Genomic DNA, 57,428 nt, shown 5'->3' on the forward strand with positions numbered 1-57,428 from the left:
AACCCCACTGGAGCAGAGGGCTCCGCCTGCATTCACAAATACACGGCACACACACATTTACTATATACACACACGCTGCGCCATTCACACTCAGATGCTGAACTCACACACTGGTGCGTACACACACCCACTACACATTCTGATACTGAACACACACACGCACTCAGACACTGTGTACACACTCACACACTGTGTCCACACACACAAAAACACACACACACGCCTCAGATCCTACACACACACACACACACGACATCAACTGACGCTCAGAGACGAGGGCTAAGGGGGGAGAGAGCAGGGAAGATAAGGGGAACATGCAGTGACAGCTGGGAAGGAAAATATTGTAAAAGGAAATTCAGTAACAGCATCAACATGCACCACAGCATCTCGGCCATCCTCCTGGAGAGAAAAGACAGCCTTATTTCATTCCACTCTTAGAAGACTTCAGTGGGAACGACAGGAGGCCTTGACAGCGACGTGTCCCTTACTGTTGCCATAGATATTCACTTACATGTGGTCTCAGAGGCATGCAACAATATTACCCTTTCACCAGACTTTGACAACCCCAACAGCGGAATTTCTATGCAAAATATGCAAGGGTCGTTAGAGTATTCAAAGTATTCTCTTTACGCCGCTGATATGAAGGAGCTTTTTGTTAGTGTGGGCTGAGTTGCCTACTGTAGAGAAAATGATCTCTCCCTCTCTCTCTCCTTCTCTCTCTCTCTGTGTCTCTCCCTCCCTCTCTCTCTCTGTCTCTCCCTCCCTCTCTCTCTGTGTGTCTCTCCCTCCTCTCTCTCTGTGTCTCTCTCCCTCCCTCTCTCTCTCTCTCCCTCCTCTCTCATCTTTCTCTCCCTCATTCTCTCTCTCTGTGTCTCTCCCTCCCTCTCTCTCGTGTGTCTCTCTCTCCCTCCCTCTCTCTCGTCTCTGTGTGTCTCTCCCTCTCTCTCTCTCTCTGTCTCTCCTCTCCCTCTCTCTCTCTCTCTCTCTCTCTCTCTCTCTCTCTCTCACTCTGCTCCCAACACACTCTCTCTCTCCCTCTCTCTCTCTCTATCTCTCTCTCTCTCTCTCTCTCTCTCTCTCTCTCTCTCTCACTCTCTCTCTCTCTCTCTCTGTCTCTCCCTCCCTCTCTCTCTCTCTCTCTCTCTCTCTCTCTCTCTCTCTCTCTCTCTCTCTCTCTCTCTCTCTCTCTCTCTCTCTCTCTCTCTCTCTCTCTCTCTCTCTCTCTCTCTCTCTCTCTCTCTCTCTCTCTCTCTCTCTCTCCTCTCTCTCTCTCTCTCTCTCTCCTCTACTGCCTAATGCAGCTCCCTGAAAAAAGGTCATAAAATATCCATGCCCTCAGTTGGGGTCTCTATACCTCCCGCATCTCTCTCGCTCTCCCTCTTTCTCCTCCCCCCTCTTTCTCTCTCCTCACTCACACCCCTCTTTCTCTCCTCTCTCTCATATCCTCTTACTAAGATCTCTCACTGCACATCATTACACAAAAATCTGTTCATACATACACTGAAGGCAAAACATTATTATATTGTGTTATCGACAGTATCTAACGTTTATTAGACAAAATTATATATTTGATTATGTTTACATCCCAACACTCTACATCATCAACAAATATTGAAAATGTAATTTCATACAGTATACTCTACGTTTGCCTATAGATATGAATGAGAATGCACAGGAGCAATACTTTCCCTCAGACGCTTGTGCCACCTGCAGGAACAAGTACACATAGCACCATTGAATTCACTGTACCTTCTGCTACCAGCCTAATTCAGTTTGATCTCTCTGCTCTCTCTCTCTCTCTCTCTCTCTCTCTCTCTCTCTCTCTCTCTCTCTCTCTCTCTCTCTCTCTCTCTCTCTCTCTCTCTCTCTCTCTCTCTCTCTCTCTCTCTCTCTCTCTCTCTCTCTCTCTCTCTCTCTCTCTCTCTCTCTCTCTCTCTCTCTCTCTCTCTCTCTCTCTCTCTCTCTCTCTCTCTCTCTCGGGAAGGAAGGAAGGAAGGAATTGTATTAAGCATTTGAAACAGCAATGCAGGTCCTAGTGAGAATTTCCAGGAAGATTGTAATGGCGTTGAGTGGAAAGGCGTTTGTAATTTTCCTTTCATGTTCTAGGGTCTGCTATGGACCCAGGGGCCTTGAAGTGAACCCTCTCATGTCTGCTATAACACATACACACACACACTCATGTACACACATTTTCTTTACTTGCTTATGGTGGCGCAATGCACACACACAGTATGGGTGGCACAGGAGGTTGGTAGCACCTTAATTGGGGAGGGCAGCCTCGTGGTAATGGCTGGAGTGAAATCAGTGGAATGGTATCAAATACATCAAACACATGGTTTGATACCATTCCATTCGTTCCGTTCCAGACATTATTATTAGCCGTCCTCCCCTAAGCAGCCTCCACTGGTGGGGTGGCTATAACCGCTGTGTAGTTATTATCACAAAAGCATAACCACCACAAAATGGAATCATCATCACAAAAGGACCACCACCACAAAATGGAATCATCATCACAAAAGCACCACCATCACAAAATGTTTATCAGAGACCTGACAGATTCTCCACTTTTCCTGCAAACACAAAGCATAGCAACTTTTAAAAGGTGAATGGAGTTGAGTAGCTAAGGACATTTCCACTGATGTCTTGCTTTATGCAAAGCAAATTCTTTGCATGTCCTATAGGAGAGTTCCAATGTCGTTTTGCATAGGCTACTGGTCAGCTTGAACTTGAGACAGAGACTGCATTTTCTAGATCAACATTGGATATACCACATTCATATACCACACCTTTACAAAGGCCTTAAATTACAGATAACGGGTTGCTGTTTCTGTTAGTCAATAGTCAATAAAAATGTTCTCAAAAATGATTATGTATAGCAGCTCTTATTAAGTTGCTTATTGAAGAATGTCAGATGATGGAAACTTGTCCCCAACGACCCATCAAAGTCTTATGTATACATTGATCTATAAGTCAGTTTTCCCCAATCTGTCCCTTGGGGACCCCCAGGGTTGTACTTCTTTTTACCAACCCAGCATGAGGCATTTAACTGGTTGAATCAGGTGTGCTAGTGCTGTGACATTGATTAGAGAGGCCTTAGCTTTTACTTACTACATGTGAAGTGGATGTCATTTTCATTCTGTACTCATGGCATGGGAACAAGCTTAATAATGTTCCACTGAAGAAGAAAAGAAGGGCGTTTCTGTGTTAAAGTCAACCTGAGCATGCATAAATAGTTTGTCATTTCCAAATTAAACCATGTTCATAATTATCCGGTCTATAAGTTGAAGTTCCAAATCAAATCAAATCAAATGTTATTTGTCACATGCGCCAAATACAACAGGTGTAGACCTTACAGTGAAATGCTTACTTACAAGCCCTTAACCAACAATGCTGTTTTAAGAAAATAAGAGTTAAGAAAATATTTACTAAATAAACTAAAAAAAAGTTACACAATAAAATTACAATAACAAGGCTTTATACAGGGGGTGCCGGTACCGACTCAATGTGCGGGATTACAGGTTAGTCGAGGTCATTTGCACATGTAGGTAGGCTTTATTTGAAAAGTTTAAGTAAGAAATTGCAAACACTTGGAACATTACAAAAAGGCTTTTCAGTTAATAATATTTCATGGCTTTTAGAAAGGGCTCACAGAGCTTGTTTTCCCACTCACAGCTGTCCCCCATTGCTAGTCATGAATATTAGATGTTAATGAAGCAATACAGATGAAATTGAAGTGAGTTTCGTTGGCTAGTTCTTCAGTATTGTTAAGATAGGGGGTGACTGGGACAGGCAACGTAACATCATAACTTTTTTAGGAAAACTTTTTATAAAACATGCACCTTCAGATCATCTTGAAACTTTCTCTGTAAAGCTAAGTTTTGTCAAGGTTTTATATGGTCTATAATTGGTTTCTCTCTTTTCATTGTCAGTATCTTTTTTCAGCGTTATGATGTCCATAACATCCATAACAGTTGTCAATGTGATGGATATTTATGTATCATATCATAGCTTCAAAAGCTTGTGCAGTCACCACATTCTGTATGCTTCTTCTGTGATGTATTCTTCAGACTTTTACTGAAGCAATTTTCCAATTCTCTTGGAAAATATATGCTGAAATGCATTTGTCATACATGGCAGTAATGTTTTTTTTTTAGGAATCTATTCAATCTGTATCGCTGAAGCGTTACAGATATGCGCAGAAGAAATTTGAAGGACATTTCAATCGCGCTATAGCACAGATCTTCCATGATACACATTTAATCTCTTTAGGCCCTAATGTATTTTGATCAATATATGTCTTGTATTCCCCAACCACTAAAACCCTAACCCACATACACCTGCACGGTAGGCCTATTATTTACAATAACTATGGTTTTTGTGAAGTCTGTCTATTTCTCTCATTTCAGAGATACATTTCAAAGGGAATTTATCTCTGAAATGAGAGAAATAGACAGACTTAACAAAATGATGTTGCTGTGCACCAAGCATTAACCTGGGGAGATATCCGGAGGTACTGTATGATGTGTTATGAACTCAACTTGATAATGGCGCCGGAGAAGAAGGCTGCCGTTTTACAGCCCTCTAATCACTTTTTTGTTTTATTCTACTTTTTTATTAAAAATAAATGCACTGTTGGTTAAGGGCTGTAAGTAAGCATTTCACTGTAATGTCTGCACCTGTTGTTTTCGGCGCATGTGGCCAATAAAATTTGATTTGATTTGATTTGAATTGAATTCTAGCTAGGTGGCTAACGTTAGCTACCTCACTTACGTTAGCTAGGCTAGGGGTTAGGGTTAGGGGTTAGGGTTAAGGTTAGGATTAAGTTTAGGAGTTAGGTTAAAGGGTTAAGGTTAGGGTTAGGGTTAGGATTAGGGGAAGGGTTACCTAAAAGGCTTAAGGTTAGGGTTAGGTGAAGGGTTAGCTAAAAGGGTTAAGGTTAGGGCTAGGGTTAGGATTAGGATTAGGGGAAGGGTTAGCTAACATGCTAAGTAGGTGCAAAGTAGCTAAAAAGTAGTAAGTAGTTGAAAAGTTACTAATTAGCTAAAATGCTAAAGTTGTCCATGATGAGATTGAAACTCGCAACCTTTGGGTTGTTAGACGTTTGCGGTATACACCCGACCAACCACCCTACTTTCATTTTTGCCTTATTTAAGAGTCTCTGATTTACGTACAGAATAATACGAAATGCTCTGAGACGAGGTTGTGCACAGAGACTCTTTCAAGTGGTCAGACCAGAATGCCTACTCATTCAAAAACTGGAAGCAAGGACAACCTCAATTCAAAGTGACCCGCAAATGTGTGGCATCTTCTGCAGACACATAGGAATGGGAAGTTGAGAGATGACGTACCCTTTCTTCTGCCATGGTGCCCTCAGTATGAAGAACAGATACAGTGTGTAGTGAGAGTGAAGCTGACTCCTCTGTGACCATGACTGATCCGGCTGTGTTAGAGGCCATCTTACAGCAGATCCAGGAGAAAATGACAGAGAAGAGGATGTGTCAAGATGCCAAACGGAGCTGGAAAAGGCAACCAGGCGGAGAAGTCTTTGAGGAGGAGAAGGAGAATGAGAGCTGTGAGAAGAAAATAATAAAGACAGAATTGTAACTTTATGAAATATCATCTAATCTCACAGTAAATGTTATTAATCTCCTTCTCTATATTCTGATGGGAGATCTAGTATGTATATATATTTTTTAATTGTGTAGAATGTATCGTGAAATGTGTACCTTAAAGGGGCAATCTGCAGTTAATTGTATGTGCCCATTGATTCTTGAAGAATATAACTTATAAATGCCTCATGAGCTTAGTTCAACTCTCGTACCCCATCAGAACCCAAAATATAAGCTTGTTTGTAAGCAAAGTAAATGTAAACAAACACCATATAGCCTCAAAACATGGTTAAAACTATAATATTGATATCATGGATGGTCAATCCTTGTATCCATAGCTCTGTCTATGAATTTGAGAGTGGTTACATTTCTCCAGCACCATCCCTCAGCTTTGTACCGAAACAGGGGCGGGGAGTCGCTTTGTTGTTGTTTCAACTGCTGCTTTAACTAATATCAAAAACATTTACATCATGTACCTTTACATAATGTATTGATCGTTTTTATGGGTGGAGATTGTGGAGAAGCTAGGCCCATAACTCTCCTCCCCTGACCGTGCACAGTTCACAAGACTTCAATTCAACGTCTGTTCGACGTTGGTTCAACGTAATTTCATTGAAATAACGTGGAAACAATGTTGATTCAACCTGTGTGTGCCCAGTTGGCACTGTTCTAATTAGCGGTAGCCGTGGTCATTTTTATTTTTCATTGAACCCTTATTTTACCAGGTAAGTTGACTGAGAACACATTCTCATTCACAGCAACGACCTGGGGAATAGTTACAGGGGAGATGAAAGAGCCAATTGGAAGTGGTAAAGGCTGGTCTTGTTTTCAAAAGTGAATGCAATAGGCCTACACATACAGTGGGGAGAACAAGTATTTGATACACTGCCGATTTTGCAGGTTTTCCTACTTACAAAGCATGTAGAGGTCTGTAATTTTTATCATAAAAAATCCTGAAAATCACATTGTATGATTTTTAAGTAATGAATTTGCATTTTATTGCATGACATAAGTATTTGATACATCAGAAAAGCAGAACTTAATATTTGGTACAGAAACTTTTGTTTGCAATTACAGAGATCATACGTTTCCTGTAGGTCTTGACCAGGTTTGCACACACTGCAGCAGGGATTTTGGCCCACTCCTCCATACAGACCTTCTCCAGATCCTTCAGGTTTCGGGGCTGTTGCTGGGCAATACGGACTTTCAGCTCCCTCCAAAGATTTTCTATTGGGTTCAGGTCTGGAGACTGGCTAGGCCACTCCAGGACCTTGAGATGCTTCTTACGGAGCCACTCCTTAGTTGCCCTGGCTGTGTGTTTCGGTTCGTTGTCATGCTGGAAGAACCAGCCACGACCCATCTCCAATGCTCTTACTGAGGGAAGGAGGTTGTTGGCCAAGATCTCGCGATACATGGCCCCATCCATCCTCCCCTCAATACGGTGCAGTCGTCCTGTCCCCTTTGCAGAAAAGCATCCCCAAAGAATGATGTTTTCACCTCCATGCTTCACGGTTGGGATGGTGTTCTTGGGGTTGTACTCATCCTTCTTCTTCCTCCAAACACGGCGAGTGGAGTTTAGACCAAAAAGCTCTATTTTTGTCTCATCAGACCACATGACCTTCTCCCATTCCTCCTTTGGATCATCCAGATGGTCATTGGCAAACTTCAGACGGGCCTGGACATGCGCTGGCTTGAGCAGGGGGACCTTGCGTGCGCTGCAGGATTTTAATCCATGACGGCGTAGTGTGTTACTAATGATTTTCTTTGAGACTGTGGTCCCAGCTCTCTTCAGGTCATTGACCAGGTCCTGCCGTGTAGTTCTGGGCTGATCCCTCACCTTCCTCATGATCATTGATGCCGCATGAGGTGAGATGTTGCATGGAGCCCCAGACCGAGGGTGATTGACCGTCATCTTGAACTTCTTCCATTTTCTAATAATTGCGCCAACAGTTGTTGCCTTCTCACCAAGCTGCTTGCCTATTGTCCTGTAGCTCATCCCAGCCTTGTGCAGGTCTACAATTTTATCCCTGATGTCCTTACACAGCTCTCTGGTCTTGGCCATTGTGGAGAGGTTGGAGTCTGTTTGATTGAGTGTGTGGACAGGTGTCTTTTATACAGGTAACGAGTTCAAACAGGTGCAGTTAATACAGGTAATGAGTGGAGAACAGGAGGGCTTCTTAAAGAAAAACTAACAGGTCTGTGAGAGCCGGAATTCTTACTGGTTGGTAGGTGATCAAATACTTATGTCATGCAATAAAATGCAAATGAATTACTTAAAAATCATACAGTGTGATTTTCTGGATTTTTGACCAGCCTACAGGGAGGAGGTCAGAGACATAGCAGTGTGGTGCCAGGACAACAACCTCTCCCTCAACGTCAGTAAGACCAAGGATCTGATCGTGGACTATAGGAGAAAGAGGGGAGAGCAAGCCCACATCCACATCGACCGGGCTGTTGTGGAGCGGGTCGAAAGCTTTAAGTTGGCATCCACATCACTAAGGACTTAACATGGTTGAAACACACCTGCACAGTCGTGAAGAGGGCACGGCAGCGCCTCTTCCCCTTCAGGAGGCTGAAAAGATTTGGCCTCGGCCCTCAGATCCTTAAAAAGTTATACAGCTGCACCATCGAGAACATCTTGACTGGCTGCATCACCGCTTGGCATGGCAATTGCACCGCCCTTGACCGCAAAGCGCTACAAAGGGTGGTGCGGACAGCCCAGTACACCACTGGGGCTGAGCTCCCTGCCTTCCAGAACCTCTATATCAGGTGGTATCAGAGGAAGGCCTGTAAAATTGTCAAAGACCCCAGCCACCCAAGCCATAGACTGTTCATTCTGCTACCGTCTGACAAATGGTACCGGAGTATATCTATCCCAGTCTGCTGTCCCCACTTGCTTCAAGATGTCCACCATTGTTCCTGTACCCATGAAAGCAAAGGTAACTGAACTAAATGACTATCACCCCGTAGCACTCACTTATGTCACCATGAAGTGCTTTGAGAGGCTAGTTAAGGATCATATCACCTCTACCTTACCTGACACCCTAGACCCACTTCAATTTGCTTACCGCCCAATAGATCCAAAGACGATACAATCGCCATCGCACTGCACACTGCCCTATCCCATCTGGACAAGAGGAATACCTACGTAAGAATGCTGTTCATTGACTATAGCTCAGCCTTCAACACCATACTACCCTCCAAGCTCATCATTAAGCTCGGAGCCCTAGGTCTGAACCCCGCCCTGTGCAACTGGGTCCTGGACTTCCTGACGGGCCGCCCCCAGGTGGTGAAGGTAAGAAACAACACCTCCACTTCGCTGATCCTCAACACCCTTACAAGGGTGCGTGCTCAGCCCCCTCCTGTACTTCTGTTCACCCATGACTGCATGGCCACGCACACCTCCAACTCAATCATCAAGTTTGCAGACTATACAACAGTAGTAGGCCTGATTGCCAACAATGACGAGACAGCCTACAGGGAGGAGGTGAGGGCCCTGGCGGAGTGGTGCCAGGAAAATAACCTCCCCCTCAACGTCAACAAAACGAAGGAGCTGATGGTGGACTTCAGGAAACAGCAGAGGGAGCGACTATCCACATCGATGGGACCGCTGTGGAGCAGGTAGAAAGCTTAAAGTTCCTCGGCGTACACATCACTGACAATCTGAAATGGTCCAACCACACAGACAGAGTGTTGAAGAAGGCGCAACAGAGCCTCTTCAACATCAGGAGGCTGAAGAAATTTAGGTTGGCCCCTAAGACCCTCACAAACCATTACAGATGCACAACTGAGAGCATCCTGTCGGGCTGTATCACCGCCTGGTACGGCAACTGCACCGCCCGCAACCACAGGGCTCTCCAGAGGGTGGTCTTCCCAACGCATCACCGGGGGCACACTGCCTGCCCTCCAGGACACCTACAGCACCCGATGTTACAGGAAGGCCAAAAAGATCATCAAGGACATCAACCACCCGAGCCACGGCCTGTTTTCCCCGCTATCATCCAGAAGGCGAGGTCAGTACAGGTGCATCAAAGCTGGGACCGAGAGACTGAAAAACAGCTTCTATCTCAAGGCCATCAGACTGTTAAATACCCATCACTAGCCGGCTATCACCCGGTTACTCAACCCTACACCTTAGAGGCTGCTGCCCTATATACAGAGACATGGAATCACTGGCCACATACAGTGGGGGAAAAAAGTATTTAGTCAGCCACCAATTGTGCAAGTTCTCCCACTTAAAAAGATGAGAGAGGCCTGTAATTTTCATCATAGGTACACGTCAACTATGACAGACAAATTGAGAATTTCTTTCTCCAGAAAATCACATTGTAGGATTTTTAATGAATTTATTTGCAAATTATGGTGGAAAATAAGTATTTGGTCACCTACAAACAAGCAAGATTTCTGGCTCTCACAGACCTGTAACTTCTTCTTTAAGAGGCTCCTCTGTCCTCCACTCGTTACCTGTATTAATGGCACCTGTTTGAACTTGTTATCAGTATAAAAGACACCTGTCCACAACCTCAAACAGTCACACTCCAAACTCCACTATGGCCAAGACCAAAGAGCTGTCAAAGGACACCAGAAACAAAAGTGTAGACCTGCACCAGGCTGGGAAGACTGAATCTGCAACAGGTAAGCAGCTTGGTTTGAAGAAATCAACTGTGGGAGCAATTATTAGGAAATGGAAGACATACAAGACCACTGATAATCTCCCTCAATCTGGGGCTCCACGCAAGATCTCACCCCGTGGGGTCAAAATGATCACAAGAACGGTGAGCAAAAATCCCAGAACCACACAGTGAATGACTAGTGAATGACCTGCAGAGATCTGGGACCAAAGTAACAAAGCCTACCATCAGTAACACACTACGCCGCCAGGGACTCAAATCCTGCAGTGCCAGATGTGTCCCCCTGCTTAAGCCAGTACATGTCCAGGCCCGTCTGAAGTTTGCTAGAGTGCATTTGGATGATCCAGAAGAAGATTGGGAGAATGTCATATGGTCAGATGAAACCAAAATAGAACTTTTTGGAAAAAGCTCAACTCGTCGTGTTTGGAGGACAAAGAATGCTGAGTTGCATCCAAAGAACACCATACCTACTGTGAAGCATGGGGGTGGAAACATCATGTTTTGGGGCTGTTTTTCTGCAAAGGGACCAGGACGACTGACCCGTGTAAAGGAAAGAATGAATGTTGGCCATGTATCGTGAGATTTTGAGTGAAAACCTCCTTCCATCAGCAAGGGCATTGAAGATGAAACGTGGCTGGGTCTTTCAGCATGACAATGATCCCAAACACACCACCCGGGCAACGAAGGAGTGGCTTCGTAAGAAGCATTTCAAGGTCCTGGAGTGGCCTAGCCAGTCTCCAGATCTCAACCCCATAGAAAATCTTTGGAGGGAGTTGAAAGTCCGTGTTGCCCAGCGACAGCCCCAAAACATCACTGCTCTAGAGGAGATCTGCATGGAGGAATGGGCCAAAATACCAGCAACAGTGTGTGAAAACCTTGTGAAGACTTACAGAAAACATTTGACCTGTGTCATTGCCAACAAAGGGTATATAACAAAGTATTGAGAAACTTTTGTTATTGACCAAATACTTATTTTCCACCATAATTTGCAAAAAATTCATTAAAAATCCTACAATGTGATTTTCTGGATTTTTTTTCCTCATTTTGTCTGTCATAGTTGACGTGTACATATGATGAAAATTACAGGCCTCTCTCATCTTTTTAAGTGGGAGAACTTGCACAATTGGTGGCTGACTAAATACTTTTTTCCCCCACTGTAATAACAGAACACTAGTCACTTTAACAATGTTTACATACTGCTTTACTCATCTCACATGTATATACTGTATTCTATTCTACTGTATTTTAGTCAATGCCACGCCGACGTTGCTCGTCCTAATATCTATATATTTCTTAATTCCATTCTTTTAGATTTGTGTGTATTGTTGTGAATTGTTAGAAACTACTGCACTGTTGGAGCTAGGAACACAAGCATTTTGCTACACCCGCAATAACATCTGCTAAATATGCGTATGTGACCAATACTATTTTATTTTATTTGAGCATTGGCTCTCGGACCAACAGGCTCCGAGACAGCTTCTACCCCCAAGCCATAAGACTGCTAAATAGCCAGACTGCTAAATAGTCAATTAATGGTACCCAAACGAGCTGCACTGACTATTTCTTGCACTGACCCTACGCACACTCACTAGACTTTATATACACACCATATACACACTCACACACAATACACTGTCACTCCCACACAAATCCCTCACACATTAAAATGCTACATACGCACACACGAACACACACGCATACCGTCACACAACACAAACACACATACATACACACGCACACACTTTTACACTCATCATTTGCTGCTGCTACTCTATTCTTTATTTTACTCATATTATTATCGATCCGGATGCCTAGTCACTTTACCCTACCTTTATGTATATATCTACCTCAAATACCTTATTATTATCTATCCTGATGCCTAGACACTTTACCCTGCCTTCATTTACATATCTACCTCAAGTACCACGTACCTCTACACATTGATCTGGTACTGGTACTGGTACTGCCTGTATATAGCTCCATTCTTCATTCACCTAGGCCTCATGAGATCTAGGTGTCTTTCTAAGAGATATAATAGCTAAATATCTGTATTTAACCAAATGTCCTTCTGATAAAAATAAAGAGTGACTGACCAACTGACAGTGGTTTGTGTAAGTGCAAGTAGCAGTGCCACCTACTGTCAAATTCCATTCCCAGCCAAACATAATGCCAGTCATTGGTGCTATTTTCCACAGAGCAGCAAGCAATGGAAATGACAGAGACAAGGCTGATAAAAGATTGTCTTTAATGTTTGGCATTGTTAACGAATCCATACCACAGCAGTTATGGGAGTAGGAAAACCACTTTTACAACCAAACACTGTTTGATCATGCTAACACCATATGTACAAGAAAGCACATTGAAAAGTGTATAAAGTATTTATATTTTAAGATTTGAAGTCAACAATGCAGACAACCACAGTCTAATGGATTGGTCATCTTTAAACATTGATTATAGATATTCATCAATTACATCAATTTCTGGAGTACATGTATTTACACAAAACAACAATACAATTATTTTAGGGGGTCTGCAATAATTCTCAAAAATATTTCACAATACCGCTGTATGTACAGTAACAGAATTTACATTGAAAAATTCTATTGTACCTATATTTGATCTGAGTATCGCACTTCTCCTCAACATCAGCTTGCCCCTAAACCTGATATTAATCTTATTTAATCTATAGCTCTGCTCTTCCATACTAATTCCACTGCTAAACATACCCTGCATCCTTTCATGGTACATCAGTGAAAAAAGTGAACACTGATGAACCTGCATACAAAAATAGATGTTGTCTGATCAGTGGAGAACCTGATGTACAAGAACACAAAGCCGATCAGTCACCTGCAGAAAACGACTGTGTGAAACAAAGAGCTGTCGTTGGAACACTGACCTCCACTTTCTAACCCACTGGTGGTGAGTTATATGTTACATCTCAGCTAACTGTCTGTTGTACCTTCATTCCCCAAGGAGATCAACTTCATGGTCCTGTCTGAGCTTCTCATACTCATCTTCTATACACAAACATCTCCATATTGCAGATCAGGTTGAAGAGGAGATGCAGGCAGAACTAAGCATACTGAAAGTATTACTGTAGCACCACAAACCAAACAACCATCTTCAACCAAGGCAGGACAAAACAGATGTCACATGTTGATATTATCTGCTTTGTTCGTAGAGTGTCGAGAACGTGATGAGAAAGGAGAGCTGTCATTTCAGGAGTTTCTCAGAACCAATCCAGTGAGTTGTCTGAGCGAGAGATTGATACTGCATTTCAGTGCACTTAAGGCAGGTGGCCGTTTAGAACGCTGTTTGGGGGAATTTTGATTTGCCATTCGGTGGGCAGAGGGTGTAGGGGTCAATAGAACAGGTAAGATGTACTGTAATCAGACAGAAGCAATGTCATTGCCATCAGTCCTTTTACACACGGTCCGTATTTAGTACTTGTTGGTTGACATTGGCCTGAAACATATAGAGGCAGAGAGAAGGTGTGATCCAGGTTTTCTGAGATTGAGGTACTGTTGAGTCATTATTCTTTGTTACTTCTCATCTTACTGCAGCTTACTCTCCATCGCCATCTCCTTTCAGGGATCGATCCAGTCCTATTGGATCCAGCTCAACCTGTGCAACTGAAATTGGAACTCACTGTTGTTCCAGAACTCACTGTGGCACCTGACAATTTCACCCCTTCCTTGTACCCCTCCCAAGGATTGATCAGATCTGTCAGTCTGGGGAACACTCATGCTCCTCTCATGAGATATTTCTATCTGGTACACAAAATATTAGAAGACTGGAATAAAGACATAACTTAAATATAAAAGCACTTGAACAGAAAAGAAGACCTGCCACTTGAGTAATACAAATAGCACATCTTGTTTGAATACATTCACATTGGTTTTCCATACGTACCGTATGGATGAATACTCCTAAACTGAGGTTTATATGTCCCTTGAGGATTGGGTCAAGAAGAGTGACCCAGGTCAAATAACAGACCTGCTTTCAATGAGAACCATGTATCAGAACAGAGTATTGGAGAATGCCATATGGTGAAGGACTATACAGTGTTTTGTAAAAAGAAAAAGAGCATGGAAAGTGTATTTGAAAACCCAATACATACTGTAGTAAAGCTATCAAAATAATAGGATAGATATATGAAGCATTGAAAGCAGAAAAGACAACATCACTTTACTAAGAATATAACTTTCTGTAGTTGCCTTTTGTTGTGGAAAAGGGAGGGGAATCCTTTCGGGGCTTGTATCAGTTGATCATGTTGATCGAGATTGTCCTGTTTCACAAAACGGCTGTATATTGTTCTCAAATGAAAATAAACTAAACATGCTCACAGACTAGTTGTACAAGAGTGTACAATCAATATTCATTTAAACAAAGTCATTATTATCGGTCACATTGTCCAACAGACAATATTTCCCTTATTCATTCCTATGAGGCTGCCTCCTCCATTCAGAATCAGACCATCTGAATACAGTGAGAAGAGTGAGGGCGTATCTCAATAGCCTAAAGTGGATTCCTCTCCTTGTTTCCTCCCCTTTATCTGCACTGATATGAAAACATGGGAAGGATGAAAGCATGAAAGCAATATGGTCAATGCCTACAATGTATTTGCATGATTCCACAGCCCATGTCCTTTCACATCGATGCAGCTGAAGGAAAGGAGACGGGGGGAGGGAGCCACTTTAGACTATTAAGCCAGAGACGGTCTCCTCATGGTGTCTCCTCGTGTTCCTCGCTGATGCACTGCTCCCAGGCAGCCTTGGCTTGCTCCTCTCTGTGGCTGTGGGGGGAGTGGAAGATTCTCCGAGGCAGGGGGATGGGCTGGGGCACCAGGGAACTTAGGTCCTCCTCAGGGATGCACCCCTCCCTCAGGTAGGGCTTGGGGGGCACGGCTGGGGGCTGGGGGCGCCGGTAAGGAATGCGGTGGGGGCCGTGGAGTGGTATCTGGTGGTGGGTGGGCATGTGGGAGTGAGGGTGGGGGTGACCGTCGAGGCCGGCCGGTTGGGTGTGAGAGTGGGGGTGGGAGTTAGGGTGGGGGTGACCGTCGAGGCCGGCCGTTTGGGGATGAGAGTGGGGGTGAGGGTGGGGGTGTGAGACGGGGTTGCGATAGTGGAAGGGTCGGACCTGGTCGAGGGACTCTGCTTCTTGCCCACTGTAGTGGATGTGGAGGTAAGGAGAGTCCAGGTACTCATCAGGGGTCCACAGGTGGCTGGGGACGGGCTCCATGGCATCATTCCGCACGGGGGGATCAGGGTACTGGCCCCCAAAGTTACTCTCACTCAGAGAGGAGACGCCACTGCTGGCACTGCCCGAAAGGGTGGAGTTACTGCCCCCCAGGGCTGACTGAGGACTGGTAGGGGAGCCTGGTATGGGGTGGAGAGGAGACTAGATAAAGGGAGAGAGAAAGAGAGAGAGGAAGATAAGAAATGGGTTGACATCTGTTGACCAAGTTAAGAGGATAGCATTATTTACTGGTACAGTATGCATGACTGTCTTTTACCTTTCTGAGAGCGCGAATGGGCAGGGCTGGGGGTGGGTCACTGTTCTGGTGGTGGAACGCATCAAAGTGCATCAGGAAGTGACCTAGAGAGCGCAAGTAAAAACATTCACATCAGAATAAACTTCCCATGTACTTTACAAAACCTCCAATCTAGTGTACATGACAGCTAAGGGACTCTTACCCATAGATAAGGTGTATATTATGACATGATTGTTCTTACCTGGTGGGAAGGACCTGGGTGGAACGGGGGGCATGATAATGCCCCCTGTAGGTCCTTGGATGTAGGGCACTGTCTCCCTACCCTCCGCATCTAGACTCCAGCTGCTGGGGGCACTAGGGAACACTGGGGGAACACCAGCAAACCACATGCTCACTACAGAGCTAGGAAATCCTCCTACTGTATGTGTAGTTGTGTCCTACTTAGCTCAATTCAGCAGCATTAACCCATTTTACCACAAGCATTCAGTATTTCTCACCTTTCTCTGGCAAGCCCATGTGAGGGTCAATGCATGGCTTACAGGGGCTCACTTGTTGGAGTAAGGCACGCTGCAAATTGTTGCTCTGCAAACAGAGAGACAGAGGTTAAAGATAAGGGTAAAGTATAAGAACAAACAGTATGTTCTGTAGCCTCAGTACCAGTCTATTTCTGCTTTCTGCTTGGTTCTTACGCTCAGTGAACTAACTGTCTTCTTCTCCTTAATTAATGCAGCAGTGTCGTCAGTTCACTTCAGTTCTATTTTAACTTGGCAGCAGTAATTGAATGGTTTGGCCTGTAACGTCAGTACCTGTCCGTTGTCAGTCACGCTGTAGTACATGGTGTTGTTAGCTCTCTGGTGAGGAGGCAGCAGAATCATCACCTCCCGGTTGTGTTTGGCTTTATCCGGTAGGGACGGAGAGCCTGGGGGAGGGGGGGAGGGGGAATAGGACGGGTCAGATATGTCTGCTGTAGACTGTATGGACACCAGAGACTCACTGATAAACACTGGATAACTGACTGACAGTTATAGTCACAACTGTGAATTAGCATGTTTCCTAAATAAAATATTTACTTCCTGGTGCAGGTGTCACTCACCTCTAGCGCTGGAAGGGGCGGAGTTGTTTATCTGGGAGGAGGTGGAGCGAATGGAGCTCAGACTGGAGGAGGAGGGGCTTGGCTGGAAAATAAAACATCTGTTCACTCACGTATCTTCAAAACGTCCAAAACTTGTATGTGAATGTGTGCATGTGAAACCCACCTGCATGTGTGCCATATCCTCATGGGGCTCTCCCATCAGGCCGTCTGTCAGGATGACCAGGTTTCCTCCTGCCTCGCTGGAGGTGTGAGAAGAGAGAGAGGAGGAGGACTGGCGTATAGAACACTGCATGTTCATAGGGCTAAAATAGAGGCAGAGAGAGAGAAAATCATATTTTAACAGGTGGTCACATTGAGATTACTGTAACATCTCTTTCTCAAGTGAAACCTGGTATAATGTGTGACTGACCTGTGTCTGTTTATCAGACGAACACTCTCTGGGCTCATGTGGCTGTGAGTGGTCAGGATGCCTCTGGTAGAGTTGACCCCTGTGCAGGCCGCTGGCAATCCCTGCTGGGCCACATATAAAGACTGCTCTGAATATTCACAATAACTGCACACACACACACACACACCTACACATATGGATACAGGAGCACACATACACGAACAGAAGAGCATGTAGAACCACTTACCTGGTGTAAACCAGCCCTCATCACGTGGAACTGATCTATCAGCTTTTTGTGCAGAGGACGCATTTCTGGGTGCACCAACTTCTCGTGGACAGCCAGCCCCACTCCAAGGATGTGAACCTGTGACAATGAGACAACATATGGTTTATCTGTCCTCTATACCCATGTACACTGTATGGACCATTGACCAGTGGGCAGTGAGGAGTTAAGAGTTAAGAGTTGTGTCTGACCTGTTCCTGCATTAGGTCATTTAGCTGAGTGATCCTCTCTGCGTCCTCTGGTTGACTGTTGATGTAGTCCTTATCAAAGAATGCCTGTGGAGGAGGAACATGGGATATGAATGAGTTACAAGGCATACTCCAAGTCGATATTCACATAATAATAAGGAATTCCCCTCGACCACGCCCACAAATTGGGGAAACAAACATTCTTTCCTATTGGCTCCCATTGTAAAAGAGCCAACTTGGTCGTAGATTTCTAGTTATACAGAAAGAACAAAACATGCCGAAAAGCTGCTGTGTTGTTCAATGTACATATAGCCAGGTCAAAACTCCCGACCAACGGTTCGCAATGCTCCCACGTAGGGAAATAGAGCCTGCAAGAAGAGCCCTGTGGCTTCAGGCTATTCAGTGTGGGAAATGTGGGGACACAGTGTCCAAGTAGACTACACATATATATGTGTGTGGAAAACATTAAATCACAGGTAAGACATTTAACTTGTTTAGTACAGTCCGTTTGTAACTCCACTCACTCCACTAACTGCAGTATGCTGCAAATACTGCACCCAAAATAACACTGTTTTTTTTACTGCAGTAATTTTGCAGTGTAACTGCAGTTAGAGTGCAGTAGAACTACAGTACACTGCAGTTATTCTGCAATTACTGCGTCCAAAATACCACAGTCGACTGCAGTAACTGCACTTTTACTGGAGTTTCAAAACTGTAATCTTTTTTTGTAAGGGTTTTCCCCACAGGTGGGCAGAGTCGCAACGTTCTAATACCAACTGGGTCTATAGCAGATAACACTGCATGTTCCTCCATCCCTCTCTGTCAGTACCTCCTGGTATCTGGAGATGCCCCCGTTGACTGCAGCATCTATGACCCCGTTGAGCAGCATGCTGAGGGGGTTGATGTTGCCATGGTGCTGCCTGTGCTGGTACTGGCTGATCAGGGTCCGCAGCTCCTGGGTCTTATTCTCCACCACGTAGATGGCATTCTCCAGAGGGCTCACCTCCACCTGAACACACACACATAGATTTCAATCCATGATGAAACATACGAGAGAGAGACAAACACAAATTATGCACTCTCTTGCATCATCCCCTGAGGAGTCTGATGAGGCGACAGTTTGAGACGACAGTTTGAGACGACAGTATGAGACGACAGTAGCCTATGAGATGACAGTATGAGACGACAATATGAGACGACAGTTTGAGACGGCAGTTTGAGACGACAGTATGAGACGACAGTATGAGACGACAGTTTGAGACGACAGTTTGAGACGACAGTATGAGAGGACAGTAGCCTATGAGATGACAGTATGAGACGACAATATGAGACGACAGTTTGAGATGACAGTTTGAGATGACAGTATGAGACGACAATATGAGATGACAGTTTGAGATGACCGTTTGAGATGACAGTTTGAGACGGCAGTATGAGACGACAATATGAGATGACAGTTTGAGATGACAGTATGAGACGTCAATATGAGATGACAGTTTGAGATGACAGTTTGAGATGACAGTTTGAGACAGCAGTATGAGACGACAATATGAGATGACAGTTTGAGATGACAGTATGAGACGACAATATGAGATGACAGTAGCCTATGAGATGACAGTATGAGACGACAATATGAGATGACAGTTTGAGATGACAGTATGAGACGACAATATGAGATGACAGTTTGAGACGACAGTATGAGACGACAGTAGCCTATGAGATGACAGTATGAGGTGACAATATGAGATGACAGTTTGAGACGACAATATGAGACGACAGTTTGAGATGACAGTAGCTTATGAGATGACAGTATGAGACGACAATATGAGACGACAGTTTGAGACGACAGTATGAGACGACAATATGAGATGACAGTTTGAGATGACAGTTTGAGACGATAGTATGAGACGACAATATGAGACGACAGTTTGAGACGACAGTATGAGACGACAATATGAGATGACAGTTTGAGATGACAGTTTGAGACGACAGTATGAGACGACTGTAGCCTATGAGATGACAGTATGAGACAACAATATGAGACGACAGTTTGAGACGACAGTATGAGACGACAGTTTGAGACGACAGTAGCCTATGAGATGACAGTTTGAGACGACAATATGAGACGACAGTTTGAGATGACAGTCGCCTATGAGATGACAGTATGAGATGACAGTATGAGACGACAGTAGCCTATGAGATGACAGTATGAGGTGACAATATGAGATGACAGTTTGAGACGACAATATGAGACGACAGTTTGAGATGACAGTAGCTTATGAGATGACAGTATGAGACGACAATATGAGACGACAGTTTGAGACGGCAGTTTGAGACGACAGTATGAGACGGCAGTATGAGACGACAGTTTGAGATGACAGTATGAGAGGACAGTAGCCTATGATATGACAGTATGAGACGACAATATGAGACGACAGTTTGAGATGACAGTTTGAGATGACAGTATGAGACGACAATATGAGATGACAGTTTGAGATGACCGTTTGAGATGACAGTTTGAGACGGCAGTATGAGACGACAATATGAGATGACAGTTTGAGATGACAGTATGAGACGTCAATATGAGATGACAGTTTGAGATGACAGTTTGAGATGACAGTTTGAGACAGCAGTATGAGATGACAATATGAGATGACAGTTTGAGATGACAGTATGAGACGACAATATGAGATGACAGTAGCCTATGAGATGACAGTATGAGACGACAATATGAGATGACAGTTTGAGATGACAGTATGAGACGACAATATGAGATGACAGTTTGAGACGACAGTATGAGACGACAGTAGCCTATGAGATGACAGTATGAGGTGACAATATGAGATGACAGTTTGAGACGACAATATGAGACGACAGTTTGAGATGACAGTAGCTTATGAGATGACAGTATGAGACGACAATATGAGACGACAGTTTGAGATGACAGTATGAGACGACAATATGAGATGACAGTTTGAGATGACAGTTTGAGACGATAGTATGAGACGACAATATGAGACGACAGTTTGAGACGACAGTATGAGACGACAATATGAGATGACAGTTTGAGATGACAGTTTGAGACGACAGTATGAGACGACTGTAGCCTATGAGATGACAGTATGAGACGACAATATGAGACGACAGTTTGAGACGACAGTATGAGACGACAGTTTGAGACGACAGTAGCCTATGAGATGACAGTTTGAGACGACAATATGAGACGACAGTTTGAGATGACAGTCGCCTATGAGATGACAGTATGAGATGACAGTATGAGACGACAGTAGCCTATGAGATGACAGTATGAGGTGACAATATGAGATGACAGTTTGAGACGACAATATGAGACGACAGTTTGAGATGACAGTAGCTTATAAGATGACAGTATGAGACGACAATATGAGACGACAGTTTGAGACGGCAGTTTGAGACGACAGTATAAGACGGCAGTATGAGACGACAGTTTGAGATGACAGTATGAGAGGACAGTAGCCTATGATATGACAGTATGAGACGACAATATGAGACGACAGTTTGAGATGACAGTTTGAGATGACAGTATGAGACGACAATATGAGATGACAGTTTGAGATGACCGTTTGAGATGACAGTTTGAGACGGCAGTATGAGACGACAATATGAGATGACAGTTTGAGATGACAGTATGAAACGTCAATATGAGATGACAGTTTGAGATGACAGTTTGAGATGACAGTTTGAGACAGCAGTATGAGATGACAATATGAGATGACAGTTTGAGATGACAGTATGAGACGACAATATGAGATGACAGTAGCCTATGAGATGACAGTATGAGACGACAATATGAGATGACAGTTTGAGATGACAGTATGAGACGACAATATGAGATGACAGTTTGAGACGACAGTATGAGACGACAGTAGCCTATGAGATGACAGTATGAGGTGACAATATGAGATGACAGTTTGAGACGACAATATGAGACGACAGTTTGAGATGACAGTAGCTTATGAGATGACAGTATGAGACGACAATATGAGACGACAGTTTGAGACGACAGTATGAGACGACAATATGAGATGACAGTTTGAGATGACAGTTTGAGACGATAGTATGAGACGACAATATGAGACGACAGTTTGAGACGACAGTATGAGACGACAATATGAGATGACAGTTTGAGATGACAGTTTGAGACGACAGTATGAGACGACTGTAGCCTATGAGATGACAGTATGAGACGACAATATGAGACGACAGTTTGAGACGACAGTTTGAGACGACAGTAGCCTATGAGATGACAGTTTGAGACTACAATATGAGACGACAGTTTGAGATGACAGTCGCCTATGAGATGACAGTATGAGATGACAGTATGAGACGACAGTAGCCTATGAGATGACAGTATGAGGTGACAATATGAGATGACAGTTTGAGACGACAATATGAGACGACAGTTTGAGATGACAGTAGCTTATGAGATGACAGTATGAGACGACAATATGAGACGACAGTTTGAGACGGCAGTTTGAGACGACAGTATGAGACGGCAGTATGAGACGACAGTTTGAGATGACAGTATGAGAGGACAGTAGCCTATGATATGACAGTATGAGACGACAATATGAGACGACAGTTTGAGATGACAGTTTGAGATGACAGTTTGAGATGACAGTGTGAGACGGCAGTATGAGACGACAATATGAGATGACAGTTTGAGATGACAGTATGAGACGACAATATGAGATGACAGTTTGAGATGACAGTTTGAGATGACAGTTTGAGACGGCAGTATGAGACGACAATATGAGATGACAGTTTGAGAAGACAGTATGAGACGACAATATGAGATGACAGTATGAGACGACAGTAGCCTATGAGATGACAGTATGAGGTGACAATATGAGATGACAGTTTGAGACAACAATATGAGACGACAGTTTGAGATGACAGTAGCTTATGAGATGACAGTATGAGACGACAATATGAGACGACAGTTTGAGACGTCAGTATGAGATGACAATATGAGATGACAGTTTGAGATGACAGTTTGAGACGACAGTATGAGACGACAGTAGCCTATGAGATGACAGTATGAGACGACAATATGAGACGACAGTATGAGACGACAGCAGCTTATGAGATGACAGTATGAGACGACAATATGAGATGACAGTTTGAGATGACAGTTTGAGACGACAGTATGAGACGACAGCAGCCTATGAGATGACAGTATGAGACAACAATATGAGACGACAGTTTGAGACGACAGTATGAGACGACAGTTTGAGACGACAGTAGCCTATGAGATGACAGTTTGAGACGACAATATGAGACGACAGTTTGAGACGACAGTATGAGACGACAATATGCGATGACAGTTTGAGATGACAGTTTGAGACGACAGTATGAGACGACAGTAGCCTATGAGATGACAGTATGAGACGACAATATGAGACGACAGTATGAGACGACAGTAGCTTATGAGATGACAGTATGAGACGACAATATGAGATGACAGTTTGAGATGACAGTTTGAGACGACAGTATGAGACGACAGTAGCCTATGAGATGACAGTAGGAGACGACAATATGAGACGACAGTATGAGACGACAGTTTGAGACGACAGTAGCCTATGAGATGACAGTTTGAGACGACAATATGAGACGAAAGTTTGAGATGACAGTTTGAGATGACAGTCGCCTATGAGATGACAGTATGAGATGACAGTATGAGACGACAGTAGCCTATGAGATGACAGTATGAGACGACAATATGAGATGACAGTTTGAGACGGCAGTTTGAGACGACAGTATGAGACGGCAGTATGAGACGACAGTTTGAGACGACAGTATGAGAGGACAGTAGCCTATGAGACGACAATATGAGACGACAATATGAGATGACAGTTTGAGATGACAGTTTGAGATGACAGTATGAGACGACAATATGAGATGACAGTATGACATGACAATATGAGATGACAGTTTGAGATGACAGTATGAGACGACAATATGAGATGACAGTTTGAGATGACAGTTTGAAACGGCAGTATGAGACGACAATATGAGATGACAGTTTGAGAAGACAGTATGAGACGACAATATGAGATGACAGTAGCCTATGAGATGACAGTATGAGACGACAATATGAGATGACAGTTTGAGATGACAGTATGAGACGACAATATGAGATGACAGTTTGAGACGACAGTATGAGATGACAGTAGCCTATGAGATGACAGTATGAGACGACAGTTCGAGATGACAGTTTGAGACGACAGTATGAGATGACAGTTTGAGATGACAGTATGAGATGACAGTTTGAGACGATAGTATGAGACGACAGTAGCCTATGAGATGACAGTGGTCTATGAGACGACAGTATGAGACGACAGTTTGAGATGACAGTTTGAGACAACAGTATGAGACGACAGTATGAGACGACAGTAGCCTATGAGATGACAGTATGAGATGGCAGTGGCCTATGAGACGACAGTATGAGACGACAGTTTGAGATGACAGTTTGAGATGACAGTTTGAGATGACAGTTTGAGACGACAATATGAGACGACAGTATGAGACGACAGTAGCCTATGAGATGACAGTATGAGACGACAGTTCGAGATGACAGTTTGAGACGACACTATGAGATGACAGTTTGAGATGACAGTATGAGATGACAGTTTGAGACGATAGTATGAGACGACAGTAGCCTATGAGATGACAGTGGCCTATGAGACGACAGTATGAGACGACAGTTTGAGATGACAGTTTGAGATGACAGTTTGAGACAACAGTATGAGACGACAGTATGAGACGACAGTAGCCTATGAGATGACAGTATGAGATGACAGTGGCCTATGAGACGACAGTATGAGATGACAGTTTGAGATGACAGTTTGAGATGACAGTTTGAGACGACAATATGAGACGACAGTTTGAGATGACAGTTTGAGACGACAGTATGAGACGAAAGTAGCCTATGAGATGACAGTATGAGATGACAGTAGACTATGAGACGACAGTATGAGATGACAGTATGAGATGACAGTAGCCTATGAGACGACAGTATGAGACGACAGTTTGAGATGACAGTATGAGATGACAGCATGAGATGACAGTAGCCTATGAGACGACAGTATGAGATGAGAGTAGCCTATGAGACAACAGCATGAGATGACAGCGTGAGATGACAGTAGCCTATGAGATGACAGCATGAGACGACAGTATGAGATGACAGCATGAGATGACAGTAGCCTATGAGACAATAGTATGAGATGACAGTGCTCCTCACCAGTTCTCTCCTCTCCACCTCAGCCCATCGGGAGATTCCAGGGAGGGGACGAGATAGAATCAGGGTGGTTCTCTCAATCCACAGGCTCTAAAAACACACACACAAAACACTGAATCACCTTCTGTATAGTATACAGACAATATAATTACCTTCTATTGTCATTCATTCTATTTAGACCTACAAAGCAAGAACTTGGACATAAGACACACATACCCTGAACTCATTCTCCTTGTCCTTGGGTCCCTTGTGGAAGGGTCTGTCGAAGTGAAAACGCGTGACGTTGTTGATGCGATAGAAGCTCTTGATCCTCTCTGGGACGCGCTCCAGCTGAGGCACGTCAGTAATGTCTGACACTGGAGTCACCGCATAGATCTGCAGGTCTGAGGCCAGGTGTTAAGGAAAACACAGCCAAATAGACTGACAGTTGAGTTGACAGACAAAACGCATACACACACACACACAAACACATTGACCATGGTTAGGATACACTGAGCATCACTCTGTAGGAGGGCGTCATCTGGTTGGTTGGGGTGCTGCATGGCAATGGCCTGTGGGAATTCTCCCAGCATCCTTTGCTGGAAGTCCTCTAGTCGTTCATAGTCATAACCCCGGCACACAAACTCCTTATTCTGGAGAGAAGAGTTGTCATCCAATTGATAGGTACAAAAAATTGCAATTAGATAAAAGATCCTGTGTGTGTGTGTGTGTGTGTGTGTGTGTGTGTGTGTGTGTGTGTGTGTGTGTGTGTGTGTGTGTGTGTGTGTGTGTGTGTGTGTGTGTGTGTGTGCGTGCGTGCGTAGACATGTTTAACAACTGGGGACATTTTGTTAGTCCCCACAAGGTCAAATGCTATTTCTAGGGGGTTTAGGGTTAAGGTTACAATTAGTGTTAGGGTTAGAATTAAGTTTAGTGTTAGGGTTATGAGTTAGGGTTAGTTTTAGGGTTAGGAGCTAGGGTTAGGTTTAGGGTTAAGGTTAAGTTTTGGGGTTAAAGTTAGGGTTAGGGTAAGAGTTAGAGTTAGGTTTTAGGGAAAATTGGATTTTGAATGGGACGGAATTGTGTGTCCCCACAAGGTTAGATATACAAGACAGTGTGCGTGCGTGCGTGCGCATGCGTGTGTGTGTTCATCTCACCCTGAGGAAAAAAGGAAACTTCCTGCCATAGAAGCCCATCCTGAAGAACTCTGGTTCAATCCTGTGCTGTTCTATGATGTTGTCATAGTACGCAGCCTCCATTTTCTATAAAGACAAAAATACTTGATTCAACCCTCAGATAGCGTCTTGATCTTTCTCAGCAACACACATCAACGAGGTTCCCTTGATGACAAAGTGGTAATAATGTTTTTGATATTTCGTCAATGTATTGCAATGTGAATACATTTCCACAATGTGAGGACAATAAAGTACTTATTTTATATTCCATTCCTTTCTATTTACTTTTCATTTTTGTGATGATGAGTATTCACTGGGGATAAAGTAATGGCTCAGACAACTATTTAGAAAAAGAGACAGGGAGAACACAGAGAGAGAGAAGGGGAGAGAGAGACAAAGAGAGACAGAGGAAAAAAGAGAGAGACAGATAGAGACAAAGAGAGAGAGAGAGAGAGTCAAAGAGAGAGACAGAAAGAGACAAAGAGAGAGACAGAGAGAGAGACAGAGAGACAGAGAGAGAGACAGAGAGAGAGAGAGAGACAGAGAGAGAGACAGAGAGACAGAGAGACAGAGAGAGAGACAGAGAGACAGAGAGACAGACAGACAGACAGACAGACAGACAGACAGACAGACAGACAGACAGACAGACAGACAGACAGACAGACAGACAGACAGACAGACAGACAGACAGACAGACAGACAGACAGACAGACAGACAGACAGACAGACAGACAGACAGACAGACAGACAGACAGACAGACTCACCCTTATCCAGCTCAGACTCTGGTAATCATATAAGGTTTCATACTGGAAAGCCAGTTCCCGACAGAGTGATATTCCATATTCCCAACACTGGAAGAGATAGAGCGACAGAGCTCACCCATACAGAATCTTTCATTATAGGTTAACAATATCATGTCTATGGAACATTATTCTCAGGAGTATTTGAAGGGAAAGACAGCCATCATAGGAATCATGACACATGGAGAAGTGCTTAGACTTGAGATTTTGACTTGAGATGTACATCCATTTGGGACTTTATCAAATAAAATGATGGTTTGATTTGGGCCAAATTTGAGGATCTCACATTTGAATACTACCTAAAGTGGCTAGACAAAGCCTTGCCTTTCCTTTGTTGAATGACTTATTTTTACTTGTTTTAGCTTGACTTGACTTAGTTTGACTTGTTTTAGCTTGACTTGCCTTTCCCTTGTTGAAATAGTGGAGGACTTTGCGACTGAGGCCCTCCTTGCGTTGCCACTCGCTCTGTGTGGGGTAGTGGAGGAACTCCCTGAGGGGCCGGTCCTCCCAGTGCAGCAGCTCCCAGTACAGAAGCAGGGTGAATGCTGCTTCTGTTGGTGGGGAGGACACACAGAGGTCAAAGGTAATCACAATTCACCACATCCTGATTGTCACAGGGTTCCAATGCTATACGGTGTGAGCAGGTTGGAAAGTGTGTTACCTGTGTAGTCCTCTGCCTGCAGGTGCAGGTCACACAGCTTGTGGATGTAACGGATGTACATCTCCTCCTTGTTAACCTCAGATTTGTAGAAATTCTGGGGACGACAGGCAAATGTTATCAGGAAGCAAGATTACTACAAGAACCAAAAACCAAAGTACATTTGCCGTTGTCTCAAAACACCTCTGGCATAACTGGTATATAAGTAATAAGGTATAATAAATTATACAATGTCTCACCATGAGGTTGGAAGAGCCACCCATTTTCTTGTTCTCCATTTCATCTCCTTTCATACACTCCCTAAAAGCAGAGCAGAGTTGTAATGTCTCTCCAATCTCTACAATACATCCATTTATCAATAGACAATGTTATGATATTTACATTTTTACATTTTAGTCATTTAGCAGACATCTTTTATTTTTTCAAACTAACATGTTGTTTGTAATGAGTAATCCAATCTACCTGTAATCTAGCAGGCGCTCCATCAGTCTCGTGACAGAGGTGACAAATGAGATGCCCGTCTCTCTCCACGTCTCCTGCTCAATTTTCTCAAGTAGGCTACAGACAGACAGACAGTAAACCATAAATACTTGTTTGTTTGAGGACCATGATAGTGGTAGAGCTAAAGCTTGGGCTGTGGGGAAACTGATATCTTACCTGGGGTAAGGCCCAAACAACTGGGTCCTGAAAGACGCAGCAGAAAAAGACACATGAGAAGTCAGGAGCATACAAAATAACATTACAGATGTAGGATCCTAATTTGATCACTCTTTTGTTTCTCAGAATTTTCCTGCACAGCAGGAAATGCAAACTTTTAGTGTATTCAAGGTTTAAAAAGGATTCTAAATGTTGTAATTTGCACTTTAAATGTCAGACTTGATTTGCCCTAATGAAAAATGTATCAACCCCTGTTGCTGCAGGATTATTTTCCTGCTGTAGCAAACTGGCTCAACTAAAGATCCTACATCTGTACTACAGCACACTGACTCAGGTAACATTGTGTATGAATAGAAGACTGAGGTTGTTGGTGCTTACAGCAGACCAAAGAGCTCTCTGTGATTGACATCCCCTTTCCCATCTGACACCATACTCTCCAGCTTGTCCATCAACTCTGCTTCCACCTACACACACACACACACACAACACACACAGAGGTTAGTGCATAAGGAACCAACCACCACACTTCTAGCACTAAAATCATACATCCATAATATAGATATGATATTGGGTTATAACCTGTCCTTAAACAAGCCTACAGAGGATGACTGGTGTCACACAGCAGGGGACAGACAGCACTGACCAGTTTGAAGTTGCCGTTCTGCCTCTGCTCCCAGTCCATCATGTCATGGAAGATGGGAATCATGATATTCCGGACCTCACTCTGAGGCACGAGTGTCACTCCCAGGAATGGACCCATCATTCCAGGGATAAAGTGGGGCTTATTCTCACCTGGAGCACACAGAGAGGGCACAACACAGATATTATTGAAACACACATTATCCATGAAGGCTAGAATGACAACACAGTATCTGAATGTACGTTTATCTCACCAAGCTTCTGCCACATGCTGAAGAGCTCATAGGCCATCATCACCCTCATATCTCCATACCTACAGAGGAAGGACGAGGGAGATAAAGTAGAGAACGTAGAACTACTGAACACACACACAGATAAACACACACACACACATACCAACACATGTGATGGAGAGGTTCTTACTTGTCCAGGACTTTCTTCCTCTTGGTCTGGGTCAGGGGCTCCAGCTGCAGACTGGGCTGGTTGATGTACAGGACCGTCAGGCTGAAGAAAGAGTTCCACACCTGAGAGAGAGAACATGCACATCAGACACGTGTTCAAATTCCCTTTAACGGCAAAGATCTATCTATCTATTGTATCTATTATATCTACTGTATCTATCTATCTTTTATATCTATCTATCTATCTATCTATCTATCTATCTATCTATCTATCTATCTATCTATATCTATCTATCTATATAGGCCTACATCTTAGCATTGTTGCCACTTTTACATTTCACCATCAGGTTATGCATTTCCATAGTTTCCCTCCAGCCATGAATCCAGGTTGAACCAACTGAGACACATAAGACTAGAGAGGTGTAACACAGAATGACAGCATAATGTTGTTAGGAAACCGTGGAGTCCTTAGTGAACAGAGAAAGACATGGAGAGAACAGCAGTTTCAGGGTCGACTTCTCCGGGATATTTAAGGCTCTATTGTTTACTTGCTTACTGCTGTTGTTCAACATGACACTTCTTGTTTCTCTACAGAGGCACGTACCTTGAAGTCAAAATCCACCTCGGAGAAGTTCTTCTGTAACGCTGGGGACAGGTACTGTGTTGTCACCACAATGACACTGCAGAAGGAGTCACAGCAAAACGTTATGATAAAAATAGTCTTGTCTACACAAACGTCACCTGCTATCAGCATAAGGACTTCCATCTCATAGCTGTATATGTTCCCTTATCTCTTATAGGAGGCCATATGAAGGCAGTGTTACAGGTCATGTGAGTCAGACTTACTGACTGGTCAGAAGCCTCATGACACTCCAGTCTCGGGGGAAGATGGTGAGCTTCATCAGGTTCCGGAACACACAAAAGATCTTCAACAGGAACTCCTGGAAGTCAATGGATGTAGTGTGTATTGTGCCCATTACCATGTACATATTACAGCTCAGCCCCGGGTTCCTCAGTCAGACTGAGACTGCAGCTCTCACCTTGAGTTCCTCTTTGCTGTGGAAGTTGTTGAGCAGGTGGTGGAAGTGGACCTCTGTCATTTGTCTGAGTAGGGACAGCAGAGTGGACACATACTCCCCCTGGACAGGCAGAAACACATCCATATTAGTGAGGTTCCATGCATTACAAAACAGTATATTGTTTATGTAGTGTAGGAGAGGAGAATCTCTGACCGTGATCTCAGCCGTGCACTGGGGGCAGCGCTGCCCCCTAGCTGTCTCCAGAGACTGAGACTTGGACATGATGGACAACAGAGTCTGGAGCAGAACATCCAACAGGCTCTCCACCATCATCTCTACCTCCTCCTGAACAGAAGACTCCTAGGAAGAGAGAGAGCGAAAAACAGAGAGGAGGACAGAAACGATGGGGGAGAGGTGAGGAAATAGGAAGGAGATAGGGGGAAGGGCAGAGAGAGAGATAGAGCGAAGGAGAGAAGAGGAGGAAAGAGAGAGAGAGATCGAGCAAGAAGGAATTCAATGAATAATTGATGAATTTGTATAAGCCGCTCGACAGACCAATTAAAATATGAATTCCGCACTGAACGTAAAGTGGCCTACAAAATAATGCTTTGACAATAATGTCTGAACAATGACATGGTGTTATGCTTGCCTTAACAAGTCTTGGCAGTGTATAAAGTTTTATCAACTACTCAGTCATCCCATCTTTAATTCCATTTGATACAGAAAATGTGAAAAGGATGTTTAGCTGGGATTACTATAGATACACTACTGTAGGTGTTATAGTAACCAGTTTTGGTACCAGCTTCTGTTACAGAGAAGTAGCCCCTAACCACTGATACAGGGTCAGATATAATTCCATCCCCCTAATGATTATGATTAGGACTGGGGGTAGGATCATCTGATCCTAGATTTGTGGTTAAGGACAACTTCTACCTCCAACCTCTACTACTGCAGTAGATTCAGTGGTGATGTGATGTACCATAGCGCTGGTCTTGATGATGGAGAAGATGCTGGTGAGGATTCCTGAGCAGATCAGCAGCTCCCTCTGCTGGCGCAGGTGCAGGTGGATGTGATGCAGGACCACCGGCAGCAAAATACTACGAGACTCTGAGATGGGGTGAGAAAGGTAGAGGGGAAGAGAATGGGAGGAGTATGGAGAGAGAGGGAGAGGGGGAGAGAGTGAAGGATCAATTGTAGAAAGATTGATGAAACCATCTATTACAGTCCCACTTTAGGAGCATCTAACAGTGTTCACAGTTTCATTTGGTGTTAGTAAAGTTGTCCTGTAGTCTTTAGGCTTACCAGGGAAGAAGAAGAGCCTGCTCTCGACGGTGCGGGCGATGGACTGCAGTTTGACCACGTCCATAGACTGACCGATATCCACTGTACTGGGCATGCTCCCCAGGGTGCCCCGGACGTACTCAGCCACCTCCTGCACCGTGAACATCTGCAGCAGCTCGTCAAAGATGTCTGGGAAACTGTTCAATAACGCCGCCTGACAGGGTCAAGGAGAAGAGAGAAGAAGGGAAGGAGAGAAAAGGAGAACAGACAGACAGACAGAGGGAGACAGAGAGGCAAAGAGAGAAGGGTAGAGAGACAGGGAGGAGCAGGTCTAGATCATTTGTATTCCTCCATTCTATAAATGACACTATGCCATAAGGGAGTTATATGACTGTAACATACATACAGGGATACATACGTCTTATAAGGACCATAAGAAGAACATAAACCAAAACAGGGCAGGTGACATGTATCTTATCGAGGGAGGTTGACAGCTGACAGAGAGAAACTGCTGCACTGGGTGACCAACACAAGGTGGCGCTGTGACTAACTGAGACAGGAGAGAGCCCTGGAGCATGACTACCATAGAAAGGCATGCAGTTGATCACAACAGTAAAATGAGGGATCAGAGCAAAAATAAAATGATACAGATTATATCAGTGGAGGCTGGTGGGAGGAGCTATATAGGAGGACGGGCTCATTGTAATAGCTGAAACATGTGGTTTCCATATGTTTGATAACCTTCCATTTATTCCATTCCAGCCATTACAATGAGCCTGTCCTCCTATAGCTCCTCCCACCAGCCTCCACTGAATGATATATGCAATAAAGGTTGGCTTTGGGAACTATAACTGATCAATGCACCCTCATACCAGGTAATTGAATGCATAAAAAAAAAAGATGAATAAGATATTTGGCTACAGAAGTGCCATTTCTTACCGATCTCTACAGCTTCCGTTCAAAAACAAATCCTGTGAAATGACATCAACACATACTGGAGGAGTTACTGTCTAGCTACAGTGGCTATAGTTGGCTAACGAACTAGCTACGTTGATCATGGCGCGCATGACCAGAATTACACATCAATAAACAACCAAAGGCACACCCCGTTTCTGTTTGAAAATTGTGAAAGAGGCGAAGTTGGACTGTTTTTCGTGCCCAGAGTCGACCTTTAAAGTGCATTACAGGCAAGCAACCGATAGAAATGAAACAATACATGAAATCAATGACAAATTAGTGATAAATGAATAACTAAATTGAATCAAAGCAAAATGAACACAAATATAGAACTAAGGAGATGATACATTCATAATAGTCCAGTCACAATGCACTGATTTGTCTATGTAGAATAGGAGGGCAATCCCCAAGGTCAAGAACTCTAACATCTCGGCCTTCTGGGATAAAGACAAGCTAGGGACAGACCGGAAGTGCTGATGTTCTGACCTGTGTGAAGACGAGGGTCTCAGAGCTGCGGCTGTCCAGACTCAACACAAAGCGGATGGACTGGAAGAGCTCCTGGATGCTGGCTCTGAACAGCTCCTCCTCCATACCACAGGTCGCCCGCGAGTACAGGATCCGAGACTGGATGATAAACTTCAACAGGTACTCCAGAGCCTGCAGGTTGGACAGAGGACGGAACAGGTACAATTACCTTTAAAATACAATTATCTTTATATTATGTGTGGTGTGGTGGTTTGAGTTGGGTTGTGTTCCTTTCTTTAGGCCTTGTAATACAATATCCCTTTACATGACCACTACAGCATCAAAGAGCAAACCTCGGTATCATAATTAATGTCAGTATTCTGCAATGCAAACATATCAATACATATTGATGATTCCCTGTCATAAGATATCTCTAGTCTTCATCCATTTGGAAACCTCCCCTGATCTACCATGGCTTTAGATTACACTGCCTATTTGACATTCAAGTCATATTTCCTTTCATCTATAGGCGTGAGGTCTAAACGTTGCATGTTTGGTAAAGAAATGCATGTTGGGAGTGTCTAACAGTGTGTGGGTTCACTCTGTTTGTCCAGACCTCCTCTCATGGCCTGATGTGATGTGAGCCTTACCCTCATGGCCTCCTGGATGTGGTCCTGTCTGACAACCTCAGATGTGATGTGAGCCTTACCCTCATGGCCTCCTGGATGTGATCCTGTCTGACAACAGATGTGATGTGATGTGAGCCTTACCCTCAAGCCTCCTGGATGTGGTCCTGTCTGACAACCTCAGATGTGATGTGAGCCTTACCCTCATGGCCTCCCGGATGTGATCCTGTCTGACAACAGATGTGATGTGATGTGAGCCTTACCCTCATGGCCTCCTGGATGTGGTCCTGTCTGACAACCTCAGATGTGATGTGAGCCTTACCCTCATGGCCTCCCGGATGTGATCCTGTCTGACAACAGATGTGATGTGATGTGAGCCTTACCATCATGGCCTCCTGGATGTGGGCTTGCCTGACCACCTTAGATGTGATGTGATGTGAGCCTTACCCTCATGGCCTCATGGATGTGATCCTGTCTGACAACAGATGTGATGTGAGCCTTACCATCATGGCCTCCTGGATGTGGGCTTGCCTGAACACCTTAGATGTGATGTGATGTGAGCCTTACCCTCATGGCCTCCTGGATGTGGTCCTGTCTGACAACCTCAGGTGAGATGTGATATGAGCCTTACCATCATGGCCTCCTGGATGTGGTCCTGTCTGACAACAGATGTGATGTGAGCCTTACCCTCATGGCCTCCTGGATATGATCCTGTCTGACAACAGATGTGATGTGATGTGAGCCTTACCATCATGGCCTCCTGGATGTGGGCTTGCCTGAACACCTTAGATGTGATGTGATGTGAGCCTTACCCTCATGGCCTCCTGGATGTGGTCCTGTCTGACAACCTCAGGTGAGATGTGATGTGAGCCTTACCATCATGGCCTCCTGGATGTGGTCCTGTCTGACAACAGATGTGATGTGAGCCTTACCCTCATGGCCTCCTGGATGTGGTCTTGTCTGACAACAGATGTGATGTGATCCTTACCCTCATGGCCTCCTGGATGTGATCCTGTCTAACAACCTCAGTTGTGATGTGAGCCTTACCATCATGGCCTCCTGGATGTGGTCCTTTCTGACAACAGATGTGATGTGAGCCTTACCCTCATGGCCTCCTGGATATGATCCTGTCTGACAACAGATGTGATGTGATGTGAGCCTTACCATCATGGCCTCCTGGATGTGGGCTTGCCTGAACACCTTAGATGTGATGTGATGTGAGCCTTACCCTCATGGCCTCCTGGATGTGGTCCTGTCTGACAACCTCAGGTGAGATGTGATGTGAGCCTTACCATCATGGCCTCCTGGATGTGGTCCTGTCTGACAACAGATGTGATGTGAGCCTTACCCTCATGGCCTCCTGGATGTGGTCTTGTCTGACAACAGATGTGATGTGATCCTTACCCTCATGGCCTCCTGGATGTGATCCTGTCTAACAACCTCAGTTGTGATGTGAGCCTTACCATCATGGCCTCCTGGATGTGGTCCTTTCTGACAACAGACGTGATGTAATGTGAGCCTTACCCTCATGGCCTCCTGGATGTGATCCTGTCTGACAACCTCAGCAGAGCGGTCCATGTACCACTTCAGACAGCGAATCAGCTCTCTACAAGAACACAGAGTAAAGAGTGTTAAACATGGGGTTTCCCATGGCCATGTAAGACAAAGAAAATGTACACTGGTGTCATATATAGTCAGGTCCAACATTATTGGCACCCTTGATAAAGATAAGCAAAAATAACTGTATAAAATAAATAATTCAAATACTGAGCTATATTGGATATCTTGATATTATATACAGTTGAAGTCGGAAGTTTACATACACCTTAGCCAAATACATTTAAACTCAGTTTTTCACAATTCCTGACATTTAATCCTAGTAGAAATTCCCTGTCTTAGTTCAGTTAGGATCACCGCTTTATTTTAAGAATGTGAAATGTCAGAATAATAGTAGAGAGAATTATTTATTTCAGCTTTTATTTATTTCATCACATTCCCAGTGGGTCAGAAGTTTACACACACAATTAATTAGTATTTGGTAGCATTGCCTTTAAATTGTTTAACTTGGGTCAAACATTTCGGGTAGCCTTCCACAAGCTTCCCACCATAAGTTGGGTGAATTTTGGTCCATTCCTCCTGACAGAGCTGGTGTAACTGAGTCAGGTTTGTAGGCCTCCTTGCTTGCACACGCTTTTTCAGTTCTGCCCACAAAGTTTCTATAGGATTGAGGTCAGGGATTTGTGATGGCCACTCCAATACCTTGACTTTGTTGTCCTTAAGCCATTTTGCCACAACTTTGGAAGTATGCTTGAAGTCATTGTCCATTTGGAAGACCCATTTGTCTTGAGATGTTACTTCAATATATCCACATAACTTTCCTTCCTCATGATGCCATCTATTTTGTGAAGTGCCCCAGTCCCTCCTGCAGCAAAGCACCCCCACAGCATGATGCTGCCACCCCCATGCTTCACGGTTGGGATGGTGTTCTTCGGCTTGCAAGCTACCCCCTTTTTCCTACAAACATAACGATGGTCATTATGGCCAAACAGTTCTATTTTTGTTTCATCAGACCAGAGGACATTTCTCCAAAAAGTACGATCTTTGTACCCATGTGCAGGTGCAAACCGTTGTCTGGCTTTTTTATGGCGGTTTTGGAGCAGTGGCTTCTTCCTTGCTGAGCGGCCTTTCAGGTTATGTCGATATAAGACTTGTTTTACTGTGGATATAGATACTTTTGTACCTGTTTCCTCCAGCATCTTCACAAGGTCCTTTGCTGTTGTTCTAGGATTGATTTGCACTTTTCGCACCAAAGTACGTTCATCTCTAGGAGACAGAACGCGTCTCCTTCCTGAGCGGTATGATGGCTGCATGGTCCCATGGTGTTTATACTTGGGTACTATTGTTTGTACAGATGAACGTGGTACCTTCAGGCGTTTGGAAATTGCTCCCAAGGATGAACCAGACTTGTGGAGGTCTACAATTCTTTTTCTGAGGTCTTGGCTGATTTCTTTTGATTTTCCTATGATGTCAAGCAATGAGGCACTGAGTTTGAAGGTAGGTCTTGAAATACATCCACAGGTACACCTCCAATTGACTCAAATTATGTCAATTAGCCTATCAGAAGCTTCTAAAGCCATGGCATCATTTTCTGGAATTTACCAAGCTGTTTAAAGGCACAGTCAACTTAGTGTATGTACACTTCTGACCCACTGGAATTGTGATACAGTGAATTATAAGTTAAATAATCTGTCTGTAAACAATTGTTGGAAAAATGACTTGTGTCATGCACCAAGTAGATGTCCTAACCAACTTGCCAAAACTATAGTTTGTTAACAAGAAATGTGTGTAGTGGTTAAAAAACTAGTTTTAATGACTCCAAACTAAGTGTCTGTAAACTTCCGACTTCAACTGTATTACGTGTGTGTGGTGTGGTGGTTTGAGTTGGGTTGTGTTCCTTTCTTTAGGCTTTGTAATACAATATCCATTTACATGACCACTACAGCATCAAAGAGCAAATCATTATTAATGTCAACATTCTGCAATGCAAACATATCATAACATACTGATGATTCCCTGTAATAAGATATCCCTAGTCTTCATCCATCTGGAAACCTCCTCTGATCCACCATGGCTTTAGATTACACTGTCTAAAGCTTTAGATTAGTTTTATGAGTTGGAGAACACATTAGGAGGGATCTTAGACCCTTCCTCCATACAGAATCCTTCCAGATCCTTGATATCCTTTGTCTACACTTATGGACTGCCCTCTTCAATTCAAACCACAGGTTTTCAATGGGTTTCAAGTCCGGAGACTGAGATGGCCATTGCAAAATTATTTTGTGGCCAAATAACAATTTCTTTGTGGATTTTGATGTGTGCTTGGGGTTATTGTCTTGCTGGAAGATCCACTTGTGGCCAAGTTTCAGCCTCCTGGCAGAGGCAACCAGGTTTTTGGCTTAAATGTCCTGGTACTGGGTAAAGTTCATGCTGCTGTTGATCTTAAAGGGATACTTCGGGATTTTGGCAATGAGGCCCTTTATTTACTTCCCCAGAGTCAGATGAACTCGTGGACACCATTTGTATGTCTCTGTGTCCAGTATGAAGGAAGTTAGAAGCAGTGGCGTAAAGTACTTAAGCAAAATACTTTAAAGTACTACTTAAGTCATTTTTTGGGGTATCTTTACTATTTATATTTTTGACAACTTTTACTTTTACTTCAGTACATTCCTAAAGAAAATAATGTACTTTTTACTCCTCCCTCTCTGTGGATGACTTCGTCAACCATTTTGAAAAGAAGGTTGACGACATCCGATCCTCATTTACTAAGTCAAATGACACCGCTGGTCCTGCTCACACTGCCCTACCCTATGCTTTGACTTTTTTCTCCCCTCTCTCTCCAGATGAAATCTTGCCACTTGTGACGGCCGGCCGCCCAACAACCTGCCCGCTTGACCCTATCCCCTCCTCTCTTCTCCAGACTATTTCCGGAGACCTTCTCCCTTACCTCACCTCGCTCATCAACTCATCCTTGACCGCTGGCTATGTCACTTCCATCTTCAAGAGAGCGAGAGTTGCACCCCTCCTCAAAAAACCTACACTCGATCCCTCCGATGTCAGCAACTACAGACCAGTATCCCTTCTTTCTTTTCTCTCCAAAACTCTTGAGCGTGCCGTCTCTAGCCAACTCTCCTGCTATCTCTCTCAGTTGATCCAAACCAGTCAGGCTTCAAGGCTGGTCATTCAACTGAGACTGCTCTTCTCTGTGTCACGGAGGCTCTCTGCACTGCTAAAGCTAACTCTCTCTCCTCTGCTCTTATCCTTCTAGACCTATCTGCTGCCTTTGATACTGTGAACCATCAGATCCTCCTCTCCACCCTCTCCGAGTTGGGCATCTCCGGCGCTGCTCACTCTTGCATTGCGTCCTACCTGACAGGTCGCTCCTACCAGGTGGCGTGGCGAGAATCTGTCTCCGCAGCACGTGCTCTCACCACTGGTGTCCCCCAGGGCTCAGTTCTAGGACCTCTCCTATTCTCTCTATACACCAAGTCACTTGGCTCTGTCATATCCTCACATGGTCTATCCTATCATTGCTACGCAGATGACACACAATTCATTTTCTCCTTTCCCCCTTCTGATAACCAGGTGGCGAATCGCATCTCTGCATGTCTGGCAGACATATCAGTGTGGATGTCGGATCACCACCTCAAGCTGAACCTCGGCAAAATGGAGCTGCTCTTCCTCCCGGGGAAGGACTGCCCGCTCCATGATCTCGCCATCACGGTTGACAACTCCATTGTGTCCTCCTCCCAGAGTGCAAAGAACCTTGGCGTGACCCTGGACAACACCCTGTCGTTCTCCGCTAACATCAAAGCGGTGACCCGATCCTGCAGGTTCATGCTCTACAACATTCGCAGAGTACGACCCTACCTTACACAGAAAGCGGCACAGGTCCTAATCCAGGCACTTGTCATCTCCCATCTGGATTACTGCAACTCGCTGTTGGCTGGGCTCCCTGCCCGTGCCATTAAACCCCTACAACTTATCCAGAACGCTGCTGCCCTTCTGGTGTTCAACCTTCCCAAGTTCTCTCATGTCACCCCGCTCCTCCGCACACTCCACTGGCTTCCAGTTGAAGCTCGCATCTACTACAAAACCATGGTGCTTGCCTATGGAGCTGTGAGGGGAACGGCACCTCCTTACCTTCAGGCTCTGATCAGACCCTACACCCAAACAAGGGCACTACGTTCATCCACCTCTGGCCTGCTAGCCCCCCTACCTCTACGGAAGCACAGTTCCCACTCAGCCCAGTCAAAGCTATTCGCTGCTCTGGCACCCCAATGGTGGAACAAGCTCCCCCACGACAGCGGAGTCACTGACCACCTTCCGGAGACACTTGAAACCCCCCCCCCCCCCCTCATAAAAAAAAAAGAAAAAAAGGGGGTGGTTGTCCAACTGGCTATCCTAAGTTGAATGCACCAATTTGTAAGTCACTCTGGATAAGAGCGTCTGCTAAATGACGTAAATGTAAATGTAAAAAATAAAAATTTCCTGACACCCAAAAGTAAATTATAAGTATTTTGAATACTTAGCAGGACCGGAAAATGGTCAAATTCCCACACTTATCAAGAGAATATCCCTGGTCCTCCCTACTGCCTCTGATCGAGCGGACTCACTAAACACAAATTATTCATTTGTAAATTATGTCTGAGTTTTGGAGTGTGCCCCTGGCTATCCGTAAATTAACAAAAACAAGAATATTGTGCCATCTGGTTTGCTTAATATAAAACATTTGAAATGATTTATACCTTTACTTTTACTGTTCGCTGCTCTGGCACCCCAATGGTGGAACAAGCTCCCTCACGACGCCAGGACAGCGGAGTCACTCACCACCTTCCGGAGACATTTGAAACCCCACCTCTTTAAGGAATACCTGGGATAGGATAAAGTAATCCTTCTACCCCCCCCTTACCCCACCCCACCCCCCCCTCCAAAAAAATAAAAATAAATAAACAAATGTAAACATTGCAAAGTGGTTATCCCACTGGCTATAAGGTGAATGCACCCATTTGTAAGTCACTCTGGATAAGAGCGTCTGCTAAATTACGTAAATGTAAATACTTTTGATACTTAAGTATATTTTTGTAATTACATTTACTTTTGATACTTAAGTATATTTAAAAACCAAATACTTTTAGTATTTTACTCAAGTAGTATTTTACTGGGTGACTTTCACTTTTACTTTTACACAATTAATGGAAGTCTATGGGTATATCCTAGCATGCTGATATCTCCTAACATGCTCCTAGCATGTACAGTGCATTCAGAAAGTATTCCGACTTTTCCACATTTTGTTACGTTACAGCCTTATTCTAAAATTGATAAAAGTATTATTTTTCCTCATCAATCTACTCACAATAACCCATAATGACAAAGCAAAAACAGGTTAAAAATAATAATAATGAAATATCACATTTACATAAGTACTCAGACCCTTTACTCAGTACTTTGTTGAAGCACCTTTGGCAGAGATTACAGCCTTGACTCTTCTGACTCTTCTGATGCTACAAGCTTGGTACCCCTGTATTTGAGGAGTTTTTCCCATTCTTCTCTGCAGATCCTCTCAAGCTCTGTCAGGTTGGATGGGGAGAGTCGCTGCACAGCTATTTTCAGGTCTCTCCAGAGATGTTCGATCGGGTTCAAGTCCGGGCTCTGGCTGGGCCACTCAAGGACATTCAGAGACTTGTCCCGAAGCCACTACTACGTTGTCTTGGCTGTGTGCCTAGGGTCGTTGTCCTGTTGGAAGGTGAACCTTTGCCCCAGTCTGAGGTCATGAGCGCTTTGGAGCAGGTTTTCATCAAGGATCTCTCTGTACTTTGCTCCGTTCATCTTTCCCTTGATCCTGACTAGTCTCCCAGTCCCTGCCGCTGAAAAACATCCCCACAGCATGATGCTGCCACCACCATGCTTCACCGTAGGGATGGTGCCAAGTTTCCTCCAGACGCGACGCTTGGCATTCAGGCAAAATAGTTAAATCTTGGTTTCATCAGACCAGAGAATCTTGTTTCTCATGGTGTGAGTCCTTTAGGTGCATTTTGGCAAACTCCAAGCGGGCTGTCATGTGCCTTTTACTGAGGAGTAGGGCTGTTGCGGTGATCGTATTACCGCCACACCGGCGGTCATGAGTCATGAAGGCCGTCAAATTCCACGTGACCATTTAGTCACGGTAATTACGCTTCTCCAAGCTCTGATGCTGCTGATGGTCATTAGTAGCCTACCAAACTTGCTAACTGCCTGGTACTCAGCACTCTATTCAATGTCTACTTCACATTGGTTCAATGCAATTTCATTGAAATGACGTTGAAAACATTGATTCAACCAATGTGTGCCCAGTGTCATCCAACAAATGTAAATGCCTGGAGTTTGCTAAAAGGTATTGGCACTTGGATTGGAAGCGGTGCTTTGGTCAGATGACATGAAAATAGAGCTCTTTGCCCACGCACACCAGTGGTGGGTTTGGCGTCGAAATGAGAATGCATGAGCAGAAAATAACCCCATACCTACTTTAAAATATGGTGTTGGATCTTTGATGTTATGGGGCTATTTTGCTTTTTAAGGTCAACAGCAGCATGAACTTTAAACAGTACCAGGACATTTTAGCCAAAAACCTGGTTGCCTCTGCCAGGAGGCTGAAAGTTGGCCACAAGTGGATCTTCCTGCAAGACAATAACCCCAAGCACACATCAAAATCTACAAAGAAATGGTTAATTGGCCACAAAATCAACATTTGCAATGGCCATCTCAGTCTCCGGACTTGAAACCCATTGAAAACCTGTGGTTTGAAATTAAAAAGGCAGTCAATAAGTGCAGCTGAAGGATATCAAGGATCTGGAAGGATTCTGTATGGAGGAAGGGTCTAAAATCCCTTCCTCCACACATAATCCAACTCAAAAAAACATTTTAGAAAAAGGCTTAGTGCCGGTATCCTCACATGGTGAGGTATTGAACGGTATTGAAAACAGGGGTGTCAACCATTTTGACCCCTAACTTTTTGAGAATTTTTTGTATTATCTCTTTCTCTGAGCAATTGTATTAGTATAAAATAATATAATTTCCCAATGTTTTTGAGCATGCAATATAGCTCAGTATATGAATTATTTATTTTAAACAGTCTTATTTGCTCATCTTTATCAAGGGTGCCAATAATTTTGTACCTGACTGTATTTCTGTATTTTTGCAGAGAGCAAGACTAATGTCATATAATAAATTATTAGCTAAACAAAAGTTTCTATGGGTTCCACTCAGCAACATGATACCAACATCAAGACCTCTCAAATACCATAGAAGCCCGTTGTAATGGTGGAAGTGGTACATTACTTGTAGGCCAGAGCTCCTGCAAAGTGGTTCTGTATGTAGGCCTCCATCACAGGCCGGAAGTGGTAGAAACGACTGTCCCTGAGCAGGTTGATGATAAACACCTGAGGGCAGACAGACAGACAGACAGACAGACAGATGGGAAAACAGAAGATACGGTTTCGCCATACTGGAGAAAATGTGAGTATGCTGCAGCCACACACACATGCAATCATGCACACTCTCACACATCTGAGTCACACACATACATAAACACACACACACACTATATTCCATTACATTGAATGAGGTTGATCTCTCCATCTTGACTTACCAATGACTGGAAAACCAGTGGTCCGTATTTATCTGTGTTGTCATCCAGGAGACAAAATAGTGTATCCAGGACATCTCGTAGGAACTGCAGGGGAGAGGAGCCAGCTCAATCATTAAACCAGGGGTGCCAAACTCATTCCATGGTGGGCCTAGTGTCTGCTGGTTTTAGTTTTTCTTTTCAATTAAGACCTAGAACACCAGGTGAGGGGAGTTCCTTACTAATTAGTGACCTTAATTCATCAATCAAGTACAAGGGAGGAGCAAAAACCCGCAGACGCTAGGCCCTCCATGGAATGAGTTTGACACGTGCATTACACCATCATAGTTCCCCAAACCCAATAACATAGGCTAGTCACAGATCTGTTAGTGTTTGGTCAAACAACAAAGAGGAGTCTTTCCTAGATGTTACCTTTACAATATCCTCTCCATTGATGTGGCGTAGTCGACCCAGGATGTCTAACACCCTGTCAGGATGGGCTTTCCAGTTCAGCAGAGCCAGGAGGTCCACTGGAAACAGAGCAGAATAGAATAGAATAGACACAAAAACATGTGTGAAGCTCTGGGTAAAGATGGAGGCTAGGCTAGTCAACGGTCTGTTATAGAGTGTGGTGAGATGTACAGTACAGTGTAGTGAGCTGGCCTTACCGTTCTGAGTGAGCTTGGTGGAGCAGAGCTGTGTGGAGACCCAGAAGGTCTCCTTGGGGTTCCTCTGGAAGGGCAGGGTGGAGGGCAGGTTGGGGCAGCTGTTGAAGTCCTCTTTACAGCAGGGCATGCTCAGGTACAGGCCCTGGTTACTGAACGTTGCATTCTCATCACACTGGGCAACAGAGGCACAACAGAGAAATGTGTTAGATAGAAATTACAGAGAATAATGTAGAATATGCTATATTCAAACCTGTGTGTGCATGTCTGTGTCATCTATGACCCCACCTTATAGACATAGAGCTCATGACTCTCGTCTGACAGCGTGGTCCCATCCTCCCTCATCAGAGGAGTGAAGGCAAACCCAAACAGCTTCTTCTCCCCTTTGTCTTTAGCTGAGGAGAGGCACAAAGGCATTACTGTAAGGTTTATACCATCTACACAGCATAAACAATACAGACACAATTCTCTATTGCTATCAAGTTAGTAATAATGGTAACAATAACAACTGTATTTCTAAATCCTGTCCAGTGTTGTTGACATACTGGAACAGTGTCGGAACTCAAAGCGCAGGTGTGATCCTCTGAAGTGGTCTATGGGGATGGGTAGTTTAATCATCTCACTCCAGCGAGGGCTGTTGTTGTGGTACAGGACAAAGGAGCGGTGCTCACTGGTGTTGGGCTCCCCACTACCCAGACTGATACAGTCCTGATGTGGGGAATAGAGAGAGGACAGGCACTCTTTAGAATGGATGGATGGATGGATGGATGGATGGATGGATGGATGGATGGATGGATGGATGGATGGATGGATGGATGGATGGATGGATGTTGGATGGATGGATGGATGGATGGATGGATGGATGGATGGATGGATGGATGGATGGATGGATGGATGGATAGATGGATAGATGGATAGATGGATAATGGTGTAATGGTCTGTCAAATGGTTGAAATCCAAATCAATTACGACAAACCAACAGAAATGTTCTCTCTTACCTTAAGTGTGTCCCCATCGGCGTAAAGCACATACACAGTGACCTCAATGTTTTTCTGGACACTCTTGCCCCCCCTCTCAAAGTCCCCTCGCTCCAGGGTCAGGTACAGGTCATTACGAGTGTCACCTTGGATAAGGACACACAGTCAAGCCATGACAGTGTTCTGTTCTAGAGAATTATCTCTCTACAGTGTCCGTACAGTTCAGAGGAACAGGCCTTAGAATGCCCACGAGACAATAACATCTCTACAAGTTCCAAGCCTAGGACAAAACCGAATTAATGTTTCATGAGCATGGAATTGTTAGTTTATCTTTACTTTATACTCCTTCTTCTATAATTTACCTCAGCCCCAAGTGATCCTAAGTCTGGGATATCCCCGACCATGCAGCTACGTAAGCCTGAAGGCAATGTCTTAAACTGTAGCAGTCAAAGATTGCGGAAGTAAGCCGTCTGGCTCGAGAGACTATGAAATCCTGTGGTAGCTCAGATGAGTGTGGACATTATGAATTAGGATGCAGCGCTGACACCAAACATTATTGTTCTTGTCAATAAAAAATGGCCCTCATGAGTTCTAATATACACAGTAGCTCATAATAACTGTCTCAGCACCCCATGTGAGTCAGTGCTTAATGGAAAAGATATCAATGACTACAGTGAAAGAAGATATTGCAGTTATTTATAAGATCAGATTACTGTTATTTATATCTTACTCACTTCCTTAGAGACAGATGAGTCACTGACAGGGGTATTGGGAGGTATTTTAAATCGGAGTTAAAGGAAGTGGAGGTGTGTGTGTGTGTGTGTGTGTGTGTGTGTGTGTGTGTGTGTGTGTGTGTGTGTGTGTGTGTGTGTGTGTGTGTGTGTGTGTGTGTGTGTGTGTGTGTGTGTGTGTGTGCGTGCGCGCGCGCGCGTGCGCGTGCGCGTGTGTGTGTGTGTGTGTGTGTGTGTGTATTGGTGTATGCACACCGTAGTATTAATCTCTCAATGGAGCCCTAAAAGAGTGATGCCGAATTATGAAACAAATTGAAATAACATGTGAGACACACATACACACACACACACACACACACACACACACACACACACACACACACACGCATACACACGCATACATACACTTTATGGCCCTTCATCTCTGTTGTTTGTTTACAAATGGTCACAGTATAAAGACATGCTCCGGTTCTTTGGCAACTAAGAAAGTATTTTTTTAACCTCCCGCTTTGGGCTGGATGTGTCAATGTGTAGTTCTTACATGGATAATCTATGAGAATAATTACTGTCTTACCTCAATTAGCCATGAAATCCCTAGTTTGAAAGCGACTGATTTCTTGAAGCTGTCCCCCCCCCTACGTGGGCCAGCCCCCTAGTAATTTGAGTTATAGCCAATGAGTGATAGAATTTGAGTGACAGCAACCAAGAGGCCTGCCAAGCATTATCCAATGAGGTTGCAGGGCAGGCCCAACGGCTCAATTTTCTACATTGTAGAATAATAGTGAAGACATCAAAACTATTAAATAACACATATACGCCATCCCATCTGGTTTGGGCTTAGTGGGACTATCATTTGTTTTTCAACAGGACAATGACCCAACACACCTCCAGGCTGTGTAAGGGTTATTATACCAAGAAGGAGAGTGATGGAGTGCTGCATCCACAATCCCCCGACCTCAACCAAATTGAGATGGAGGCAGGGAGGGGGGATGGAGGCAGGGAGGGAAGAAGCAAGAGGGGGGGGAAGAGGAAGAGAGGGGAAAGGGAGGAGACGGATAAGGGACAGAGAGAAAGAGAGGAGAGAGAGAATGAAAGAGAGAGAAAGAGGGGGAGGGAGGAATAGAGGGGTATTTAAGGGACATTAGTCAGAGTGCGGGGGAGGAAGAGACAGACAGGAGCATGGATAGAGAGATAGAGTCACAGCGAGGAAAGGAGAGAGAAAAAGTGATGGGGTGAATTAGGAATAGAAAAAAAGAGAAGGGAAACTTTCAAAGTTCTTGACATTTTCTGTATTGACTGACCTTCATGTCTTAAAGTAACGATGGACTGTGGTTTCTCTTTGCTTATTTCAGCTGTTCTTGCCATATTATGGACTATCTTCTGTATACCCCCCACCTTGTTTTACATTTACATTTTAGTCATTTAGCAGACACTCTTATCCAGAGCGACTTACAGTTAGTGAATGCATACATCATTTTTTTGTTTTTGTTTTTGTTTTCATACTGGCCCCCCATGGGAAATGAACCCACATCCCTGCCGGCCAAACCCTCCCCTACCTTGGACGACACTGGACCAATTGTGCGCCGCCCATGGGTCTCCCGGTCGCGGCCGGCTGCGACAGAGCCTGAACTCGAACCAGGATCTCTGTGGCACAGCTAGCACTGCGATGCAGTGCCTTAGACCACTTCGCCACTCGGGAGTCCTTGTCACAATACAACTGACTCAAACGCATTAAGAAGGAAAGAAATTCCACAAATGAACTTTTAACAAGGCACACCTGTTAATTGAAATGCATTCCAGGTGACTACCTCATGAAGCTGGTTGAGAGAATGCCAAGAGTGTGCAAAGTTGTCATCAAGGCAAAGGGTGGCTATTTGAAGAATCTCAAATATAAAATATATTTAACACTTTTTTGGTTACTACATGATTCCATATGTGTTATTTAATAGTTTTGATGTCTTCACTATTATTCTACAATGTAGAAAAACCCTTGAATGAGTAGGTGTTCTAAAACTTTTGACCGGTAGTGTATATGTGACGTGTTACGCAATTTTCGGGGACCACTTTTGGCTCGTGGGTGCTACTGTCTGACCTACTGGCTATAAAGTATACAAAAGCACCGGAGAATCTCTTTAAGCCTCTGACCCACATGTTGTGGAAAGTAGGAAACACCTGGCCTACATTCTCTTCAGTACAGGCCTTACTCCTGCTGAGGGTTACTTTCAAGTGAAACATCTGGTGGTGAGCATTTTGGACTGAGTCTGGTGTCCAACTGTGTATGTAACTGGTGTCCTTCTGAACATCTGCTTATCCCCCCTTGAATAATCACTTCCCTTGAATGAAACACAAGCCATATTTTCTGGACCTCCTCCTTTCTCCCTACCATCTACACCCTAACCCCTACCTCCTACACCCTAACCCCTACTCCCTAACCCCTACCTCCTACACCCTAACCCCTACCTCCTACACCCTAACCCCTACTCCCTAACCCCTACCCACTACACCCTAACCCCAACTCCCTACCTCCTACACCCTAACCCCTACTCCCTATCCCCTACCTCCTACACCCTACCTCCTACACCCTATCCCCTACTCCCTAACCCCTACTCCCTAACCCCTACCTCCTACACCCTAACCCCTACTCCCTATCCCCTACCTCCTACACCCTAACCCCTACTCCCTATCTCCTACCAACTACACCCTACCTCCTACACCCTAACCCCTACTCCCTATCCCCTACCTCCTACACCCTATCCCCTACTCCCTAACCCCTACTCCCTAACCCCTACCTCCTACACCCTAACCCCTACTCCCTATCCCCTACCTCCTACACCCTATCCCCTACTCCCTAACCCCTACTCCCTAACCCCTACCTCCTACACCCTAACCCCTACTCCCTAACCCCTACCTCCTACACCCTAACCCCTACTCCCTATCCCTTACCTCCTACACCCTAATCCCTACTCCCTACCTTCCTACAACCTAACCCCTACTCCCTAACCCCTACCTCCTACACCCTAACCCCTACTCCCTACCTCCTACACCCTAACCCCTACTCCCTATCCCCTACCTCCTACACCCTACCTCCTACACCCTATCCCTTACCTCCTACACCCTACCTCCTACACCCTATCACCTACCAACTACACCCTAACCCCTACACCCTAACCCCTACCTCCTACACCCTAACCCCTACTCCCTATCCCCTACCAACTACACCCTAACCCCTACTCCCTATCCCCTACCAACTACACCTTAACCCCTACTCCCTATCCCCTACTAACTACACCCTAATCCCTACACCCTAACCCCTACCTCCTACACCCTAACCCCTAATCCCTATCCCCTACCAACTACACCCTAACCCCTACTCCCTATACCCTACCAACTACACCCTAACCCCTAATCCCTATCCCCTACCAACTACACCTTAACCCCTACTCCCTATCCCCTACTAACTACACCCTAATCCCTACACCCTAACCCCTACCTCCTACACCCTAACCCCTAATCCCTATCCCCTACCAACTACACCCTAACCTCTACTCCCTATCCCCTACCTCCTACAACCTATCCCCTACTCCCTATCCCCTACCAACTACACCCTAACCTCTACTCCCTATACCCTACCTCCTACAACCTAACCCCTACTCCCTATCCCCTACCTCCTACACCCTACCTCCTACACCCTATCCCCTACTCCCTACCTCCTACACCCTAACCCCTACTCCCTACTCCCTACCTCCTACACCCTATCCCCTATCACCTACTCCCTATCCCCTACCTCCTACACCCTAATCCCTACCTCCTACACCCTATCCTCTACACCCTATCCCCTACTCCCTATCCCCTACTCCCTACCTCCTACTCCCTATCCCCAACCTCCTACACCCTATCCCCTATTCCCTATCCCCTACCAACTACACCCTATCCCCTTCTCCCTATCCCCTACTCCCTAACCCCTACCTCCTACACTCTAAAGCCTACTCCTTACCTTCCTACAACCTAACCCCTACACCCTAACCCCTACCTCCTACACCCTAACCCCTACTCCCTACCTCCTCCACCCTAACCCCTACTCCCTATCCCCTACCTCCTACACCCTACCTCCTACACCCTATCCCCTACCAACTAAACCTTAACCCCTACTCCCTATCCCCTACCAACTACACCCTAACCCCTACTCCCTATCCCCTACCAACTACACCCTAACCCCTACACCCTAACCCCTACCTCCTACACCCTAACCCCTACTCCCTATCCCCTACCAACTACACCCTAACCCCTACTCCCTATCCCCTACTAACTACACCCTAACCCCTACACCCTAACCCCTACTCCCTACCTCCTACACCCTAACCCCTACTCCCTACTCCCTACCTCCTACACCCTATCCCCTATCCCCTACCTCCTACACCCTAATCCCTACTCCCTACTCCCTACTCCTTACTCCCTACACCCTATCCCCTACACCCTATCCCCTACTCCCTATCCCCTACTCCCTACCTCCTACACCCTATCCCCTACTCCCTATCCCCAACCTCCTACACCCTATCGCCTATTCCCTATCCCCTACCAACTACACCCTATCCCCTACTCCCTATCCCCTACCAACTACACCCTATCCCCTACTCCCTAACCCCTACCTCCTACACCCTAACCCCTGTGTCTGCAACTGGTATCCTTCTGAACATCTGCTTATCCCCCCTTGAATAATCACTTCCCTTGAATGAAACACAAGCTATATTTTCTGGACCTCCTCCTTTCTCCCTAACAACTACACCCTAACCCCTACCTCCTAACCCCTACTCCCTAACCCCTACCTCCTACACCCTAACCCCTACCTCCTACACCCTAACCCCTACTCCCTACCTCCTACACCCTAACCCCTACTCCCTATCCCTTACCTCCTACACCCTACCTCCTACTCCCTATCCCCTACCAACCACACCCTATCCCCTACTCCCTAACCCCTACCTCCTACACCCTAACCCCTGTGTCTGCAACTGGTGTCCATCTGAACATCTGCTTATCCCCCCTTGAATAATCACTACTTTGAATGAAACACAAGCCATATTTTCTAGACCTCCTCCTTTCTCCCTACCAACTACACCCTAACCCCTACCTCCTACACCCTAACCCCTACTCCCTAACCCCTACCTCCTACACCCTAACCCCTACCTCCTACACCCTAACCCCTACTCCCTACCCCCTACACCCTAACCCATACTCCCTATACCCTAACCCCTACTCCCTATCCCCTACCAACTACACCCTAACCCCTACTCCCTACCTTCCTACAACCTAACCCCTACACCCTAGCCCCTACCTCCTATACCCTAACCCCTACTCCCTACCCCCTACCTCCTACACCCTACCTCCTACACCCTATCCCCTACCAAATACACCCTAACCCCTACTCCCTATCCCCTACCAACTACACCCTAACCCCTACTCCCTATCCCCTACCAACTACACCCTAACCCCTACACCCTAACCCCTACCTCCTATACCCTAACCCCTACACCCTAACCCCTACCTCCTACACCCTAACCCCTACTCCCTATCCCCTACCAACTACACCCTAACCCCTACTCCCTATCCCCTACCAACTACACCCTAACCTCTACTCCCTATACCCTACCTCCTACACCCTAACCACTACCTCCTACACCCTAACCCCTACCTCCTACACCCTATCCCCTACTCCCTACTCCCTACCTCCTACACCCTATCCCCTACTCCCTATCCCCTACACCCTATCCCCTACACCAGGGTTCTTCAATTGCGGTCCTGGAGGGCTGAAACACCTCTGTTTTTCATCCTCTCCTTCTAATCAGGGCTAATTCAGACCTGGGACACCAGGTGAGTGCAATTAACTACCAGGTAGAAATAAAAAACAGAAGTGTTTTGGCCCTCCAGGACCGGAATTGAAGAACCCTGCCCTACACCCTATCCCCTACCTCCTACACCCTAATCCCTAACCCCTACTCCCTATCCCCTACTCCCTAACCCCTACTCCTTACCTCCTACACCCTAACCCCTACTCCCTATTCCCTACTCCCTACCTCCTACTCCCTACTCCCTACCTCCTACTCCCTATCCCCTACACCCTAATCCCTACTCCCTACTCCCTACCTCCTACACCCTAACCCCTAATCCCTACCTCCTACACCCTAACCCCTACTCCCTACCTCCTACACCCTAACCCCTACTCCCTACCTCCTACACCCTAACCCCTACTCCCTACCTCCTACACCCTAACCCCTACTCCCTATCCCCTACCTCCTACCTCCTACACCCTAACCCCTACTCCCTACTCCCTACCTCCTACACCCTACCTCCTACACCCTATCCCCTACTCCCTATCCCCTACCTCCTACACCCTACCTCCTACACCCTATCCCCTACTCCCTAACCCCTACTCCCTAACCCCTACTCCCTAACCCCTACCTCCTACACCCTAACCCCTACACCCTATCCCCTACTCCCTACCTCCTACACCCTATCCCCTACTCCCTATCCCCAACCTCCTACACCCTAACCCCTTCTCCCTACCTCCTACACCCTATCCCCTACTCCCTACCTCATACACCCTATCCCCTACTCCCTACCTCCTACACCCTATCCCCTACTCCCTACCTCCTACACCCTATCCCCTACCTCCTACACCCTATCCCCTACTCCCTACCTCCTACACCCTATCCCCTACTCCCTACCTCCTACACCCTATCCCCTACTCCCTATCCCCTACACCCTATCTCCTACTCCCTAACCCCTACACCCTAACCCCTACGTCCTACACCCTAACCCCTACCCCCTACTCCGTACCTCCTACACCCTAACCCCTACCTCCTACACCCTATCCCCTACTCCCTACCAACTACACCCTAACCCCTACTCCCTACTCCCTACCTCCTACACCCTATCCCCTACTCCCTACCTCCTACACCCTAACCCCTACTCCCTACACCCTAACCCCTACTCCCTATCCCCTACCTCCTACACCCTAACCCCTACTCCCTACACCCTAACCCCTACTCCTTACTCCCTACCTCCTACACCCTAACCCCTACACCCTAACCCCTACTCCTTACTCCCTACCTTCTACACCCTAACCCCTACTCCCTACTCCCTATCCCCTACTCCCTATCCCCTACGTCCTACACCCTAACCTCTACTCCCTATCTCCTACCTCCTACACCCTACTCCCTACCTCCTACACCCTAACCCCTACTCCCTATCCCCTACCTCCTACACCCTAACCCCTACTCCCTAACCCCTACCTCCTACACCCTAACCCCTACTCCCTATCCCCTACCAACTACTCCCTATCCCCTACTCCCTATCCCCTACCTCCTACACCCTAACCCCTAGTCCCTATCCCCTACCAACTACACCCTAACCCCTACTCCCTATCCCCTACCAAATACACCCTAACCCCTACTCCCTATCCTCTACCAACTACACCCTAACCCCTACTCCCTATCCCCTACCAACTACACCCTAACCCCTACTCCCTATCCCCTACCAACTACACGCTAACCTCTACTCCCTATCCCCTACCAACTACACCCTAACCTCTACTCCCTATCCCCTACCAACTACACCCTAACCCCTACTCCCTATCCCCTACCTCCTATACCCTAACCCCTACTCCCTACTCCCTACCTCCTACACCCTAACCCCTACTCCCTATCCCCTTCTCCCTATCCCCTACCTGCTACACCCTAACCGCTACTCCCTATCCTCTACCAGCTACACCCTAACCCCTACTCCCTATCCCCTACATACTACACCCTAACCCCTACTCCATATCCCCTACCAACTACACCCTAACCTCTACTCCCTATCCCCTACCAACTACACCCTAACCCCTACTCCCTATCCCCTACCTCCTACACCCTAACCCCTACTCCCGATCCCCTACCTACTACACCCTAACCCCTACTCCCTATCCCCTACCTCCTACACCCTAACCCCTACTCCCTATCCCCTACAAACTACACCCTAACCCCTACTCCCTATCCCCTACTAACTACACCATAACCTCTACTCCCTATCCCCTACCAACTACACCCTAACCTCTACTCCCTATCCCCTACCAACTACACCCTAACCCCTACCCCTCACCTGGCATGATGACATCAGGGAAGCCCAGTTTGCGTGTGATGGCCAGAGCCCTGCTGAACACAGCCTGGTTCTCCCTCCTGATCTGATCCAGCTCCCCCCGCAGCAGCTGTAGAGAGATGATGAGGCCTGGGAAGGGATGGAAAGGGAGGGAGAGAAGGAGGTAGGGAAGGAGAGGGAGGGAGGGAAGGAGGGAAGTGGGAGGGAAGGGGGAAGGGAGGGAGGAAGCAAGAGGGGGGGGAAGAGGAAGAGAGGTGAGAGGGTTGAGAAGGATAAGGGCCAGAGAGAAAGAGAGGAGAGAGAGAATGAAAGAGAGAGAAAGAGGGGGAGGGAGGAATAGAGGGGTATTTAAGGGACATTAGTCAGAGTGCGGGGGAGGAAGAGACAGACAGGAGCATGGATAGAGAGATAGAGTCACAGCGTGGAAAGGAGAGAGAAAAAGTGATGGGGTGAATTAGCAATAGAAAAAGAGAGAAGGGTATGGAACAAGACAAGATGACGGAATTCAGTGACTCATATTATGCTACAGAGATATACAGTTGAAGTCGGAAGTTTACATACACTTAGGTTGGAGTCATTAAAAACTTGTTTTTCAACCACTCCACAAATGTCTTGCTAACAAATTATAGTTTTGGCAAGTCGGTTAGGACATCTACTTTGTGCATGACACAAGTCATTTTTCCAACAATTGCTTACAGACAGATTATTTCACTTATAATTCACTGTATCACAATTCCAGTGGGTCAGAAGTTTACATACACTAAGTTGACTGTGTCATTAAAAAGCTTGGAAAATTCCAGAAAATGATGTCATGGCTTTAGAAGCTTCTGATAGGCTAATTGACATCATTTGAGTCAATTGGAGGTGTACCTGTGGATGTATTTCAAGGCCTACCTTCAAACGCAGTGCCTCTTTGCTTGACATCATGGAAAATCAAAAGAAATCAGCCAAGACCTCAGAAAAGAAATAGTAGACCTCCACAAGTCTGGTTCATCCTTGGGAGCAATTTCCAAACGCCTGAAGGTACCACATTCATCTGTACAAACAATAGTACGCAAGTATAAACACCATGGGACCACACTGCCGTCATACCGCTCAGGAAGGAGACGCGTTCTGTCTCCTAGAGATGAACGTACTTTGGTGCGAAAAGTGCAAATCAATCCCAGAACAACAGCAAAGGACCTTGTGAAGATGCTGGAGGAAACCGGTACAAAAGTATCTATATCCACAGTAAAACGAGTCCTATATTGACATAACCTGAAAGGCCGCTCAGCAAGGAAGAAGCCATTGCTCCAAAACCGCCATTAAAAAGCCAGACTACGGTTTGCAACTGCACATGGGGACAAAGATCATACTTTTTGGAGAAATGTCCTCTGGTCTGATGAAACAAAAATTGACCTGTTTGGCCATCATGACCATCGTTATGTTTGGAGGAAAAAGTGGGTTGCTTGCAAGACGAAGAACACCATCCCAACCGTGAAGCACGGGGGTGGCAGCATCATGCTGTGGGGGTGCTTTGCTGCAGGAGGGACTGGTGCACTTCACAAAATAGATGGCATCATGAGGGAGGAAAATATATATATGTGGATATATTGAAGCAACATCTCAAGACATCAGTCAGGAAGTTAAAGCTTGGTCGCAAATGGGTCTTCCAAATGGACAATGACCCCAAGCATACTTCCAAAGTTGTGGCAAAATGGCTTAAGGACAACAAAGTAAATGTATTGGAGTGGCCATCACAAAGCCCTGACCTCAATCCTATAGAAAATGTGTGGGCAGAACTGAAAAAGCGTGTGCGAGCAAGGAGGCCTACAAACCTGAGAGTTACACCAGCTCTGTCAGGAGGAATGGGCCAAAATTCACCCAATTTATTGTGGGAAGCTTGTGGAAGGCTACCCGAAACGTTTGACCCAAGTTAAACATTTTAAAGGCAATGCTACCAAATACTAATTGAGTGTATGTAAACTTCTGACGCATTGGGAATCATTCTCTCTACTATTATTCTGACATTTCACATTCTTAAAATAAAGTGGTGATCCTAACAGACCTAAGACAGGGGATTCTTACTGGGATTAAATGTCAGGAATTGTGAAAAACTGAGTTTAAATGTATTTGTCTAAGGTGTATGTAAACTTCCAACTTCAACTGTACCATTGTGAGACACAAGAAAGAACACTGAGCAACATGAAGATGCATGTGATACAGACATTCTATCAGTCAAACTAAAATGGAGGTCTGCTTGAACTGACATGTGGAACCACACAGCACATCTCCTCTACCTCATCACATTGTGGATATATCCAGTACATGTGCAGTGAAACGTCAATAATAAGATCCCTTTCCTTCAGCTTATCCTTAATGCTGATTGTCACAGTGATGATGATCGATACGCCATTATGACAATGAATATCTGATTCAACCTAAGACAGATATGGTCAGTCACGTCTATGTCTCAAAGCTGAAACGAAACGTTCTATACACTTTACCTTCTTTCTCAGTTGGTAATTCACATCCTTTAACATGTAATGTCCTAGAAGTCCATTTCAATTCAGTCAATTTAGGAGACTAATTGATATTTCAATGCAAAAATTGAAAACTGCCATTTTTCTTCGATGAGGATTTCTCAAATTCTTGAAATGGAATTCCAATTACTTCCTGAATTGACTGCCATTGAAATGGAACGGACCCAAACCCTGGCCCCACAGATTAGTGAATGATCATCATATGTACCGTAGTTGGTGCTAGGAGCCGAGTACTTGGTGCTGGACTTGCGAATGATGTTCTCGTGGATCTGAAACCACTCGTTCTCATTATTACATCTGGAGAAAAAGATAGACGTTAGAGAGAAGATAGAGAGAAGATAAAGAGAAGATAGAGAGACGATAGAGAGAAGATAAAGAGAAGATAGAGAGAAGATAGAGAGACGATAGAGAGAAGATAAAGAGAAGATAGAGAGACGATAGAGAGAAGATAAAGAGAAGATAGAGAGAAGATAAAGAGACGATAGAGAGAAGATAAAGAGAAGATAGAGAGAAGATAAAGAGAAGATAGAGAGAAGATAGAGAGACGATAGAGAGAAGATAAAGAGAAGATAGAGAGAAGATAAAGAGACGATAGAGAGAAGATAAAGAGAAGATAGAGAGAAGATAGAGAGACGATAGAGAGAAGATAGAGAGAAAATAGAGAGAAGATAGAGAGACGATAGAGAGACGATAGAGAGACGATAGAGAGAAGATTAAGAGAAGATAGAGAGACGATAGAGAGACGATAGAGAGAAGATAAAGAGAAGATAGAGAGAAGATAAAGAGACGATAGAGAGAATATAAAGAGAAGATAGAGAGAAGATAGAGAGAAGATAGAGAGACGATAGAGAGAAGATAAAGAGAAGATAGAGAGAAGATAGAGAGAAGATAGAGAGAAGATAGAGAGACGATAGAGAGAAGATAGAGAGACGATAGAGAGACGATAGAGAGAAGATAAAGAGAAGATAGAGAGAAGATAGAGAAAAGATAGAGAGACGATAGAGAGAATATAGAGAGAAGATAGAGAGAAGATAGAGAGACGATAGAGAGAAGATAAAGAGAAGATAAAGAGAAGATAGAGAGACGATAAGAGAGAAGATAGAGAGAAGATAGAGAGAAGTTAGAGAGAAGCGTTAATGACACACACATTAGAGGGGGACAGATGGAGAGATGGGGACGGTTGTGTCCCTGAAGCGTTTTCCTCCTAGAGAAAAGATACCAGTGGGGGGACACGCTATCAAGCAGCACATTACCCAAAAAGCACAGGCCACTAAGCTGAGCTGACGGACAGCTTTCTCCTCTCCTTTCCTCCTCTCCTCTCCTTTCCTTTCCTCTCCGCCCTCTCCACCAGGCTTTTTCATTACCGTAGGCCCGTGGGCCCCTGGGAAAGGAATGGGGGAAACGCACAGGCTGGAGCCTTATAGGCACGGACAGTTTAGAGGTAGCTCTGCTCTACGCTCACAACGCTGCTCGCTTTTTCCTCTGAGGAGGCGTGCATAGGGCTAATGATAATCATCATCATAACAATAGTTTATTTTATACTGCAATTCCTTCTGCAATGTGGGTAAAAGGGCATCTAAAACAGTAGAAATCAGTAGCGTCGGGCTATCTAGACCACATCCA

General features: G+C 45.1%; 1 protein-coding gene across 1 annotated transcript; it reads right to left on the reverse strand.

The window, feature by feature from the left end:
- Window positions 1–14,965: 14,965 nt before the first annotated feature.
- Window positions 14,966–56,102, reverse strand: LOC311117609 (dedicator of cytokinesis protein 3-like; the record flags this gene model as incomplete). Its single annotated transcript, XM_084192544.1, has 42 exons — window positions 14,966–15,640; window positions 15,756–15,838; window positions 15,976–16,098; window positions 16,232–16,316; window positions 16,541–16,653; window positions 16,828–16,909; window positions 16,991–17,129; window positions 17,237–17,337; window positions 17,463–17,579; window positions 17,690–17,773; window positions 18,516–18,695; window positions 24,966–25,052; window positions 25,179–25,345; window positions 25,453–25,594; window positions 26,099–26,203; window positions 26,882–26,968; window positions 27,320–27,468; window positions 27,579–27,672; window positions 27,815–27,875; window positions 28,038–28,133; window positions 28,233–28,259; window positions 28,611–28,696; window positions 28,876–29,024; window positions 29,126–29,184; window positions 29,295–29,395; window positions 29,877–29,952; window positions 30,119–30,213; window positions 30,313–30,411; window positions 30,505–30,651; window positions 31,271–31,398; window positions 31,594–31,786; window positions 33,016–33,186; window positions 35,145–35,226; window positions 42,495–42,595; window positions 42,805–42,888; window positions 43,213–43,310; window positions 43,449–43,620; window positions 43,734–43,840; window positions 43,991–44,153; window positions 44,444–44,568; window positions 53,287–53,412; window positions 56,014–56,102. Coding segments are annotated over 42 exons (5,248 nt in total), but the record flags the coding sequence as incomplete, so codon positions are not given.
- Between the last annotated feature and the right edge of the window lie 1,326 nt (window positions 56,103–57,428).

The sequence above is a fragment of the Coregonus lavaretus genome (genome assembly GCF_964263955.1).
Source record: "Coregonus lavaretus genome assembly, contig: HAP1_SCAFFOLD_3846, whole genome shotgun sequence".
NCBI classification, from domain to species: domain Eukaryota; kingdom Metazoa; phylum Chordata; class Actinopteri; order Salmoniformes; family Salmonidae; genus Coregonus; species Coregonus lavaretus.